Here is a 72,089-nt window from a genome sequence, read left to right on the forward strand (position 1 = left end):
TAGGATCCTACGGTCTTGGCGTGCATTCGTGCGTCGCTGCGGTCCGGTCCCAGGTCGACGGGCACGTGCACCTTCCGCCAACCACTGGCGACAACATCGATGTACTGTGGAGACCTCACGCCCCACGTGTTGAGCAATTGGGCGGTACGTCCACCCGGCCTCCCGCATGCCCACTATACGCCCTCGCTCGAAGTCCGTCAACTGCACATACGGTTCACGTCCACGCTGTCGCGGCATGCTACCAGTGTTAAAGACTGCGATGGAGATCCGTATGCCCCGGCAAACTGGCTGACACTGACGGCGGCGGTGCACAAATGCTGCGCAGCTAGCGCCATTCGACGGCCAACACCGCGGTTCCTGGTGTGTCCGCTGTGCCGTGCGTGTAATCATTGCTTGTACAGCCCTCTCGCAGTGTCCGGAGCAAGTATGGTGGCTCTGACACACCGGTGTCAATGTGTTCTTTTTTCCGTTTCCAGGAGTGTATTTTGCTTTTCGTGCAGTGGAAAGTACCAGAATTGAAGGAAAGAAAAGCTGAAAACAGGTGCCTGTTGTAGACTATAGACTTTTCGTTGACTGGCCACAAGGTGGAATAAGTAAATTAAATCAATAATTTTAACGTTATAATCTGATTATTCAGAAAATTATCTTTCGTCTGATATGCATTTCTAGTTGATCAAGTTGTTATTTCTGAAGTCATTATAATTAATCTTTAATTATTTTGCTATGAGACTAATTTTTCCCGACGATTTGAGATCACCGTCGGCTTGCCTAACGAGCGGACTACAGGCTCGTGCGGGCGCGCGAATTTTCTGGGTCCTAGTTTGATTAACTCCATAGCATCGCAAGATGGTGAATGCTGATACAGGCTAGCTAGCTGTTAGTTTCAAATCCAGGCGACGGCTACTTGCCGCAGAAGGACAACACGAGAATGCCCGCCGTTTCCGCAGAAGTTGCCAGCCCCTGGGCCATGGCTTCTGGCCGCTGCACAAGGGAGCTAACGGTAACCGCAGCGCTGGTTAGGTCTGCTATACGGCTCTCTTCTTGTCGGCGGAAACTTGCTGTATCGTCGGCTCTTCGGCCACTAAGGTGGGGAGAAGCGACGTGATCGCGCAGTTGTGAGTAACTGACGGAGTTGAACGGAGGTGAGCAGCTACTACGGTCACGAATTCGGAACCAGCCGCCATATTAGCGTCGGTGAGCACGCTTTCTGCGCCTTTTGCGACTATGGATTTATCCCCGAATTCACATTTAGTAGCGGCCGTAGTTATGTTCCTAACTGTTCAGTACGCAGTAGACTGGGCGCTATTTAATAAGATACGGGAATAGTTGTTTGATGTGCCCTTACCGGGCTTCCGTTACCTTTTATGTTAGTGAATAAAGTTCTCCGTGGTTTCTCTCCTCGCACTCTTCCGTAGTTCTAGGGCTAGACTGTTTTAATTCTGTGCCTTTCATACGACTGAACGGTTTATAATTTATGTTCTTGTCCTCCAGCAAGAAGCAATAGGCCGTGGCCTTCAAATTTTACTGTTGTACTCGTGTATCAGGCTATCTCGCCAATTCATTACGTATTATTTGAGGAACAATATAGTAGATTACACCGGTACAGGCGCATTTTCTCTTGTCGGTAACTTCCCCCTGTCCTCGAGTCTATTACTAATTAATCATCAACTGAACCTGTTCAAAATGTTTCAAATGGCTCTGAGCACTATGGGACTTAACATCTGTGGTCATCAGTCCCCTAGAACTTAGAACTACTTAAACCTAACTAACCTAGGACATCACACACATCCATACCCGAGGCAGGATTCGAACCTGCGACCGTAGCGGTCGCGCTGTTCCAGACTGTAGCGCCTAGAACCGCTCGGCCACTCCTGCCGGCATCTGAACCTGTGATAGAAGTGAATTAGTTCGGTGCCAGCCACGGTTGGTGCAGCAGCCGACAGCTAGGTGAAAGACATACCTCACCGCTTACAGGAAAACAGAGAAATCGTCTGCATAAGTTACTATTTTGCCACTTCTGTTCAATTTAACCTTTAGTAGTACTTACGCCATTGTCCACAGCAGTCAAAAATCGTTACACAATGAATAGTCCAGTGTTCTAAAACCATCGGATATATGACGCAGAGATAAAGAACCTATACGAAAGATACTCTTCAGCTGTAGCGGTCTGTACTCTCACTCAATAAGTTACTGCGGTCATTGCAAAAGGACCTGAAATTTAACACTGTCAATTGGCGGGCACTTGTTAATCGAGAATTATGCGATGTTAATATGCCTAGAGCATTTATAGGGGCAAGCGATCGACACAAAGCTAATTACTCACAATGTACACGTAAAATACGTGGTAATATATTATACAGCTAATTAAGGCGACAAATGTACACACCAATAAAGATTGTCAGTGTCAGATAACAGAGAGGTACTCGCTGATAGAACTACAGGAATTATTTTGCGTACTGTTCGCATCACCATCATATTAATTACAGCGCATACAAAGGTTCATAAGCACTTGTTAAACAGCTGCCCGTCGGTAACAGTTTTCGAGGAAGCATTAATGACATGATACTTTAGAAACATATAATACAACCAAACTGCTCTCTAATTCCCTTTATTGCAGCAAACGAAATCGACGACGGGAAAAGATCCTGCAAGAACGAGACCGACGACGACTGTAGAGAATCGTTCAACGTGACGGAAATGCAACTCTTCCACAAATTGCTGCTGATTTCAATACTGGGTCAACAGCAAGTGTCAGCGTGCGAACCATTCAACGAAACATCATCGATATTGGTTTTCGGAGCCCTTGCTTGATGACTGCACGACACAAAGCTTTACGACTCGTCTGGGCCAGTCAACATCGGCATTGGACTGTTGACGGGAAACATGTTGCCAGGTCGGACGAGTCTCGTTTCAAATTGTATTGAGCGGATGGACGTCTACGGGTATCGAGACAAAATCATGAATCCATGGACCCTGCATGTCAGCAGGGGATTGTTCAAACTGGTGGAGCTCTGTAATGGTGTAGGGCGTGTGCAGTTGGAGTGATATGGGACTCCTGATAGGTCTAGATACGGCTTTGGCAGGTGAGACGTACGTAAGCATCCCGTCTGATCACGTGCCTCCATTCATGACCATTGTACACTCCGACGGACTTGGACAATTCCAGCAGGACAATGGGACACGTCCAAAACTGCTACAGAGTGGCTCCACGAACACCCTTCCGCTGGCCACCAAACTCCCCAGATATGAACATTATTGAGCATATCTGGGATGCCTTGCAGCCTGCTCTTCGGAAGAGATGCCTACCCATCGTACTCTTAAGGATTTATGGACAGCCCTGCAGGATTCATGGATTCATGGTGTCAGTTCCCTCCAGCACTACTTAAGACATTAATTGAGTCCATGCCACGTCGTACTGAGGCACTTCCGCGTGCTCTCGGGAGCCCTACACGATATTAGGCAGATGTATCAATTTCTTTGGCTCTTCACTGCATTTCAAAACTATTCGTGATGTGGCTGTGGCATTAGGGCCCCACCACATTCAGTGACAATTCGTTCACTGTAGTCAGGGGCCAGGCCGCCTATTCCATGTCGTCTCGCCTCGTCCCGGCCCAAAGAGACTCGCCACCACGTGTGCACTGCTGCCTTCGCTCTAGCAGACACAACTGAACAACTGAGGCCTCCCCATCGCTTGCCGGTGTCACTCGTGGCTGTCGCAGGCAATTTCAACTGCGAGACTTAACATGTACAGGCGGAAAAATTCATAACAGCAAGAAGGAATTGTGCGACACAAACGAAGATTGGTGGATGTGGTTCTATGTCTGAAAGATTATGTCTATTCAAACTGTGTGCCAGTCGCATGCGAGTGGCGCTAGTAGCGCCACTATGAGGATCCAAATTAGATTGTGAGCGTTAGTTACCTATGAGATTGGACGTGGTGAGAGTTAAGAATTCTCCTTAGGTGATAAAAGCACCATTACCTACACCTCACTGAGTTTGAATGAGGTTGTGTAATAGGGCTACGAGAAGCTGGATATTTCTTCTGCGATATTGCATATGGACATGAAAGGAATGTAGCCACTTTAGGTGATTACTATCAGCCGTGGTCACAGGAATGCACGGTCGCAAGACGTCCCCGGACGACCGCGTGGCGTTACCGAGAGGAAGACCACCGTGTGCTGCGTATGTCTGTGCCACCTCGTACTACGTCTGCAGCAGCAATCTGGGCAGAGGTTGGCACCCACTGCCACAACGAACTGATACAAATGGTTTACTTCAATGACAGCTGCGAGCCAGACGCCCTGTAGCGTGCAGTCCATTGATCCCAAAGCACCAACTTCAGTGGTAACAAGCGAGAGCTCATTGTTGCGTTTTCTAACGAAAGCCGGTTCCGCCTCGGTGCTGTGGTTTGGTTAAAAGGAGGCCAGTTTAGAGTCTACAACCAAACTGTCTGCATGCGAGACACACTGGACCTACACCTAGGGTTATGGTCTGGAGAGCTATTGCATACGATAGCTGAACCACTCTCGTGGTTATCGCACGCCAATCTGGTGATTCGACCTGTTGTGGTGCCATTGATGAACAGCATTCCAGCAGTGTTTTTCATTAGAATAACGCTCGTCACATGCCGCTGTTGTAATCTAACACTGTCGACATGCTGCCTTGACCTGCTCCATAACCATTTCTTGTCTCCAATCGAGTACATATGGGACATCATCCGAAAAACAATACTAACTGTCCTTGTATTGACCGACAAAGTGCAGAAAGCTTGGAACTCTATCCAAAAACTGATATTCGGCACTTGTAAAGCACAATGCATGCACGTTTGTGTGATTGCATTCAACATTCTGGCGGTTACACACGTTATTAATGTACCAGCACTTCACATTTGGGATGGTCTATCTCGTGGTTTCATTAACCTGTCATTTTTCAGTGCTAATTTTTTACCTAGACAAATAAATTCGCGAAATTTCATTTACAATGATTATTAGTGTATTTTTCTTGCATCCAACCCAAGACATATGACTATACTTTTTGTGTCCAACCCATGGTGTATTTCTAAAATTACTTAAAGGTCTTAACAGTATATTGAAATATTAAACTTTCTTTATTCAGTTGCATTTTTCGGAAGGCATGATTTTGATCAAGAAATGGTTTATTTTTTTACTTACATTATAAAATTCACAACGAGAAAGTTCTGAACTAATTTTAACATTTAATAGCTGTTAAACAAACCAGGCGTTCATAATAGTTGTAAAAACTTTCCCATCTGATGCAGATACCCAACAAAGACTCTGTAAAGTCAAGCATTTCCGAAATGTTGCAACATGAAATATCAGTCTTTTGCCATCTTAAAAGCTGTCTCTTTGGCAGCACACTCCATTTCACTGTTGCTCCAAATTTCAGATTAAGGACTTCTCTTATGTTTGGTGAAGCAGTAGCATTAATATTTCTTCAGTGTTTAGCCTTTTTCTCGTGGTCTCTAGTGTTACCTTTTCCATTATGTGCAACAGAAAATTCTCCGGTATCCAATATGCAATACACACCTTTATTATTCTTTCTATTACACAATTTTAAAAAAAGTTTCCTCTTGCCCGTTAACATTAAAGACGCACCACCTTTTGCCCAGTGCTAGTAGTTGAGACATAAAGCTCATAGAGATAAAATGATGCAAAACATGTATATAAGTTACTTTACACACGAAAACAACGTAAACATATTGTCTTTGCTGTGTTGTCAAATGACTAAGGAAAATGTTGAGGCCGAACTGGTAGCCATTCCCACGAACGTTTGTACTTGCTTCACGGTCGAATGCTCGAGGCACAGCTGTAAGAGAATATTAAAAAAGATCCTCGCAGTCATAAAATCCTCAAACCCCGGACATTTTTTCAGTCCCGGATATTACCCGGACAGCATTAAAAAACCAGGACTGTCAGAGCTATTCCCGGAGGTATGTGAGTCTACGGCTAAGACTACACTTATTTAAAAAAAACAGCAAGTGACAAACAAATTCCGATGTCATAACTATCCTCGATTGGTTGTATCATCATTCAGGAAACCCAAGTATCGGTGAAACCACATTTGCATGTACATGTATACCCCACAAGTCACCTTGCGGTGTTTGGTGGAAAGTACTTTGTGTACCATTGTCATTTCCCCTAGCTGCTCCAGTAGCGTATAGTTCGCACGAAAAGTGATTGCTGGAATCTGTCTACTTTTATCTTCATGGTCTTTTCTCTAGATGTACGTCGGAGAAAGTAATGTATTTGTTGACTCTTCGGAAGCCACGCACTCGTAACTTTAATAGTAAACCGCACCAAACGCCTCTCTTGCAGTGGCAGTCACTCGAGTTCGTTGAACATCTTTGTGACTCTGTCGTGCTTGCTAAACGAGCGTGTAACGAAACGCGCTGGTCTTCTTTAGTACTTGACTTTCGACAACAAGTGGATCGGTCGTGTCTCACGTATAACACGGCCTCCCCAGCTTCAACTTCAACCTGTCGGACTTTTTATTTGCGTTTGATTGTGCGTGTGTGTGTGTGTGTGTGTGTGTGAGTGAGTGTGTGTGTCGGGGAAGGGGTGGAGAGGGGGGAATTAAAGGCTTTGGTGTATTTTAGCAATGCCGATAGTGACAATGGACTCCGGGAACCCTTTTGGATCGCTGGGAATAAATTTGAAAAATGCCTGACTATTTTGAACGGTGGCCGTGTACAGCACCTATCGTTACGTTATTGTCCTGAACTGAATACCTGCTGATTGGATCTGTTATAATGCGTTCATGTACTCATTTACAATACGTCGCACCATCAAAACCACTGATTTGTGTATGTATTTTTATTGGAATTATTAGTTTGTTTCATTATCCTTTATAATCCCATTCGTTACAACATTCTCTATATGGTCATGCACAATGATTGAACGTTATAAAAATACACACATCAAAAAAAGTTTTACATCACTACGGTTCCGAGAGTTCCGGAACCTATACAGAAAATTGGAATAGATATCAATATAAACATTACTTCCGTCCTTTCTGTTGCTCATGGGAACCACACACTGTATGTTGTACCACCATACAACGAGACCGTCAGAGGTGATGGTCCAGATTGTTGTAGGCACCTGTACCTCTAATACCCACTATCACATTCTCTTGTATTGATGCATGTCTGAATTCCTCGTGGCATACTATGCACAAGGTCATCAAGGCCCTATTGGTCCACATTGTCCCACTCCAACGGCAATTCGGCGTAGATCGCCCAGAGTGGTTGGTGGGTCACGCTGTCTATAAACAACCCTTTCCGTTCTATCCGAGGCATGTTCGATACGGTTCATGTCTGGAGAACATGCTGGCCACTCCAGTCGAGCGATGTCGTTATCCTGAAGGAAGTCATTCACAAGTTGCGCACGATGAGGTCGCGAATTGTCGTCCATGAATAGGAATGCCTCGCCAATATGCATCCGTTATGGCTACACTATCGGTCGGAGGATGGCATTCACGTATCGTACAGCCATTACGGCGCCTTCCATGACCCCAGCGGCGTGCGTCGGCCCCACGTAATTCCATCCGAAAACATCAGGGAACTTCCACCTTGCTGCACTCACTGGACTGTGTGTCTAACGCGTTCCGTCTGACTAGGTTGACTCCAAACCGTCTTAGACGATTGTTTGGTTGAAGGCATATGCGACACTCATAACTGAAGAGAACATGATGAGAATCCTGAGCGGTCCATTCGGCATGTTGTTGGGCCCATCTGCACCGCGCTGCATGGTGTTGTGGTTGCAAAGATGGACCTCGTCGTGGACGTCGGGAATAAAGTTGCGCATCATGCAGCCCATTGCTCACGGTTTGAGGCGTAAGACGACGTCCTGTGGCTACACGAAAAGCGTTATTCAACATGGTGGTTCTGCTGTCAGGGTTCCTCAGAGCGATAATCCATAGGCAGCTGTCATCCACAGCAGCAGTAGCCGTTGGGCGGCCTGAGCGAGGCATGTCATCCACAGTTCCTATCTCTCTGTACCTCCTCCATGTTCGAACAACATCGTTTTGCTTCACTCCGAGACGGGTGGATACTTCCCTTGCTCAAAGCCCTTCCTGGTACAAAGTAACAATGCGGACGCGATCGAACCGCAGTATTGACCGTGTAGACATGGTTGAACTACAGGCAAGAAGAGCAGTATACGTGCTTCCTGGTGGAATAAGTGGAACTGATCGGCTGTTGGACCACCTCCGTCTCATAGGCGCTACTCATGCATGGTTGTTTACATCTTGGGGGGGGGGGGGGGTTAGTGATAACTCTGAGCATTAAAAGGGACTGTGTCTGTGATCCAGTACCCACAGTCAACGTCTAGCTTCAGGAGTTCTGGGAATCGGGGTGATGCAAAACTATTTTTGATGTGCTTTTCTGAAGTGTCTGTTCATGGTGGTTTTCGGAGGGAGTCAAATGGCCATGTATAAGTCATAATAATATTTATAGGTAAATTTGGCATCTGTCATAGAAAATCCACAAGAATTGCTTTCGGCAGCTTGAGTGACAGCAGCGTTATTAAACTACCAATAACCGGAAAGTTTCTTTCAAGACTATACGCTTCACTAGGGATGATTCTACTGGAGATTATATGTCAGTTTCTTTCTCTAACTTTTGAACTGACTCACGCAGCCAGTTATAGGGCTAACTGCAGTTTAAGGTGGACTCCAAACGACGGTGTACTCGGCATTTTCTTACAGTAAGGAACATTGTCAAAAGCGAAAGAAGTAATAACCAACACTTAAAAATCCTAGGGTTAACGAAGGGTCAAACTGAAGAACATTGAATTAGTAACGTTATTGCCGAGTTTGAAGCTTTTGGAAGCACTGAGGTAAAACATCGCTTTGGTACGTTAGCTAGTATGGAAGAGCTCTGAGCGCACTAAATGCGTCTCTAGCCGCACATATTTGTCAAATTTTGTAAACAACGTTAGGTGCATCTTAGGTCGAGCGGTGGCTTGATTGATTATCGTATTATATACGTTCATTTCACCCTGAAGGAACAGAAAAAGCTCTGTTAATACGAGAGTTGCCCAGAAAATGATGACCGCATTTTTTTCTCAGCCGAAAACAATGCTACGAATGCGAAAGGTTACGTGTGTATTGTTTGAAGTCTCCTGAGTGAGCGCGCCAAGTTTCCGTCACTTTCGACAGAAAGCGTAGCTGCAGGACAGTTTCAAATTGGATTCTGTAGGTGATGTACGTTACAAGCAACGTGACGTCATTGAATTTTTCACTGCAGAGAAAGAGACTGTGGGGAATATTCACAAACGCTTGTGAAAAGTCTTTGCGGCATCTGCTGACGACAGAAGTACAGTTAGTCGCCAGACACTGTCGGTGGGTTCATCAGAAGGCGGTTCAGTGGAGTTCCATGATTTGCAGCTGATGTTGTTATACGCCATTAAAGGATGCCATTCGTGGAAGACATTTTGAGGACGATGAGGAGGTGATTCACACAGTGACGCACATGCTCCACCATCAGGACAAGGATTGATACCGACAGGGCATACACGACCTTGTTTCGTGCTGGAGGAAGACCATAGAACGGGATGGAGATTACGTGGGAAAGTAGGGTGTTTAGATAAAACACCACCATTCTTTCGTGTGTGTAATACTCACTATGTTCAATAAGGAATTCTTGAAGGAAAAAAATATGGTGCTCACTTTCTGGGCAACCCTCGCATTGTATAGTTAAAACTTGCTTTTCTGTTTACCAAACTAAATGCAGTAGTTTACACATTACAGAATTCTGAAATCACTTACCTGTCCTTGGAACTGGCAAAAACTTCATTTTCATCTGCCCTTAAAACAACTAACTTCTTACAAATTATTGTTATTTATTATTTATCTGATACATACAAAACTTCTTTCAGATTTTTTTATTCTCAGAATGATGTGCTAAACGAACAAAACATATTCCAATCATTAGATCTTGCATTGCACTACATAACATGTGGCCTTGAAACTGAGATTAATAAAGTTATGGTCGGAATGGTACACTGATTTTGTTTATTGAGAAACTGCTGAGAGGCTGTGAATACCTTAACTCTTCTGGAGGTGAGTTTAGTTTAGAGTAACATAATACTGGAATAATGGGAACATTTTAGAGGGGAGGGTAAATAAAAAAGACAGTAGTTTCTCATGATATATCATTTTATTTTTCTCATTTTTGTGCATATAGCACCGAGATGCCGCTTAAATAAATATTTGGCTTTTTATGAAGTGCGTAATCTAGAAGTAGTGCGTCTTGACGACAGCGGGAGCTGCAGCGTAGGCTACTGGGGCGTGGTAGGCGGGGGCGGCGTAGGCTACAGCGGGAGCGGCGTAGGCCACAGCGGGGGCGGCGACGGCGGCCTTGACGACAGCGGGGGCGGCGTAGGCCACGGGGGCGGCGGCCACCGCGGGGGCGGTGTAGGCGACAGCAGGCGCGCCCAGGAATCCGGGGGCGGCGGCGGCGACGGCCAGCACGGCGGCGAGGACGATCTGCTGTGTCGAAGAGCACGTGTTTACATAAGAAGGTCTTCACTTCCAGTCGGCTATTGGTTCTTATAGTAATACAGAAGGAACAGCGCTTACTGCAAAATAAAAGCAGTTTTTTGAAAGTAAAAGCGGTGACGGGCTGTGTGAACACAATGTTTGCTTGTAGTCTTCTGATTTCTACCTATCTGGATCCGAAGTGCAAAGAAAGAGTTCACAAAGTAAGAAACAAAGTACTTCTTGCCTTCTTCTTGGCAAACGTCCTCTCACTTGCTCAGTACTATGCGAAATCTGAAGGCCTTTCTAACCTTCCCTCCCACTGTATTTTGCTGATACATTTTATTTGTTACTACTGGATAAGGAGAAATCATGGTTAATCCTATGACACCTAACCATTTTGTCTAGAACGAAAACAAGCCTTTTCTTTACGAATACTAATGTTCTTCAAATTTAAGTTAAAATGTTGCTTTGAAAACATAATAATTCATACCCTTTATTTCGCTTATTGGGTCTTTAATTAACTGACATCCTATAAATCGCTAGTGGCAAGCAGTTAAATTTAGTCCCACTCCCACGCTGAGTGCGTCATTACTGTTTTGGTTTCCAAATGAAACTGTCGCACCATAACAATACACAGTAACCTCAATAATTGTTCAAGTAATTATATGACCCATCAACTGCTGACTGAGAGTGACGATACTAATCCAGCTATTAATTGTGTGTAATTACGCGTACCCTCCGCGGATGAATCGATTAGTCACCCACCGTTGCGTTACCATTGACGCCATACTTCCACATCCATTTTTGGTCAACACCTGCAAAGTGTTCACATATCTTTAGTACGACTAAAGAGCATACAACTGCTCCTCGTGAACCTGCACTGTTGCCCTCGCCTCACATTAAGGCGCATAAGGAGCGTCGGTCTATCTCTCAATTTTTCAGAGTGTCAGCAGTGTGTGAGAGGTGTGATTCACTACGTCATTCCACTGTCAATAACAGCGATAACAGTACCAGTTTCACTCTGTGTAATTAACTCTTGTAGTATGTTACCTGTAAATATCACTGCAGGGCAATCTGTAGTTAAAATTCTTGTGTAGCTTCTCTCTCTCTTTCTCTTCCTCTCTCGCTTTTTTTTTTTTTTTTTTTACACACACACTTCTATCGATTGAAGTTCTCACGGCCTAGAGCTGGGTGTTCGTGTCTCATTGGAAAAATAGTTTGGCGAACCACCACGTCGTCACCTTAATATTGCGCCAATCTGACACTAGTATCAGGCTCGACGAACATGACGATTTCAGTCCAAATTCTTCGGGTTTCACCTCCAAATTACTCGCCCTATCCGTTCCTTGAAATAAGAGTATTTTATCCGGCAAAGTATTCTTCCTTAAGAGTACACTGATCTACTATCACAAAGGTTGAGTTCTGTTTAGCCTTGTAAGCGACAGGCGCTGTTTTCGAAATAGTATTGATGCTAGTTGTATGTCGGATGTTCCCAAGTTTCAACAGAATGTTCTATGAAAACTAAGGAAACATTCTCAACACTGGTTTCCTCGCCCAAAGGTGATGCGCACACAGAATTTAAATTGAAGATGTTAAGGAAACCTTCGAGGCGTCTGGAAGTCTGAATCGTAAAAGCTCATTCAGCGAAATGCAAGTTTTAACAATCTGCTCTCCTCTTCAGACTAAAGGATTAATTCAAAAACAGTCTCATAGATGTGACTAAGTTCTTACGATATCCTTTCTTTCGAAAATTCTAATTCCCGTAGTTATGCTGGAGAATTAGGAAAGGAACAGGCCGGTATTGGCAGAACTGAACCAATATAGGTGTGTCCTGTGTCGTACCTGGTTAGCTTAGTCGATATGAATGTGGTTATTAAGAGGAAAAAGCTCGATTTTAATCTGTCAGGAAGATTCAAAACAGGAAACACTTGAGCTGCCCAGCGAAATATCCATTCTGGAATTAACTTTAATGTAACCTAACTGACATGATGTTTGGACTATACGCTTTACTAAGGCCTGTGTGCTCATTTATATCTGACACTCTTATCTGTAGGTGAAGAGCAATAATTCGAAATAGCAATTGTAAAAAGTGAAGTATTGTATGGCTATAAAGGGAAATAAAAGCGTTTAATGACTTCAATGAGTAGCCCAAGGATTTTTGAGCTGACAGTGACGTAATAGTGACGCATATGGTTAGTACAGCGCTGCCTCTGCCGTTGAAATGAAATTTTACAAAGAGGGGACAACACTTCTTGTTCAAGTAGTCTTCAGTAATCCTTCAATGTTGTGCGTATATGCAATTTCAGCCGTTACATCGAGGAATAACTCTTGCAAGCACGTGAAGTCGAACCCATTAGCTCCACTTTGTAGTCTGACAAGATGAATGCTCGGCGTAAATTTAGGAGAAAACTTTTACCTCAGATAGTTAGTTCTACTTAACACGTGAATAAATTGCACCGTTTCGAGGATTCAAAAATGAGACATTGGACTTCTTGCATCACCTCAAACATACTAACATACACTCCTGGAATTGGAAAAAAGAACACATTGACACCGGTGTGTCAGACCCACCATACTTGCTCCGGACACTGCGAGAGGGCTGTACAAGCAATGATCACACGCACGGCACAGCGGACACACCAGGAACCGCGGTGTTGGCCGTCGAATGGCGCTAGCTGCGCAGCATTTGTGCACCGCCGCCGTCAGTGTCAGCCAGTTTGCCGTGGCATACGGAGCTCCATCGCAGTCTTTAACACTAGTAGCATGCCGCGACAGCGTGGACGTGAACCGTATGTGCAGTTGACGGACTTTGAGTGAGGGCGTATAGTGGGCATGCGGGAGGCCGGGTGGACGTACCGCCGAATTGCTAAACACGTGGGGCGTGAGGTCTCCACAGTACATCGATGTTGTCGCCAGTGGTCGGCGGAAGGTGCACGTGCCCGTCGACCTGGGACCGGACCGCAGCGACGCACGGATGCACGCCAAGACCGTAGGATCCTACGCAGTGCCGTAGGGGACCGCACCGCCACTTCCCAGCAAATTAGGGACACTGTTGCTCCTGGGGTATCGGCGAGGACCATTCGCAACCGTCTCCATGAAGCTGGGCTACGGTCCCGCACACCGTTAGGCCGTCTTCCGCTCACGCCCCAACATCGTGCAGCCCGCCTCCAGTGGTGTCGCGACAGGCGTGAATGGAGGGACGAATGGAGACGTGTCGTCTTCAGCGATGAGAGTCGCTTCTGCCTCGGTGCCAATGATGGTCGTATGCGTGTTTTGCGCCGTGCAGGTGAGCGCCACAATCAGGACTGCATACGACCGAGGCACACAGGGCCAACACCCGGCATCATGGTGTGGGGAGCGATCTCCTACACTGGCCGTACACCACTGGTGATCGTCGAGGGGACACTGAATAGTGCACGGTACATCCAAACCGTCATCGAACCCATCGTTCTACCATTCCTAGACCGGCAAGGGAACTTGCTGTTCCAACAGGACAATGCACGTCCGCATGTATCCCGTGCCACCCACATGCTCTAGAAGGTGTAAGTCAACTACCCTGGCCAGCAAGATCTCCGGATCTGTCCCCCATTGAGCATGTTTGGGACTGGATGAAGCGTCGTCTCACGCGGTCTGCACGTCCAGCACGAACGCTGGTCCAACTGAGGCGCCAGGTGGAAATGGCATGGCAAGCCGTTCCACAGGACTACATCCAGCATCTCTACGATCGTCTCCATGGGAGAATAGCAGCCTGCATTGCTGCGAAAGGTGGATATACACTGTACTAGTGCCGACATTGTGCATGCACTGTTGCCTGTGTCTATGTGCCTGTGGTTCTGTCAGTGTGATCATGTGATGTATCTGACCCCAGGAATGTGTCAATAAAGTTTCCCCTTCCTGGGACAATTAATTCAAGGTGTTCTTATTTCAATTTCCAGGAGTGTACTATCCTTGGTTAATTTTTAAAAAAATGAAAATATCTCGACCATTTACTGGCGGAAAAATATACTGCTATCCTTTAATGTAACAAATTATCTCTGGCTGCAAAGCCAAAGGCGAACTGCTGTTCACTGAGAACGGTAAGGTACTTTTATCAACATGGAAATAGTTGAAACTTCCTGGCAGATTAAAACTGTGTGCCGGACCGAGACTCGAACTCGGGACCTTTGCCTTTCGCGGGCAAGTGCTCTACCAACTTAGCTACCCAAGCACGACTCGCGTCCCGTCCTCACAGCTTTACTTCTGCCAGTATCTCGTCTCCTACCTTCCAAACTTTACAGAAGCTCTCCTGCGAACCCGAGTTCGAGTGTTGGTCCGGTACACAGTTTCAAGCTGCCATGAAGTTTCATATCAGCGCACACTCCGCTGCAGAGTGAAAATCTGACTATGGAAATAGTTCTTCATCAGCTCTATAGTCAGAGTCGAAAATATGGTAAGTGCTCTACTTCAGGTCCCCTTAACATTTTTGTGTACCTGCATTTGTTAATCGCATAGGAATGAGATAGGTGTTCACTCACCAGCTTGTACATGTTTGGGGTGTGGAGTGGTCGGCGACTGCTGGCTACTGTGCTCTGACCAGCCTGCGAGCGCCTTTTATACTTGCCAGCGCCTCCCACAGCGGCCCCGCCTCATTGCCAACAGCTGACCGCAGCGCGTAATGCATTACCTGTTACACCCATCAGGGGAGGGAGGAAGGGAGGTGACACAGCACGGCCGAATTCGGACAGCTCTGCCATTGCGCTGTTGCGTACAGGCGTACGGTTTCGGCAGCTCGCTCCTTCGAGAATGTCCCCATGTAATATTTAACACGTGAAACGCAACTTGGCCTCTTCAGCTACCACTAGTAGCATTTATTAGACACCCCAGAACTGATCTCTCTTTATTAAACATATTTACGTACCCATCATCTCCATCGATGTAGCCTACAGTCGATAAAAAGGATACTAGCACATCATGTGAGTAGATAAATTTGGGATGTAATTTTCTGGTACGAATTGGGGAAATTCATTCCCTCTGATTACTTATAATTCAGTTGTATTCATTCATGTGGCATTAATTTACCTCTTTTTTACTTTAACTTTAATAACCTTCTTAGATGTGGATCGTGATAATATCACCTTTGAACCCAACGCTCAATCATTTAGTAGACGACATTTCTTATGTGGGGACGATAGCAGGCATTTAATATTCAAGGAAACAATACCAGCAGTCACTGTGAGATGGACGGCAGAGGGCACATCACATTATATCGCTAATAATCGTAGAACACTAAAGTGGGGTAAATTTTACATTGTTACCAAACCATAGTAAAGTTTACTAATCCATATTCTATTCAAACTGAGTTACAATTTACAGTTTATGCACTTGTTAATTATTCAGTCTCCAACGCTATGTCACATACAAAGCAATATAAAATGTTCTGTTTTACACCCTATGCTGAAAATACTAGAGTTGGGATAACAGTGAATTGTTACCAACTGTTACCGTAAATTTTATGAGGTTTTGTTAATCTAGGGACAAGGTTTCTTCCAGTTCCATCTGCGTATGGAGCGCAAGAAGAGTATTCAAATGCCCCTGATCACGCAGGAAATAGGTTCAAGCTTGTCTGACATTCCCTCCTTTTCGTATATATTTGCATATCAATATCAGAAACGTAAAAGTAATTTTTCAATTTTGTCAGTTGGTACTGATACGCTCCTGTACGCTCACGAATGAGCGAAATCTAACGTAAGAAACAGTATATTCATTTAGCGCCAAAGGGGTTTGTTGTGGATTGGCAAGAGAGCCAACCCGGTTTTGAGAGGAAGCCGAAAGGCACGCGTTTTAGCTCACGCAGGCTGGCGTGAGGTCTGGAACAGGACAAGGAAATTAGACTAGCAAAAAAGGACGTAGCTGTGGAATACTTAACTTTAATCCATAAATGGTGAACATCGCTCTTGACGGTACATGTTTTACAGCATCAATAGTAACTGGTAATGGCGCCTTGCTAGGTCGTAGCAAATGACGTAGCTGAAGGCTATGCTAACTATCGTCTCGGCAAATGAGAGCGTATTTTGTCAGTGAACCATCGCTCGCAAAGTCGGCTGTACAACTGGGGCGAGTGCTAGGAAGTCTCTCTAGACCTGCCGTGTGGCGGCGCTCGGTCTGCAATCACTGATAGTGGCAACACGCGGGTCCGACGTATACTAGCGGACCACGGCCGATTTAAAGGCTACCACCTAGCAAGTGTGGTGTCTGGCGGTGACACCACAGGGTTTTCGTTTCTGTGTGACAGGAATCAACTAATATGCATGGTGACTCAGCTGCCCCTACCAATGTTATTTTATGCAAACCGCAATCTTATGTCTGGCCTTGAAAAACCACTCCGTGATATTCATATTCTCTCGTTCGCTACGCCAAACTATTAATCCTACAGAAAAAAATGAAAGGAATATTTTGTATGAAATTTAGCGTGGTTAAATTTTTTACTGGGCTATGTTTTAGCTGGAGGCCACGGTTTTCGATTTATTCCAGAAAAACGTACGAAAGTGACCTTCAAGCACACCTCCTCCCCCTCATTCATTTCTCACCAGCTAGGACTTCTGGTATGTTTCTCGTGACACTCCATCCTATCACCATACAAACTTTACCAAGTACACGAACTGTTCCTAGTATGCGACCTTTTTTCGTCTGCATTAATTATACGCAACAGTTATAGTCGGCCCGTAAGAGTAATGAAAGAAACAGGACTTACGTTCCGCTATAACTAATTACTCTGACAATTCGATCCAAACTTAACCCTTCCAAGAACTGTTGTTCCGTAGTCGGAAGGCCTGACGAATACAACAATTACATTGTTTATTTTATAGTCTCAAAATCCACAAAGCTGTTACGTAAAATTTACATAATTTTACAATTTGTACGTGCTCGAGTAAACCGGTGACGTAATAAAGCCAGTCAATGAAGACCATAAAAGGTAGAACGTGGGAAATAATTCATCCAGTTGCAAGTTTTTGACGGTGGTAGGGGGAGAGTGTTGCGCACAACATAGAAATCATGGATCGTGAGGCATTGATGGCGGTGCGTTTGAAGGTCAGTTTTGTACGTTTTTCTTGAGTAACTCAAAAAACGTAGCCCCCAGTTAAACTTTTAACACACAACAAAATTTAATCTAGCTTAGTTTTGTACAAAAAGCTCCTGACATTTTTTCTGTAGGAATAATAGTTAGAGTGTAGCGAGAGAGCGAATATGGAAACGGCGTGCGTGGTTTCTGAAGGCCAGACATAACATTGCAGGTTGCACGAAACGACATCGGTAGGGCAACTGAATCACCCTGTAAATTTCTGTGTGTGTGTGTTTTTATGTATACGAGAATGCACACGTGTGCAGTTAACGACGAGACAATGCAGATGTGAACTCGAGTAAACAATAGCAACACACTGATTGTCAGGAGTCAGTTGCTAGAAGTAGTATCGTCGCTGCTACGTTCTCTTAGCCAGTAGCACTAGTTACGCAACTCTGTCCTGCTGTGACGACTTCTGTTATTACTAGTACTACTACTACTACTACTACTACTACTACTACCGACAAATTGCGCTTATGTAAGTTTGTTGTTCCACGTAATTTTAGGAGAACAGGAACTGTACGAGTACTGCAATGACTGCAGAGGTTGTGAACTTCATCCAGAGCCTGACCACACAGCACTAAGAAAACAAATATCAAATCGTACCATTGAGTCGAAATACGTCAAACTTTTGGCCTTTCAAGTCACTAACGAGAACATTTGCAATTTCTTTTAGATAAAATGTCTCTCGAGGTTAACATATGCTAATAACCACAGTGCCTATGGAAAACCTTCGCTCACAAATATGCACTTGTACACCATCAACCCTCATCACAGAAGCCTCTATATTACAAACATTGGTGCCCCATGAGCTGAGCCACCTACGCAAGATTTCAACAACAAAGGCTACAACATTCATTAAATAAATGATTTCAAACAAGAATCAAAATAAGACCACCAGCGAGGAGCGAGAAAACAAACTCGCTTTCTCACCTTTCCGCGGCCCTGTGTCGGTAAAGATGAGCGGGCTACTGGAGAGAAACAAGATCAAGTCGATCTTCAGGCCGTCGACAAAAATCTGGCAATTCCTGAGACCAGTTGAAGATGCAGTAGGCCTCATAACACCTAGGGCCTTCAAGATACCTTGTGAGTGTGGCAAATCTCACGTTCGACAAACGGCATGTTTTGTATAAGGAAGGAGCGTGACTGGTATTGTCGCCTATGTCACCCCGAGAAATCCTCTCTAGCTGAGTATGCGTTAAAAATTATCACCGGATCAAATCTGACGAACGGCTTCTGCGACTGTGATTTAGAGAACCCATAGAAATATAAACCACCGATAATAATTATCATAGAGACGGTGGCAAGCAGCTCACCGCAGCGTGGGATGCAGCGATCGCGCGGGTGCCCGTGTATGACGATGTTGCGAGCACATCACAGCCGGCAGCTAGTTGAATTAAGGAGTCGTACCAGCAGCTCATCAGCAGTCATATCACTAGACAATGGCCAAGGAGCGCTTGGGGGAAAGGTCGCGTAATTTTGATCGCTTACCGCGGGTGGAAACTCAAGAACTCATATTGCTGTTCTACTTCAGTGTGCCAATGGCATTCCTTTCATTCTACAGAGAAATTAGCAACACATTAGCTTTATAAGCAACGATCACAATGAAAACCATACTTCAGCACTATTAAGAGCTTCTGATAAACAAATCCTTATTAATTCCCGTTTTCGATCATCTGATTGTCGTAAACCATAATAAAATTATTTACAACGACCGGTATAGCTATGTTCTTACTGCACTGTCACAACCGTTAAAAACCATCCTGCGTCATGCCGTTAATAGCAAAATATCTTGTGTGGTCATCAATGAAATACACGCTTTCCTTCCATAGCCACTCTACATTTTCAATACTCTCTATTACTACCACCATCATTTAAAACTCATCTACCACTTAAAGTGCCTCATTTTCTAATCTAATTCCCTCAGCATCACCTGATTTAATTCGACAAGATTCCATTATCCTCGTTTTACTTTTGTTCATGTTCATCTTATATCCTCCTTTCAAGACACTGTCGATTCCGTTCAACTGCTCTTCCATGTCCTTTGCTGTCTCTGACAGAATTACAATGTCATCTGTTAACCTCAAAGTTTTTATTTCTTCTCCATGGATTTTAATTTATAATCCAAATTTTTCTTTTGTTTTCTTTACTGCTTGGTCAATACACAGATTGAATAACATAGGGGTTAGCCTACAACCCTGTCTCTCTCTCTTCTCAACCAGTGCTTCCCTTTCATGCTCCTCGACTCTTATAACTACCATGTGGATTCTGTACAAATTGTAAATAGCCTTTCGCTCCATGTATTTGATCCCTGTCACCTTCAGAATTTGAAAGAGAGTATTCGAATCAACGTTGTGAAAGGCTTTCTCTAAGTCGTTGGGTCAGTATTGCCTCGCGTGTTCCAACATTTCTACGGAATACAAACTGATCTTCGCCGAGGTCGGCTTCTACCAGTTTTTCCATTCGTCTGTAAGGAATTGGTATTAGTATTTTGCAGCCGCAACTTATTACTGATAGTTCGGTAATTTTCACACCTGTCAACACCTGCTTTCTTTGAGTTTAGAATTATTATCTTCTTCTTGAAGTCTGAGAGTATTTCACCTGGCTCATACATCTTGCTCACCTGATGGTAGAGTTTTGTCATGGCTGGCTCTCCCAAGGCTATCACCAATTCTAATGGAATGTTGTTTACTCTCGGGATCTTGTTTCGAGTTAGGTTCAAAAATGGTTCAAATGGCTCTGAGCACTATGGGACTTAACATCTGAGGTCATCAGTCGCCTAGAACTTAGAACTACTTAAACCTAACTAACCTAAGGACATCACACACACCCATGCCCGAGGCAGGATTCGAACCTGCGACCGTTGCAGTCATGCGGTTCTGGATTGAAGCGCCTAGAAACGCTCGGCCACCGTGGCCGGCTCGAGCTAGGTCTTTCAGTGCTCTATCAAATTATTCACGCTGTATCATATGTCCCATCTCATCTTCACCTACGTTCTCTTCAATTTCCATAATATTGCCTTCAAGTACATCGCCCTTGTATAGACCCTCTACGTATTCCATCGACCTTTCTGCTTTTCCTTCTTTGCTTTGGATTGGTTTTCCATCTGAGCTCTTGATATTCATACAAGTGGTTCTCTTTCCTCCAAATGTCTCTTTAATTTTCCTGTAGGCAGTATCTGTCTTACCTCTAGTGATATATGCCTCGACATCCTTACATTTGTCCTCTGTTACCCATTTTGCACTTCCCGTCGATCTCTTTTTTGAGACGTTTGTATTCCTTTCCGCCTGCTTCTTTTACTGCATTTTTATATTTTTTTCTTTCGTCAGTTAAATACAGTATCTCTTCTGTTGCCCGTGGATTTCTACTAGCCCTCGTCTTTTTACCTACTTGATACTCTGCTGCCTTCACTACTTCATCTCTCGAAGTTACCCATTCTTCTTCTACTGAATCTCTTTTCCCTGTTCTTCTCAATCGTTCCCTAATGCTCTTTCTGAATCTCTATACAGCCTTTCAGTTCATCCAGGTCCCATCTCCTTGAATTGCTACCCTTTGGCAGTTTCTTCAGTTTTAGTCTACAGTTCATAACCAATAAACTGTGGTCAGAGTCCACATCTGCCCCTGGAAACGTGTTACAATTTAAAACCTTGCTTCTCTGTCTTACTATTATATAATCTATCTGAAAACTTATCAGGTGATGCTGAGGGAATTAGATTAGAAAATGAGGCACTTTAAGTGGTGAGTTTCAACTGATGGTGGTAGCAATAGAGAGGACTGGAAATGTAGAGTGGCTATGGTAGGAAAGGGTTTCTAAAGAAGAGAAATTAGTTAGCATCGAGTTTAGATTTAAATGTCAAGAAGTTTTTTCTGAAAGTATTTGTATGGTGTGTAGTCACGTGTGAAAGTGAAACATGGACGATAAATGGTTGAGACAAGAAATAATAGAAGCTTTCGAAAAGTGGTGTTACAGAAGAAATCTGAAGATTGATAGGAGGATCATGTAACTAAAGAGGAGGTACTGAATAGGAGAGAAAAGGAATTGTGGCACAACTTGACTAGAAGAAGGGATCGGTTGGTAGGATACGTTCTGAGACATCAAGAGATCGCCAGTTTAGTAGTTGAGGGAAGAGTGGAGGGTAAAAACGAATACACCAAACAGATTCAGAAGTATGTAGATTTCAATAGTTACTCGGAGATAAAGAGGGCTGCACAGGATAGAGTAGCATGAAGAACTGCAGCAAACCAGTCTTTGGACTGAGGACAACAACAGTATTTCAACTGGGATTGAGAGAGACATTTGCATACTAAATAAACGAGTTGGTAGCATGAGCCATAAAAAATTAATTAGATTTGTTACAAACATTTATTCTTACAAATAAAAGCGTTTTTCATCACGGCTGTACACATACGCTGTGTGAGGGGTGTAGGTGAAGATATTTTTAGTGGTTGGTGAGAACATTGAACTTAACAACTTTACGTCACTACTTAGTTCAGTTGCAGACTAATAATTATAGATGTTTTTAGGTTGGTTAGTACTTTCAAGTACTGGTGGCAAGAGCAAGCCGATAATGCTCATTTCCGTCTGTGCAGCGGGTCAGGTAGTGAAGTGTGGACGCGTATACGCAAAACGGAGAATCCCTACTGACAGACGTAATCCACTTAATGCTGCAGTTATGCCGCGCGGGATTAGCCGAGCGGTCTTGGGCGCTGCAGTCATGGACTGTGCGGCTGGTCCCGGCGGAGATTCGAGTCCTCCCTCGGGCATGGGTGTGTGTGTTTGTTCTTAGGATAATTTAGGTTAAGTAGTGTGTAAGCTTAGGGACTGATGACCTTAGCAGTTAAGTCCCATAAGATTTCACACACATTTGAACATTTTTTTTTCTTGCGGAGCGGCTGGAATGTGCGCTGGATTCGGTTAACCACATCTTCTGCTGAAGGCGTGATTCGGCTACCGGTGCGTGTCCTTCGGTCAGCGGCCGGAGTTGGATGTTCGGCATCAGCCGCGGTGACCCTCAGTAGCCAGGTCCCATCCAGAACGTCATCAACGTCCCTGCTCTGGTATGTATAGTCGGCATGCCCTACTAGGGAGTCTGGCCCCCAAAAGTGACTTTTTTTCCACCCTCGAAGCCTGACTCTCGAAGATGATTTCCAGATGTTCTGCAGAGATCTCTCCCTGGATGTGACAGCCCACCAGAAGTGGTCATCTCATTTTCTTCTTCTCTTCAGCGAAATTATTTTTCACGGTCCTAATTAACCAATGGAACGAAAAACAGCCAAAGCTGCAATTTTCCCTTTTATTTACTTGATGACTAGTTTCGTGTCGAGAATCAGTTTTAAATCATCCTCAGAAACTATTTCGTACTGCCTGCAATTCTCAAGACAGAAGAAAAGTGCCAAAAAAGCTACTCCTAGAAGTCATTCCCTCTTTCGGCAAGCAGCACGTTGTCCGGTGAGTATTACATCCTGTGTTATCCGTGTCCTTTTGTCTTCTCTGCCTTGATATTTCCAAACGCCAGCTTCTGCTCACCTCAATAACTTGTATTTGAGTCCGCGATCGCTGTAATACCTCTGTGGTCATACAACTGCAGCTGAGAGAAGGGCCAAGGGCATCTCCAAGGTGTGTTGCCGGCACCGGTCCCCGATGGCTGTTGAGAGAAGGCGGCTCGCTGACCAATGCATTACACTATTACCCTTCGACCACTGTCACAATCAGGTTCCAACATTTTGTGTGGAGTGCACGCTGCACACGTGATTACCTGATCTTGTTTCTTGAGCATTGCCAAAGATCATCAGCATGTAATGGCACCTCTAGTTAGAATGCAGCTAACTGTGGTACGGGCGGACACACTTGCCACAGATTTCCGAAGTGCCCCTAGGAAGTGTAATAGGATCGTTACTGATTACAATTTATATAAATCATCAAGTAGAAAGCGTCGGTATCTCTTTAAGGCTGTTCGCAGATGAAACGGTTGCCGACATGAAAGTATCAATGCCAAAAGACAGTATCGCTTTGCACAATGACCTGCAGACCCAGAACGTAAATACTGTAAATCTGACGTATGGCGCATACATAGGAAATGAAATCCACTACTGTGTAACTACACTACTGATGATCAACCGTTAAATATCTCCTAATAACTATCTACCTTATCTGAAATGACCACATAAGGCGAGTAGTAGGGAAAGCAGATGCCAGACTATGATTCGTAGGAAGAATTTCCTGGAAATGTAGCGCATTCACAAAAGACGTGGCTTACAAGGTATTTGTTCGGCAGATTGTTGAGTCTTGTTCATCAATCTGGGATATTTACAAGGTAGGAATGATAATGTGGTTAGTCGGGAGTTCGTTTAGCCTGCACGAAAACGTTGCGGAAATGTTCAAAAAAGCCCAGTGGCAGACGTTACAAGAGAAGAGTTGTGCATCACGGAGAAGGGAGGCTCTGCGCACTATGGGACTTAACATCTGAGGTCATCTCTCCTCTAGAACTTAGAACTACTTAAACCTAACTAACCTAAGGACATCACACACATCCATGTCCGAGGCAGGATTCGAACCTGCGACCGTAGCGGTCGCGCGGTTCCAGACTGTAGCGCCTAGAACCGCACGGCCACTCCGGCCTGCCATCACGGAGAAGATTCCTACTGTAATTTAGAGAAAGCGCTTACGGAAAATAGTCTGACAATATATTACTTCCCCATACACACGTCTCAAGTAGAGAAAATTCGAGATATTAGAGCTAATACAGAGGCTTACCGACAGTCATTCTTCCCACGCGCCATTCGCAAGTGGAACAGGGAAGGGGGAAACAGTTAGTGGCACCAAAAGTGCCCTCCACCACACACCGTTATATGGCGTGCAGAGTATGATGTAGATGTAGATGCTCACGTGGAGATCTATGGGCAGAACGAAAACCGTGGTTGTGCTGCGTTGTTAGGGGGGACATGAAGTTCGCGTTAAATCCAGCATCCATAGAAAAAGAGTCTAATCGGAAGTACGTTTCGTTCTGAACTGTTACAAACTAGTGATAGTTTATAATCTACACAGGAGAAAAGACTTCGCAGAATGAGTACAGTATCTCATTCGCTTCAACGCCTATTAATTCCAATTTCATGAGAACCCGGTTCGTATTGAATCTTTCGTACGAGTTAGCCAAATTTTCAAAAAACAATGTAAAGATGTTAATTTTGCTATGCCTACAGCCTACAGCCTACAGCACCGTCATATTCACAATCAACTTGCTGGCTCACGCTTGTATAAGATCAATTACAGAAATGTGATGCATCATATATAACACATCAAAAAAAGTTTTGCATCACCCTGGTTCCCAGAACTCCTGAAGATAGACGTTGACTGTGGATATTGTATCACAGACAGTCCCTTTGATTCTTCAGAAATTCCCTTTGATTCTTCAGAAATGTCACTAAACCCGCCCAAAGATGTAAACAACCATGCATGAGCAGCGCCTATTAGAAGGAAGGGGTCCGACAACCGATCAGTTCCAGTCATTCCACCAGGAAGGAGGTACACGGGTCGTGTTGTCTGTAGTCCAGCCATGCCTTAGACGGTATATCGCGTCCGCATTGTTACTTTGTGCCTGGAAGGGCTCCCAACAAGGGAAGTATCTCGGACTGAACCAAAGCGATGTTGTTCGGACATGGAGGAGATACAGAGAAACAGGAACTGTCGATGACATGCCTCGTTCAGGTCGCCCCAGGGCTACTACTGCAGTGGATGACCGCTGCCTACGGATTATGGCTCGGAGGAACGCTGACAGCACCACCACTGTGCTGAATAACGCTATTCGTGCAGCCACAGGACGTCGTGTTACGACTCAAACTGTGCGCTACAGGATAAATAATGGGCAACTTCAATTCCGACGCCCATGGCAAGGTCCATATTTGCAATCACAACACCATGCAGCATGGTACAGATGGGCCCAACAACATGCCGAATGGACCGCTCAGGCATCACGTTCTCTTCACCGATGAGTGTCGTATATGCCTTCAACTAGACCATCGTCGGAGACGTGTTTGGCGGCAACCCGGTCAGGCTGAACGCCTTATAGACTCTGTCCAACGTCTGCAGCAAGGTGGAGGCTACCTGCTGTTTTGGGATGGCGTTATGTGGGGCCGACGTATGCCGCTGGTGGTCATGGAAGGCACCGTAACGGCTGTACGGTACGTGAATACCATCCTCCGACCGATAGTGCAATCATACCGGCAGCATATTGGCGAGGCATTCGTCTTGATGGATGACAATTCGCGCCGCCACCGTGCACATCTTGTGAATGACTTTCTACAGGATAACGACATCGCTTGACTGGAGTGGCCAGCATATTCTCCAGACATGAACCCTATTGAACATGCCTGGGATAGATTGAAAAGGGCTGTTTATGGATGACGTGACCCACCAACCTCTCTGAGGGATCTACGTCGAATCGCCGTTGAGGAGTGGAACAATCTGGACCAACAATGCCTTGATGAACTTGTGGACAGTATGCCACGATTAATACAGGCATGCATCAATGCAAGAGCGTGTGCTACTGGGTATTAGAGGTACCGGTGTGTAAAGCAATCTGGGCCACCACCTCTGAAGGTCTCGCTGTATGGTGATACAACATGCAATGTGTGGTTTTCATGAGCAATAAAAAGCGCGGAGTTGATGTTTATGTTGATCTCTATTCCAATTTTCTGTACTCTCGGAAACGAGATGAAACTTTTATTGATGTGTGTAGAACAAAGGTTTAGGATGCTAAAGACTAGATCTCGTTAGCTTTTACCGAATATAAAAAGGCAAGTTAAGCACCACTCACCATTTTGTAGAGTACCTAAAATTTAGTGACTATCAGTCGCCGGCGCTAAGCAATTTAGAAGTACTCCAATCGACCAAAAATGGAAGAAAGCTGAACTAGTAAGATGAAGTGGAAATTGCTATGTACATATACGAACATAATGATACTCTTCTTAATGATTAGTTGAGTAGCAGGAACTGGATATTTTGTTCATTAATGATACCTGTCATAAGGTCCCACCACTGACTTACCAATGTTATTCCAGTAATATAATTTATGGTTTTACTCTGGTATTCTAACCTAAGACCTGTTCAGTGTGTAACAATTGCTTCTGGACCTTCTATTTATTGTTTTTTTTATATATATGATGTAAATTGTGGCTTAATCTCATGACAACAGTGTAGACACTCAAATATTACGCTTTTTATTGCCCTGTATGAATATTCATCATAGATGTGTAGTTTTTGAGCATGCATTTAGTAGTGCAGTGTCATAGAATTGTGCCCTTCACACTCACATATGTAATTTTTAAGGGTTTAAGATTTGTAAAAGTTTTATTGCAATTTGCTTTCTTGTGATTTACTGCTTTTGCGTGCTTTATCCCTGTCGCACTTGCTGGCTAACATTAATACTACCGATGTTCACCACAATACTGTTTACCTAGTCTATATAATAACCATCATAGTGGTGCACGTGGTTTGGATAGTCCATATTACCTGTCCAATAATTTTAATTTTTAGTCCATTTTAATTTTATATTTAATCCAATTTAAACCTTCTTATCAAGTATGCGTTAATACGTTCCATATTAGTTTTTTGTGTAACTTAAGATTTTAGCGCCATCTGTTGTGCTTTTGTTTCATTACCCCAGCTATAAGCGGCCATCCGCCATTTAGTAATTCTAGTGCCGCTACCGGTTAGACCGCCAGGCTGTAATTCTTGGTTGGTTTCCTTTATCAGTTTGTCAGACCTCGTTTCTGACGTGGCTGTGGTTTGATTCCCGAGATTTTCCGTGTACGTTCCCATAGACGACCGTATTTTCATCCAGACGGTTTTATACGTATGTGGCTGGCATAGAGCTTTGGTAGCCGGCGTAGTGAATTACATTTGACAGTTTTACGTGAGTACTGTTACGATTTTATTAAATTACTGCCGCAGCTAAGAACCATTTCTCATAATGTTTATATGATATTTAATTAACCTCGTTTTCCCTTTTAGGTATTCTGATGATGACTAAACATGGCCAAATCAAATAACTTTGCAACAACGACTATTTTGTGTTCAATATGACGACTATGGTCACCAGGTGTGACACCAGCTGTTGACACCCAGCCAAAGAGACCACCGAATCGACGCAACAGGGGAAAGTGTTGCAGCTGTGTAAGGCCAATGCAGATGACTGCTTTATCCACCTAATCGTTATGGACAAGTGACAGATCTATCACCACGATCGCGAGAGCAAGGAGAAAAGCAAGCTATGGAACACGGCGAAAATCCAACCATCAGGCAAGAGGGTACTGATGCTTTGTGGGACTGCCTTTGTGTAGTGCTTATAGATTACGCTCATAATGTGCAAATTGTCACCGAAATCTCACGGTGAAGTTTCAGGAGACTGTCAAGACGAAGCGTCTCAGGCGTTCTCAAAGGGGAAGCTTTCACTCCACGTCAACTGCCCGTACCATTTTCCACCTTCTGCTTCTTTGTGCTGTGAAATTCCCCTCCTCTCCAAGCCTCCAGCCGTATTGTCCAGACGTGGCCAAAGTGAATTCTTCCTCTTTCGCCGGATAATGAAACAACTGGATGGCATGCGTTTCCAGAATGACGTCGCGATGGTTTTTGCAGTGAAATGCTTCTTGAACAGCCAAATACTCTAACAAGGACATCTAACTTTCGTCTTTGGTTCTTTCCTTAGGCCCAATTTACCACTGCAGCTGTGGGTCAGTTACGCCACCCGTTACATACGAAAGATGAGCAGCGGTTGCAGATTAAAAGCTAGCTGCCCACCTGTCTTCGCACGGACTGGAGGTCCACTTTCGCTGTCAGGGCCACCTGACCCGTAGATGATGACCGAGTACGTAATAAAAACACTGTATGGTCGTCAACCGAAATAACGTCGTATATAACCGAATGTGGACCTAGAACATCGCCGAAATTTTGGGCGACTGCTGACAAAAGCCTGCACCACATTGTCCTTGTCTTCGACTACACTCCATCACTCACGGAAAAATTGCATGAAGAAATGAAGATGCCCGAGTACATATTTCTACAGCGTAACAGTGTAACAGTGTAAACTTGATGCAAAAAGTAGGAACGTACATTAATGTTAAGGTCATAAAGAGCGAAGTGGAATAAGGGGGTTGGGTAGAAAGGGGTAACTGTCTGGTTTGACGCGGTTTCCTCTCCAGATCCAACGTCTTCTTTCCAGCATTTATAAATAATGTTCTCCAATATTTGTTGGATAAATTCCCAACTCTGTCTTCTCCCTCAAATTTTGCTTTCTGTGGTTACCTCCAGTTCCATGGTACCTATTGCCCGATGTCTTAACCCATGTTCTAACATCTTCTCCCTTCCCGTAATCAGATATCCCCACATACTTCTTTCCTTGCCAACTCTGCGGAGAGCCTCCTCATTCCTTGTCGTAAAAGGCCACCTACATTACAACATCCTTCTATAGAACTGCATCTCAAACGCATCACTTTCCTTCTCTGCCGGTTTTTCCACAGTCCATGTTTCCTTTCACACATGGCTTTGTTCCTAAAGTTCATTCTCAGAAACTTCTTCCTCAGATTAAGGCCTCCGTTTGATACAAGTAGATTCCTGTCCGCCAGGAAAGCCGACTCTGGCTTTGCTAGTCCTCTTTTTGCGTCCTCCATGCTACGTCCACCATATGTTATTTTGCTTCAAAAATAAATGAATTCCTTAATTTCGTCTACTTCGTGTTCACCACTTCTGATGTTATGTCCGTCGATAATCTCATTTCTGCTACTACACATTACTTGCGTCTTTCTTTTTACTTTACTTTACTCTCAGTCTATATTCTGTAAGCATTAGATTCTTCAGTCAGTCCAACAAATCCTGTAATTCTTCTACACTTTCACTGAGGACAGCAATGTATCAGTGAATCTGATCATAGATATACTGTCACCTTGAATTTTAATCCCACTCGTGACCCTTGCTTTTATTCCATCATTGCTTCTTCAATGTGTATAATGAATAATGGAGGTAAAAGACAGCATCCCTTTCTTACACCCTAATCCGAGCACTTCGTTCTTGGTCGTCCATTCTTGTTGTTTTCTCTTTGTTGTTGTATATACTGCATATGTCCCGTCTCTCCCTACAGCCTCCTATTTCACTGAAAATTTCAAACGGTTTGCAACATTTTAGAATGTCCAGAGCTTTTTCTAAGTCAAGAAGGTCTGTGAAGCACTGAAGCCGTACCTTCATTATCAAATACACCGTTAAAACTGCATATCTGGTACTTTTACCTTTTGTAAAACAGAAATGATCCTCATGTAACAGATCCTCACTTTTCTTTTCCATTCTTCTGTACATTATTGTTGTCAGCACCTTGCTTTCTTGAGATGATAAGCTGATTGTGCGGTAGTTTTCGCATTTATCTGGCTTTCTATCTTCAAGTTTACATGGATGGTATTCTTACAAAAGTCAGACGGTATGCTTCCAGTCTAACAGATTCTACAGGTAATTTGAGAATTGTTTGATTGCCGTTTCCCTCAGTTATTTTGGAAATTCCGAACCCTGTAAGTACTGAATCATAGATCTTTTGGTTTTGCTGTTATCAACATACATTCATAGACTCATTTCTGTATTGTCAATCTGAATGGTATTTTTCACTTACAAAATTCTTAATAACTTCACAGTTTACGTTCTTAGTCAAAGACAATACTGTCAATTCATTCGAAACTACAAGGTTTCTTTGGCAAACTCTGAATAGAGATACACGCTAACACACTTTTATGTAATCAGTTCTGTTTTATAATCATAATTATACCTATGTAAAATATTTATGTATATTTTTATAGTTATCACGTAACATACGTCCCTGAAAATACATTTACGCCAATAACTAGGAGTCAGCTGGGTTGAAATCGTTGAACACCTGCCAGAGCACACTGTTGAGACAACGGTACTAAAGGCACCTGCTGTGCACATGGAATACAGAACAGGCAGCAACGTGGAAGGTGACCAACATGTATGCTGCCAGCTGGTTGGGGCAGCGTCCTTGAGATGCTTTACTGTCTCCACTGGATATTGCTCAGGCGTAAATAAACCTGGCTGAAGCGGATCACCAGCTCCGTTATTATACTATTAAGATCACTGAGGCTGCTAGGTGACTTTGAGACATGGTTCTGTCGGACATTTCCCACAATTAAAAAATTCAGTCATATGTTAGTTGGCTTGTTAAACTGTACTAGTAGTGGCGCTATGCCAGTATGATCTCTTTTTTGGGGGGTAGGGGTGGGGATTGGTCTTCTGAAGTAAACAAATAGGCCAATTGAACTAATTCCCGTTACATAAAGAAACAAATTAGATTAACCGTGTGTAGCTGTATTCTGGTGCCCCCATCATGGTTTCGAACCTCATTGCTCAAGGTAGAAGAGATAGCTAAAGTATACGAGGATATTCAGAGGGTAATACAGCAGAAAACCTAATAGTCATGGGGGATTGGAATTCAATTGTAGGGGAAGGAGAAGAAGGAAAGGTTACAGAACAATATGGCCTTGGAACTGGGAATGGGGAAAGACTAGTTGTAATGAATTTCAGTTAGTAATAGCGAATACTCTATTCAAGAATCACAAGAGAAGGAGGTATACTTGCAAAAGGCCGGGAGATATGAAAAGATTTCAGTCAGGTTACATCATGGTCAGACAGAGATTCCTAAATCAGATATCAGAAGATATAAACTCAGATCACAATGTGCAGCGATGAATAGTAGGCTGAAGTTTAAGAGATTAGCCAGGAAGAATCAATATGTAAAAAAGTGGGATGCGGTAGCACTCAGGAACTTTAGATACAGCAGTAAGAAATCGCTTAGTAGTCAGTACAGTTGAAGAGGAATTGACGTCTCTACAAAGGGCAATCACGCAACTTGGAAAGAAAAACATACGTACAAAGAACGCAACTGCGAAGAAACTAAGGGTAGCAGAAGAAGTACTTCATTTGATCTATGAAAGAACGAAGTCAAAAATGTTCCGGGAAGTTCAGGATACGGAAATACAAGTCGCTGAGGAATGAAATAAATAAGAAATGCTGCGAATACAAGACGAAATGTCTACATGAAAAAATGTGAAGAAGACGAAAAAGACAGTCGGGAGGACTACAGGAAAGTCAAAACAACCTTCAGTGAAATGAAAACCAAGGGCGTTAACATTAACAACTCAAAGATAACTCCATTGTTAAATGCAGAGGAGGGGGTATTTAGGGGGAAAGAGAACATTAAAGGCCTTTCTGAGGGAAAATAATAGCCTTATTTAATAGAAGAAAAAACAGGAGACGATTTAGAAGAGACAGGGGATCCAGCATTTGAATCAGAATTTGAGAGAGCTTTGGAGGACTTAAAATCAAATAAAGCACGAGGGATTGTTAACATTCCATCATAATTTCTAAAATCATCGGGGGAAGTGGCAACAAAACTATTCATCTTGGTTTGTAGAATCTATGAGGATGGTGGTATACCATTTGACTTTCGAGGAAACATCATTCCGTGGGATGCAAGAGCCGACAAATGCGAGAATCATCTGAGAATGAGCTCATCATCTCATACGTCCAAGTTGCTGACAAGAACAAAGCACAGCAGAATGGAATGGAAAAATGCGGATGAGTTTCGTGACGATCAGTTTGAATTTAGGAACGGTAAATGCACCACAGAGGCAATACTGACGTTGCAATTGATAATGGGAGCAAACTAAAGAAAAATTAAAACACTTCTTAGGATCTGCCGACCCAGAAAAAGCGTTCGACACTGGCAAATGATACAAGCTGTTCTTAACTCTGAGAAAATTTGGGGTAAGCTATAGGGAAAGACGGGTAATAGACAATGTGTACGAGAGCCAAGAGGGAACAATGAGAGAGGAAAACCAAAAATAAAGTGCTCGGATTAAAAAGGGAGTGTGGCAAGGATGTAGTTTTTCGCCCCTACTGTTCAATCTATATACATCGAAGAAGCAGTTATGGAAAATAAGTACAAGAGTGGAATTAAGATTCAAGGTGAAAGGATCAATGATAAGATTTGCTGATGACATTTCCAGCCTGAGTGAAAGTGAAGAAGAATTACATGATCTGCTGAATGGAATGAACAGTGTAACGAGTACAGAATATGGACTGAAGGTAAATCGAAGAAAGACGAAAGTAATGAGCGGTAGCAGAAATGAGAACCATGATGGTCGCGAAGTATATGAAGGAATGGAATTCTACTACCTCGGCAGCAAAACAACCAGTGTCGGACGGAGCAAGAAGGACATCAATAGCATATTATCTTTATCAAAAAGGGCATTCCTGGCCAAGAGAAGTCTACTTGTATCAATCATGGAGGAAAAAATTTCTGAGAATGTACGTTTGGAGTACAGATAGCGAAACGTGGACTGTAAAATGAGAAAATCGAGGCATTTGAGATTTGGTGCTACAGAGAATGTTCAGAATTAGGTGGACTAATAAGGTAAGGAATGAGGAGGTCTTCCGCAGAATCTGAGAGGAAAGAAATATGTGAAAAACTCTGACAAGGGGAAGGGACAAAATGATAGGACATCCGTTAAGACATCTAGAGGGAGCTGTAGTGGGCAAAAACTGTAGAGGAAGACAGAGATCGGAATATATCCAGCAAATAATTGAAAGGTTACAAGTGCTACTCTGAGATGAAGAGGTTGGCACAGGAGAGGAATTCGTGGCGGGCCGCATCAAACCGATCACAATACCGATATCTCAAAGTACTGAAAATTGTATTATCATCTCCCGTGGTGTTAGCTGCCTCGAAGTTAAACGCTAACATCCTCAAAGCCCATGTGACAATGAGCCCAGTACTAGTTCAATACTTGTCAGTCTCTAAACGGAAATGAGTGTGCTCAAAATATATTCTGATCTTTGCTAAGCTAAAAAGAACTGCTAATGCTTCGACTTAATACACTATTTCTTTTCCAACTCATTGGGTGTTCTCGACAAATGAGCTATAGGTTGCCTTCATTCCTTTCCTCCATTTAACAGCGCTGGCCTCACCCCCAAAAATCATGTGTCTCCACCAAAAATTGTTCGGCGAAATCAGGCAGTGCTAACGTGAAAGCCATGATTGGCGCATGTTTTAACGTGCCTCAAAGGTTTCTTGTTGCACTCCCCCCGCCCAAACTTTTTGTTCTTTTTTCTCAATTCATTTGAGGAGGAAGTTCAACAATTGATTGCAGCCTTCCCAGATCAATGGTCACCCCTTCCGGTGCTGCCATATGTCCTAGAAACTGTATTGTACTACAGGTCATGTCCATTTAATCTGGATTAACATTTAATTCTACCTTTACAAACTGTGTGAACGCGTTGAGTAGGTGGCAACAATGTTGGTCCATATTCTTAGTGTAAATTATTAGGTCATCAAGATATTTTGATCTGTGATATCATAGCAAGGCTACAAAAGGGAGAAATTAAAAGGTTATTTTCATTGAAACGGGGAGTGTAGGTGTTGCACTGCACAGTATGACAAGAAGCCGAAAATAGTTGTCCTACAGAAGTTAGTACCATCATATTCGAATATTATCATGAATGACAAACTGTATGTTTGATGATTTTTCTGACGTTTCTCTAGCACGAGTGTCTGGCATTTTGAAAGCATCACCCTGCATTACTGGTCTTGGAAGGTGAAGCTTTGAAACTGTCAACCATTCGTGCTGGTAAAAAGTCAGAAAAATCATGAAGCAAATATCGGCCAAAGAAGCAAAGACAGAAGCCAACAGGAACTTTGTTAACAAGTGGCCACGGTACCGTTAACAATTTTGTACTATCATGAGTCTTCAGTAAGACGGCACCTAGGAATATTTAACACTAGAAATAAAATCTGGGAGAAAATATGGCGCAATACAAACACCGACTTTGAGAATTTTAGTGTGTAGGATATGTGCAGAAAGTAAGCTGGCACAGAACAGCAAAGTACGAGTGCTAGCATATAAACCGGATGAAACCGTCTTTGAAAAGCTTTAATTAGATTTTATGGATCTTTAGCTAAATCTAAGGATGGCAATTATTATATCATCACCTGCATTCACCCATATTCACATTTCACGTGGCCCCTGTCCTCCAGCTATTACCAGATCAGCTCTGTACGTATTTCCCATGTATGGTTCTACCAGAACGATAACTACGGCCAATGCCGTATGTTTCATTTCGAAAGAATTCAGGAATTTTAATGAAAGGTGGAAGGAGTATATAGAGGGTCTATACTAGGCCGATGTACTTGAGGGCAATGTTATAGAAATGGAAGAGGATGTAGATGAATATGAAGTAGGAGATATGATACTGCGTGAAGAGTTTGACAGAGCACTGAAAGACATAAGTCGAAACAAGGCTCCGGGAGTAGACAACATTCCATTAGAACTTCTGCCAGCCTTGGGAGAGCCAGTCCTGACAAAACTCTACCATGTGGTGAGCAAAATGTATGAGACAGGCGAAATACCCTCAGAATTCGAGAAGAACATAATAATTCCAATCCCGAAGAAAGCAGGCGTTGACAGATGTGAAAATTACCGAACTATCAGTTTAATAAGTCACGGCTGCAAAATGCTAACGCGAATTCTTTACAGACGAATGGAAAAACTGGTAGAAGCCGACCTTGGGGAAGATTAGTTCGGATTCCGTAGAAAAATGGGAACACGTGAGGTAATACTGACCCTACGATTTATTTTAGAAGCTAGATTAAGAAAAGGCAAACCTACATTTCTGGCATTTGTAGACTTAGAGAAAGCGTTTGACAATGTTGACTGGAATACTTTCAAATTCTGAAGGTGGCAGGGGTAAAATACAGGGAGCGAAAGGCTATTTACATTTTCTACGGAAACCAGATGGCAGTTATAAGAGTCGAGGGACATGAAAGGGAAGCAGTGGTTGGGAAGGGAGTGAGACAGGGTTGTAGCCTCTCCCCGATGTTGTTCAATCTGTATATTGAGCAACCAGTGAAGGAAACAAAAGAAAAATTCGGAGTAGGTATTAAAATCCATGGAGAAGAAATAAAAACTTTGAGGTTCTCCGATGACATTGTAATTCTGTCAGAGACAGCAAAGGACTTGGAAGAGTAGTTGAACGGAATGGACATTGTCTTGAAAGGAGGATATAAGATGAACATCCACAAAAGCAAAACGAGGATAATGGAATGTAGTCGAATTAAGTCGGGTGATGCTGAGGGAATTAGATTAGGAAATGAGACACTTAAAGTAGTAAATGAGTTTTGCTATTTGTGGAGCAAAATAACTGATGATGGTCGAAGTAAAGAGCATATAAAATGTAGACTGGCAATGGCAAGGAAGGCGTTTCTGAAGAATAGAAATTTGTTAACATCGAGTATAGATTTAAGTGTCAGGAAGTCGTTTCTGAAAGTATATGTATGGAGTGAAACATGGACGATAACTAGTTTGGACAAGAGGAGAATAGAAGCTTTCGAAATGTGGTGCTACAGAAGAATGCTGAAGATTAGATGGGTAGATCACATAACTAACGAGGAGGTACTGAATAGAATTGGGGAGAAGAGGAGCTTGTGGCACAACTTGACTAGGAAAAGGGATTGGTTGGTAGGATATGTTCTGAGACATCGAGGGATTACCAATTTAGTATTGGAGGGCAGCGTGGAGGGTAAAAATCGTGGAGGGAGAAGTGATGAATACACTAAGCAGATTCAGAAGGATGTAGGCTGCAGTAAGTACTGGGAGATGAAGAAGCTTGCACAGGATAGAGTAGCATGGTGAGCTGCGTCAAACCAGTCTCAGTACTGAAGACCACAACAACAACAGCAATGTAGACCTAGGCCTCAGGCTTAGTGCAGCGCTATACTACTCAAACCTGTAATATGTGGAATGGTTTAACAGAAATTTGCTTTTGGAGTTAATAACTTACCACAACAAAGATCAAAATGGTTGGGAGCAATCTCTACAGCGGCTTATGCTAGCCTTCACCACTGTGAAACATGAAAGTCACCAGGCTGTCCCGATGGAGTTGTTCCTCTAATTTAGGGTCGCGAACCCACTGAGTGACTTGTGGCCTATCGACAGCCTGTTGTCGGAGAAGACAACACCCCAGAAATTTGTTACTCAATGGAGAAAGGCAAGGAAAAAACATCCGCATAGTGCACCAACAAGATTGGCAAAATTAAACAGAAATCGACAGACAAACTCTTACCAAGTTCGAAAAATTGGTGGGGTGGGGGATCCTCCAGTAAAGCGATGGACAAAATTACTGACAAGCTATTACATTGTCATAAGGGCCCGTGGGAGATAGTATGGATTTTAACTCTCGTAACCTTATTGCTATTTAATCATGAGAAAACTAGAACATTTAAATCCCATTCCTCCAAAGTTAAACTTGTGACTTAAGTAGCAGGTAATATCGTGTAATGTGGGGTCCAGTTTTGTGATGAGTGTGTGCCATGAGTCGGCACATCTTTGGCATGAAGTAATCTGTGCTGGACACTAACGCCACCTTGAGGCAGTGGGAGAAGCATGCTCGGCTGTGGCTGGGGCACACAGAATCTCCAAGCAGCGCGAGATGGACAGAGGGGACTTCTAGCAAAGAAGTTGTCAGCTGGTTGTCGGGCGGACCTTGGTATACCAGCCGGGTGGAAATGGCGTGTGTTCTGTTGTGTAACAGTGGTTCCTGGGATTTAGAAGGGGAAGCTACCCAGCTTGTGCTCAGTGCTAACATTACCAATGCCATACACTTCTGGGACTTCATGAAGGATTGAATCAGCTCAGCTGAATGATGCACACGGACATTCTGTGGAAACAGTACATGAACTCTGTTAAATAGACTTTATGGCAGGAGAGTATACTTTCCATTTGTTTTCTGTATAATGCAGAACAGAATCCACCCTGTGTTCACGTACGGTATGTGCAGGGCTAATTCACTAACGTAGCTTGAATTAATAATATGTGCTGTGCTTGGTTTTGCGATAAGAGAGTGTTACCAGTCGTTCGGCCACTCATTCGGCAGATAACTTAGCTTTGTACGCGGATGGGACGGACCATGGGATCTCTCGCAATGTTGCTTTTGTTAATGAGTGATCGAGACTAGATGCCACGATGGCCAGTGGAGACGGGGCTCGCTACTGCATAGACAGGCCTTGTCTCCCATTAATGCAGTGTTCTGTTGCCTTGAGGATGCTGCTTTGGGACACTATTTTAAAACCGCAGTATTTTCGTCATGCATACCTAAACACACTGGAGATTTTAGAAGATTCTAGGAGAAAAATAATCTATTGGTGGAAAACCGTGTCCGAAATCGTCATCCACGGAGACAAAAAACAACTGTATTCATTGGAGTCAGGGCCTTCGTACGCAGCAGCTACCTCAATCTGCTCCACTGCAGATCGTGGCAATCAGTCGCACTCACTGAATAACGAACAAAATTGAGAGACGTTCTGACCACAGTTCGTCTTCGTAAAATATCACGTTTACTGCCAAAGTTGTGACCGAGTGTCAGTCGCCAACATCTTTAGGCGACGTTTCCAGGCACGTGTTCTTATCCTCAACTTTTTCTAATGATGCCCTCTACAACCCCTTAAATTTTGTCCTTTAATAGTTTTTAAGGAAAAAATTCTATACCTTGTGCGTTTTCCAAGTTAATTATCATTGAAGTTAGCCAATAAGGTGTTACGCAAGCAGATTCAAGCGACCTGACAGATACAAGTAGTGTCAACTGCTCTCATATCATGGATGATAGCGCATGAGACTGTTCAGCCTTTGGCTCGAGTTCGATCCTTACTACTGTCCAATTTCTGTATGTATTTGGTTTTAGGAAACTAAACGAAGAACACGTTTGGCAGCACTTTCTCTGGTGATCGGGTTAAATTAGCGTGAACAAAGGCCCGATTGGATAAATTCAAAGCAGATTAGCTCGGAAGTGGCACAACGTATCGAACTTTTTCTTAACAATTAATTTCAGTACAACCTATCTTGAAACACCCTTACTAGCTCTTTGTTAGGAATTTATGTTGCTAACTGGCTACAGTCGTGAGTTACTTACAGAAAAGCATTTTTATATGCCAATCAGCTTGTAACGCCGGAAATGCATATCCTCCTATTTCCATCTACTGTACTATAATTTTTTTCCTTATTTTGTTAACTGAAGATATGACATTTCTGTGTCTTTATGTATTGTAATTGTTTTACTGTTTGTATAAATATATTTATGCATTTATGTCGATGTATAATTGGTTTGTTTTGTAAATATTATTTGTATTTTTACGCTGGGTCTTGCCTAGGGAAAACTATGCTTTCGAACGATTACATCGATAGGTCGTGTGGAGAACCAAAGTGTTTAGGATCTTTGGTAGTGTTAACTCTGCCGCGTGGAGCGCGGGCAGAGCAGAGTCTGCCTGGAGTAGGGAGGTGGAGCAGGTGTGTTGAGTGACGCTCCCGCGAGTTGCCGCGCTTCCGGGGTTTGGCGGTATTTAATTGCGCCCGACTTGCTATGACAGTTTCTGGCACGATGTCGCGGACGGGAAACATTATCAGGCACACATCAAGAGTCCGTTTCGTCTGGTGACCGTGTCGAGAAGAAGGCGCGCCAACATCCAGCTTCTGCGACAGCTACAGCCGACAATGAGTGAGTGTCGCCACCTCCTCGATCGACGACTTCAAACCTCCAATCAACCAACAAGGAAGACTGAAAGCACGTAAAGTCTTAGAACTGAATGGCAGACCTTATCTTTTCAAACTATTCCATTAACATCACTAAACTACAGCAACTAAGCATGAACCTTTGTTGCTCACTGTCCCAATTGCATTACCAAGCAGGGTCCCTTCCTTTTTCCGAAATGAACTCGAGTGTCATTGAATTTCAAACGCCAGCATTAAAGTAATATCATTCGATTTCACTACTTTAATTTCAAAGTGCAGTTAAGGTACTCATAGCTGGCTATAATATTTAGATTACACAAGCACAAATTAAGTGTGCGAGTTTTGCTACCACATTTTAGCTTACCTGTGACTGCAGCTCAGCTTGGTACGTACTAAATTTCACTATTGTTAATTGTTCAGAATCATTTAATTCAAGTTCAAAGTTAAATCTCTTATTTCTAAATTGCGTAGATTCAAGTAGCTTTTGAAATGATTGTTGAGGCAGCCCAAGACTAATCTTACTTTATTGAATTTCGTAGTGCTTCAGAAACAAAGTTCACTATTAATTTCAGTCACTAAATTAACTTTCAATTTTCCGGTTTTATTAATTCTTTTGCTAAATTAAGTCAGAGTGTAGCGAAATTTATTACTTCTGACAAACATTCAGTTTTCACACAACACTTGTCAACCTTCAGTTGCCACGCTTTTAGTGCTAATTATATGTGCAATAACCTTTCTTTTTCAGTTATTATAGTAGTTGTCCATAGGACTGGCGACCGTAGTTTTCCCCAAATCTCAAATATCTGATTAACGCCAGTTAATTGTTAACCTAACGACCGCACATTTACTTTCTTTATTAACTTTACCCTTTTTCAAAATTAATTTCCACCAGTTTTATTTGCATTTTTCCTTTCATTTAGATGTAACCCTTTCCTTCCTCTTTACCGACAGATAAACTTCTGTGACGATTGCTTTTCCCATTAGGTACACGCGGTTTAATTTTTACTGTCATTAAGGTCGATAAGTGAGGGGGAGGTTACATGCTGTTCACGTCATATTTATTCGACCGATTTCGACAGTTTCAATCGTCAGCTGGAAAAACTAACAAAACCAAGTGTAATATACATAGACGAGAACGCTCTTATCTGTGTATACTACATATGGTTTCATATGTTTGTTCAGTTCTTCTAGCTGATGATAATTGAAACAAACGAAACCGGTCGAATAAATGTAATTTACACAGATGACTGTCAAAGAAAAATGCGTATCTGTAAACGATCTTTTTAGAGTGTTTCAGAATAGTTTAACATTAAGAGTGTGTGCTACTTACTTGCTTACGAGTCACTGTGGCCAGAGTTGGGACTCATGGTTATGATGACAGTAGTTACTAACGTTTTTTGGTCATAAAAGTGCTTTGAAACTGTGGCCATTTCGGTACAAGTGTATGTTATGTCAATGCTAGCACAGTAGTCAATGCGTGTTGGTGGTCAATGATTGTATACCAATTTGTATTGGTATTGGTATTGTATTTGCAGATGACCATATTGTCAGCAACTAAATTTTGATGCATTGTCTGGCTGCGGCGACACCGTGACATGAACCATATTGTATACTGACCATGGGACCAAGTGGAACAGATTGTGCTACTATATAAAAGGTCAGCCGCTATTTGTTGAACAGAACATAAAACATTGGTTTTATTTAAAATGTGTAACTTATTCTCCAGGAATGTTAAATTGCATATGTTGAATTTAATCTGATAGATGTTTTTAAATAATAATTTGTTCAAACTGTCATTCTGCACTTATTTTACTCAAAGCCTTCTCCACACCATGTAATGATACACAACGACCATTTCTTTATTGATTTCTCCACCTTTATCCAGCAGTCATTTCGCCTTGACTTTCCTGCAGTACCCATTTATTTTATTCCCGCACATTTCTATCCCATACTATGCACTGAACACTGATTAGCGAGAACATTATGCAATGACGCCTTGGTAGTTCGCTCGATGGTGTTGGCACAACATCGGCATACGCATGTCACCTAATTGCCGTAAATTCAGGGAAAAAGTGGGGGGGGGGGGTAGATGAGCTCTGACGTCACGTTCAGTCATATCCCAGATGAGTTTTCACAGATTCAGTTATGGTGAGTTGGGGGACGGCACAACAATCGGAACTCGCCACTGTGTTCCTCGAACCACTCACTCAGTCGCACTCTTGGTCTTGTAACATGGCGCATTATCTTGTTGAAAAATGCCACTGCCATCTAGAAACGTGACTTTCATGAAAGGGCGTACGTGGTTTGCAACCTGTGAACGATACACGTCGGTCGTCATGGTGCCTTGCACGAGCTCAAATGGTTCAAATGCCTCTGAGCACTATGCGACTTAACGTCTGAGGTCATCAGTCGCCTAGAACTTAGAACTAATTAAACCTAACTAACCTAAGGACATCACACACATCCATGCCCAAGGCATGATTCGAACCTGCGACCGTATCGGTCGCTCGGCTCCAGACTGTAGCGCCCAGAACCGCACGGCCACTCCGGCCGGCCTGCACGAGCTCCACTGGACACATGGATGCCCACACGAATGTTCCCCAGAGTATAATGGAGCCGCCTCTATCTTGTCTCCGTCCCGCAGTACAGGTGTTAAGCAGCTGTTCGCCCGGAAGACGACGGATTCGCTCCCTCCCGGCATGATGAAGAAGGTACCGAGATTCATAGGACAATGCAACTCTCTGCGCCAACGGCCAGTGCCGATGGTCATGTGCCCATTTTAGCCGTCGTTGCCGATATCGGGCGTTAACACTTACGTATGCATGGGTCGTTAGCTGTGGAGGTCCATCGTTAGAAGGATTCACAGACATGCTTGTATTCTGTTCAGAATTAAGGTCTGATGTTAGATGAGCCACAGTTCGCCACCTATCCTATTTTACCAGTCTGACGAGCTTACGACGTCTGGTATTTGTAATGAAGGGTGGACGCCGAATACCACGACCTCTGGCCGTGGTTTCACCTTGGTTTCTCCAAATGTTGAAGATACTAACCACAGCAGTCTTCGAACATCCGACAAGTCATGCATTTTTCCGAAATGCTAGCGCCGAGCCTCAGGACCATCACAATTTGCCCTCGGTCAAAAGCAGATAGACAGCGCGCCTTCCTCATTCTACACACTCGACAGCATACTCAATGATACTACATGCACCGTGCGCGTGTCCAGTAGTCATTCCTCGCCAGGTGACGCTGCTGTCTCCTTACATCGATTGTAGATTGGTAGTCATAATGTTTCATCTCATCTGCATTTCTCTGGAAATTTTTCTTTGCCGGCCGCGGTGTGTCTAGCGGTTCAGGCGCTCAGTCCGGAACCGCGTGACTACTACGGTCGCAGGTTCGAATCCTGCCTCGGGCATGGATGTGTGTGATGTCCTTAGGTTAGTTAGGTTTAAGTAGTTCTAAGTTATAGGGGACTGATGACCACAGATGTTGAGTCCCATAGTGCTCAGAGCCATTTGAACCATTTTTAGCCAATTACTTCTTTCCTCGATCAATTGAAGTATTTCTTCTGTTACCCAATGTTCCAATGTTTTTCCAGCTTCTGTGATTGCACATTTTAGTGATCTCTATTCCTTTTCAACTCTACCACCTACTCTGGCAGTCATCATCGTAGTAAATACATCCTTCGAGAACTTCAAACGGATCTAATCATTCAACACTACTTCAGTATTAAACTTCATTCCAAATTGATTTTCTTAACCTTCAGTCTCCACTTCGTCATGACCAATTTGTGAACCGAGTATAAAACTGTTCCTGGGTATGCTTTGAAATGCAATATCAGATTTCGGTTTATCTCTCTGAGCATTATGTAATCCAGCTGGAATCCTCCGTGCCGCCGAGTCTTTTCTAAGTAAGTGTCCTCAACCTTTGATTTACAGTAGTGTATTCCCTTTTACTAGATGAAATTTTTTTTTGCAGAAGCCAGTTCGCCCAAACACATATTCTCCCGTAACTATTTCTTCTATTCTTTCCTCAACTACAACTTCCAAACCCCTCATGATTATTATATTTTATTTCCTTTACTGTGCTTTTCCGTGTGCAGAATATTTCATCTAAAGTTTTTCAGCCCAGTATCGGTCCACGTCCAATGCTTCTTTCTTCTCAAGCTGTAGGTCGTCAAGGTTACATCTCGTTAGCAGTTGGGATATTTTACAATACGTTCCATGCCCTGGGTGTCACGACTGTCACATTTGTTGACTCCTTCATCTTAAAGGCCGCTTATAATTTGATTTCTTTTGACTAGCGCTACACCAGTTCTGATGCGATTCAATGTTCTCCAAATCTTCCAGCTTGACGTATGGCCTCTGGGTAACTTTTTTGAGGCAGAGTAGTCTTTCAAGGTCTCATTTAGCTCGGTACTAAGGGACCTCCTACGAGAATTATGTGTGACAGGTCTACATGAAACTTAGTGTGGAGGATGGCGTTCATCGAAACTCTGTTAAAATTTTTCTGTATGCTCATGAGCAATTCTTCAGGATTCAGGAAATGCGAATGTGGCCGCTTTATATAACTTTAAAAGCAGTTTGGATTTGATGAATTGTGTTGTTAGCCTGTATGTGTAATTTAGGTTGTATAGCCTTTCCTACACTACTGGCCATTAAAATTGCTTCACCACGCAGATGACTGGCTACAGATGCGAAATTTAACGACAGGAAGAAGATGCTGTGATATGCAAATGATTAGCTTTTCAGAGCATTCACACAAGGTTGGCGCCGGTGGCGACACCTGCAACGTGCTGACGTGAGGAAAGTTTTCAACCGATTTCTCATACACAAACAGCAGTTAAGCGGCGTTGCCTAGATAAACGTTGTTGTGATGCCTCATGTAAGGAGGAGAAATGCCTACCATCACGTTTCCGACTTTGATAAAGGTGGGATTGTAGCCTATCGCGATTGCGGTTTATCGTATTGCGACATTGCTGCTCGCGTTGGTCGAGATCCAATGACTGTTAGCAGAATATGGAATCGGTGGTTTAAGGAGGGTAATACGGAACGCCGTGCTGGATCCCAGCGGCCTCGTATCACTAGTAGTCAAGACGACACGCATCTTATCCGCATGGCTGTAACGGATCGTACAGCCACGTATCGATCCCTGAGTCAACAGATGGGGATATTTGCAAGACAACAATCATCTGCACGAACAGTTTGACGACGTTTGCAGCAGCATGGACTATCATCTCGGAGACCATGGTTGCGGTTATCAAATGGTTCAAATGGCTCTGAGCACTATGGGACTTAACATCTGAGGTCATCAGTCCCGTAGAACTTAGAACTACTTAAACCTAACTAACCTAAGGACTTCATACACATCCATGCCAGAGGCAGGATTCGCACCTGCGACCGTAGCAGTCACGGGGTTCCTGACTGAAGCGCGTAGAACCGCACGGCCACCGCGGCCGGCGCTGCGGTTTTCCTTGACGCTGCATCACAGACAGGAGCGCCTGCGATGGTTTACTTAACGACGAACCTGGGTGCACGAATGGCAAAACGTCATTTTTTCGGATGAATCCAGGTTCTGTTTACAGCATCATGATGGTCGCATCCGTGTTTGGTGACATGGTGGTGAACGCACATTGGAAGCGTGTATTCGTCATCGCCATACTGGCGTATCACCCGGCGTGATGGTATGCGGTGCAATTGGTTACACGTCTCGGTGACCTCTTGTTCGCATTGACGGCACTTTGAACAGTGGACATTACATTTCAGATACGTTACAACCCGTGGCTCTACCCTTCTTTCTATCCCTGCGAAACCCTACATTTCTGCAGGATAATGTTCGACCGCATGTTGCAGGTCCTGTACGGGCCTTTCTGGATACAGAATATGTTCGACTGCTGCCCTGGCCAGCACATTCTCCAGATCACTCACCAACTGAAAACGTCTGGTCAATGGTGGCCGAGCAACTGGCTCGCCACAATACGCCAGTCACTACTCTTGATGAACTGACAGCAGTGAACGACTATCAGGTCGGGATATGTTATTTTCTTTAACCGCTTTCTAAATCACATCAGGAGCTTTCTTGTTTTCGATCAGCTACCTGGAACAACCACCAGCTAAAGGGTAAAATTTTCATGTGCAGTTCGATCTGAAAAGTACAATTACTATACTTTATTTTAAAGGTAACGGACGGTGTCAGCACTCTAACCATCAGGTGAGTTGGCTGTTGATGGGTAGAGTGTTGACATATAAGTTTTCAGATTATCTGCGTATCGTTATGCTGGCCACTGATGCGATATATACAGGGTGGTCCATTGATACGTCGGAATTTTTACATATTGACAATGCGGTCACAAACCGAAAAAAATATTACTGACTGAGACAACGGCAACGGAAGCCTACGTTTACTTGTGAAAAAATAAAACGGCTACAGCCGTCCTTACTATTTTATTTATTTTCTTGCAACCAGTTTCGTCGCTTCAAAGCGCTGTAGTTGATGCGGAAGGGTGGTCCATCGATCGTGACTGGGCCAAATATCTCACAAAATAAACATCAAACGAAAAAACTACAAAGAACGAAAGTCGTCTAGCTTGAAGGGGGAAACCAGATGGCGCTATGGCTGGCCCGCTAGATGGCGCTGCCATATGTCAAACGGATATCAACTGCGTTTCTTTAAAATAGGAATCCCTATTTTTTATTACATATTCGTGTAGTACGTAAAGAAATATGAATGTTTTAGTTGGACCACATTTTTCGCTTTGTGATAGATGGCGCGGTAATAGTCACAAACATATGGCTCACAATTTTACACGAACAGTTTGTAACAGGTAGGGTTTTTAAATTAAAATACAGAACGTGGGTACGTTTGAACATTTTATTATAGCACCATTTGGTTTCCCCCTTCAAGCTAGACAGTTTCGTTTTTTGTAGTTTTTTCGTTTGACGCTTATTTCGTGAGATATTTGGCTCGGTCACGATCGATGGACCACCCTGTATAGGGATCGTGTCAAACCCTTCCGCATCAACTACAGCATGAAGATGGCGCTTTGAAGCGCCGAAACTGGTTGCAACAAAACAAATAAAATCGTAAGGACGGCTGTAGGCGTTTTATTTTTTCACAAGTAAACGTAGGTTTCCGTTGCCGTTGTCACAGTGAATAAAATTTGTCTCGGTTAGTGACCGCATTGGCAATATGTAAAAATTCCTACGTTTCGGTAACTGTTGCAGGTGACCTTCTTCAGGATTTTTTTTTTTACTGGTGAATGAGAAAACTTTGTTTCTGACATACCTTGAAAACTATTCGCGTGCCGCCGTGGTTAAAGTATACCGTGCATGGCAAAATGAGAGTATCCAAAACCAGCGCTGAGACAACTGTGGTATACCACAGGTCACACATGACAAATAGGGGTTTACAACGTCTGCGGAGATGTGTAGGGGCGAATAGACAGGCGACTGTTAAGCAGCTGACCAACCAGATGAACCAAGGGACTACCAACTGTATATATACAACGACCGTTAGGTGAATGTTGCTGCCTATGGACCCTGGTTCATGCAGCGATAACGAGTGCTGTTCATTGGGAACGAGTGCACGCTATTATCTCAACTTGACGTCCATTGAGCGGTGACAGGTAGCCTCTTCACTTGAATTACGTATGCTCCATCGGACAGAGAGCAACAGTCGTTCGAAGGATACTGGCCAGATAAGGAAGCGTTGGGGATGGGGAAAATTCTTGTGGCATCATCTGGTTGATCTCATCATTGTGGATCAACAGAAGTGTGCATCTATCTTTGGGAACCACGTCCTTGCCTACATGAAGTGTTTTTCCTCGGGACGATGGCATCTACCAAGAAGACAAGGTAACGTGTCACACAGCTCCTATAGCACTTGCATTGTTCGAAGAGCACCAGAATGAGTTTACCGTACTTCCCTGTTCACCAAACTCCCCAGTCGAGAATCTGTGGGACCACCTCTATCGGGCTCTTCACGCCATGGGTCCTCAACCGAGAAACCTAGCGCAGCTGGCGGAGACACTTGAGTCGGTACCTGCAAGGGCCTCAATGAGTCACTTCCTGCTCATCTCGCAGTGGTCCGCTCTGAAAAAGGTGGTCATTCAGGCCTCTGACGGATTGTCAGGTTAATGAAACTGGACAGTGTAGATAGCAAATATAAACGATACGGTGCTGGTTTTCTATTGTCGTAGCCAACATAGCAATTAAATAACGGTGATACGAGAGCAAGAAATAGAGATTACAATAGCACAAATAATGGTAAAATCGTCTGTCGAACACTTAAGCATCATACTGCATCTTCTCTAGCCTTCTACATCACTAAATTACTACCCCATGAAAGTTAGTTTCTGGGTCTATATGGAATAGAAGGTGAAAAGTAGCAGTCAAACCTCAAAATTTGCTGCCTCTAGAGGATGTAATCATCATTGAGCGGCTTCACCTGTTAACTCGACCGCTGATTGCGTCCCATTTTACGGCGATATTGCCGACTCTCTCAACTCCATGTCTTCCGATGATTTATAATTTACTGAAGCGGATAGTGACTGGCTGGATTAAGAACTGTGATTGTAAGCAGATCACGAATTTACAGTTTATTACTGAAAAAGCTGCTCATAACAAGCAGCTTAACACGCATAGTGAAGCAACATTCCGTGTACCACCATACAAAATTTTTCTCTCCACACTCAAATGTAACGTGAACAAACAGGGCGTGGATAATCATACTCAAAGCGAATCAGTAATTTCATCCGAACAATGCCGCCCCGCGCATCGTCTCAATCCAAGCGCTAGTCTGGCAAACTCCGACTGTACCCTGCTAGACTACTACGCTAAGAGCTCGCGCCCAACAACAACAATTGGACATTATTCTAAACATTATCAATGGGCAGCGATTACTTTGGAATTCTACCTAGGCAGAACCAGAAGTAGCTGCAACATAGACACTTCGATGAAACCGATCGATGAATTTACTCTCGAATATTACACAAAATGACCATATTTTGACAAGTGGCGACACAGGGTCCTCACAAGCTGGATACAGAATATCTTAAAGAACTTTTGGGCTCTCGCCCTCATCGAATTTAGGCTATTATCAGTACGTACTGAGTCGGAGATTCTAAACAGTGCGTGCTGTGGTATAACTGTTGTGTGAAAACTTAGAGACTAAGAGTTATTTTTTGTGATATAATAAATTATAACGTATATTGTTACTAATACTGTTGTATAGAAAAACTCAGAAAAACATTTTTGTTTCCAATAGTCTCAGAATGGTTGATAAGAATAGTTAACAGGAATACGAGATAATTGTTCACTTGATGTGATTCAACGTGATTTTTTTAGGGGGTGGGGGGGGTGGGGGTGGGGAAGGGAGAGGGGGTTGAGAAACCCCTGCCAAAACTGAAAAGGACCTGATGGTACAATCTTCTGCTGTCCGTGATCACCTTTGGAGCAAAACTGGGGTTAAAGTGAAAGCTGCATATGAGGCATTGAAACTTTTCACAGATAATGCCATATAAGATTACTTTCATGTGCAAGATTTAGCTACATTTGAGACATTTTGTTTCTGAGAAATGCAAATTATGGCGCCAATGACAATACTAAGAAATGGAGAATAGCAAATAAAGGAGAGAAATATATACTAACAAAACTCACTTCAGACGTCCGAAATTTTAGGATACTGTTTATGATCAATTGCATATGTTTATGTGAAAGACACTTGACTGACAAATTGTGGATAAGGGGAAGCTTGAAATCAAAATTACTGGGCTAGGAAAATGTAATAACAAAGATGCTGACAAGCAAGTTTTATGACTTAAATCCATTTCTAGAAGTGTTCTTCAGCAGTTTGGAAAAGAGCCACTAATGTGAGAAAAACATTAACCTGCAGCTACAGAAAGAATGCACTACCAAGATGCATCAGTAGATAAAAAATTGTCTGGAGCAGCAGAGACTAGTATACTGTAAGGTAATGCAGGGCCAAAAATTTCACCAATAAGTAATTGTTATGGTTCCATTTTCTCTATAAGTGTGATACATACACGAAAGAAGAGAAAGTAGGAAACTGAAAGCTTATATTTGAGATTCTCTATATCAGTTGTCTGTCGCCAGTTCCCAGTTATAGAGAGGAGGTATCAGCTATCTAATTTCTTATTGTAAAAAACGTAGATGGAGTTCCTCTTCATCTGCCTTGTGATGCCCATGATTTCTTTGCACTGCTATCACATCAGTACTTACAATGATCAACGCACATTTTATATTACATTAATCTACAGTTAAGCCACTGTAGGTCGGTTATTCGATTTACCTGTTTCGCTCATCAGATTTAAGAATCCTCAGACATACTTTGCCTTGGCGGCAACTCATTAGAGGTTAAAAGTAGCTTCACTCAAAGCAAAGTGTTGCCTATTAAATTATTTATAGCTACAAAACTTTAAAAAAGAGTCATTAAATTATCACCTGAGTCTCTGTAGATTAAACAAAACCTCTGTGTGCATTTTCTGTACAGAGGTAATGAGTACGAGTAGTGTCATTTACTTTGTAGGAGGAAGTATCTTTAAGATATACAGTACTTAGTGAAATAAATGTCTATAAACTAAGGTGGGTTTTAGATACGACTAAAAATAAACAACACAATAATTTATCAAGAAAAGTCACTTTATTTACGCCACTGCTGCGCGCACGTCAGCAAGTAGGCAGGTAAATAAATAGGCATCTTGACAGCAAATGCATTCCTTAGAAGTAGTGCGTCTTGACGACAGCAGGTGCAGCAGCGTAGGCTACCGGGGCGTGGTAGGCGGGGGCGGCGTAGGCTACAGCGGGGGCGCCGTATGCCACAGCGGGGGCGGCGACGGCGGCCTTGACGACAGCAGGGGCGGCGTAGGCCACGGGGGCGGCGGCCACCGCGGGGGCGGTGTAGGCGACAGCAGGCGCGCCCAGGAAGCCGGGGGCGGCGGCGGCGACGGCCAGCACGGCGGCGAGGACGATCTGCAGCGCCAAAGAGTATGTGTGTAAGAGCAACTCTTCGTCGCCATTTATCAGAGATTAAGTGCGACAGAATAACGCCATTGTTCGCGTGAGAAGCCAGTGATCTTGTTGTATTATGCAATGAGCAAACGCGTTATTTCCTGAAACTGTGTGCCTGATTAATACTGTGCATTAGACTGTGACCAGAACATGGCCTTTGCTTTTCACAGGTAAGTTATCTCCAAGCGCGACTGACGATTCTCCCTTACTGTCTCACTGGTGCCACTGTCTCTTCTCCTACTTTCCACACTTCAAAGAAGTTCCCCAGCATGCTTTGTGGGCACTTCCTCTTAGAGGAAAGGACGTAGCAGAGAAGGTGACTTAGCTACAGCCAGGGGATTGTTTCCAGGATGACCATTTTCATCTGCTAGCACCAGTCATGTAAGGGCACACTCCAGAGCAGAGAAAAGAAAAACTTCGTGTTAGGGCGTAGCTCATGCTTTACATAACTCTTACAACCACTTAACAACTTTTCTCTATTGGGTCTGCAGCAGGCATCAGCTCAAAATTTGACATTTTCTGTCAGTAGGTAGATGGTTAATTGCAATTTTTTTTATTTCTATTGATTAAATTGATCTACAACGAGTTCGTTTCAGCGGAAATGCCGTTTTCAAGTGTTCCTATTAAGATGCTATCTTATTGTATACTTACATTTATGTATGTCATGTTTAATATTACATTGTACTTACATAGAAAATACACACATATAAGTACACTATATTATAATATCAGAACAGGAACAGTTGAAAATAGTAATTCCTCAGAAACGAGCTTGTTGTGAATTAATGTAACTAACATGGCTCAAATAAAACCATTTGCAGCTAACCTTGTACCATCTGGACGGAAAATGTCATATGACCAGTTAAGACTTAATAGTTCAGATTTAATACCCTCAGATTTAACGCTAGAATACAATACTGTTGCTGGAACCGGTATCAGCTAGTGTCACAGGAATTGTAACAACACACAGTAGATGAAGTCGTTGTCAGCTGCAGAACTATATTCCTATGTTACATCTGATACTGGCCTGTTGCTACAACAGTTACATAATGCGTGATCTACTATAGATTAAATGCGATAAGTCGGGACGAATTAACCATTTCCAAAATTTTATAAGGAATAGGACCAAGCTTATAATACTGCTAGTTTTGATCCTCTTAACCAGTTATCACAACGGAAATGTTACGTCCTTTTTTGTCACATTAACGCTTGCCTGTACTCGTCTGAACATCTTGACAGTACACAACACCTTAACGTTGAGTGCGACCTTCACTGTCGAAACACTGTTGTCGATGTCATGTGCTGAAGTGGTCCAAAGTATGCTATGTAGGTGCTCCACAGATGACATTAGAATCACGGATAGTAGCAGCCCCTTATTAATGTAACCACTTTCAGTATGGAAAGTGATCATAAAAGATTAATTACATGACAATAGTATCCATAATATTCTTTGTGGTCACTGATTGTATAAACATTTCAAATTTTTTGACCAGTGCTGCAGTCATCATATGATATGTAACGAGAAGGCGCGGTCAGGTATACACATTAACTTCACTGAAAGTTAATGTGGATGCAGAAACCCACTTACATCAAGGCTGGATCCGGCATTTTAGTACTTGCGTAAGCAGATTGATCCTGAGATGTAAGTTACAGTTGATGAGCTACGGTGCATAAACCCATAGACCAGTCATGGTGTGGTAAGCCAATATACAAGGAACACCTAATGCACTCATAGACAGTATCAAACATTCGGATAAGAAAAGCAGTATTAAAGACGTAAATGATTTTTGACATTCCTACAATTCCAAATATTCTTGACATTCTATGCCCTTAAACACTTGAAGCCTATTTATAAATGAAAAAATTGGTGTGTGACAAAATGTTAGCTATTCAGTGTGAACAGTATTCTCAGGTCATTATTCTGATAAGTGGTCTGATCGTACATGAAACGTAGTTTAGTGGTATGATTCAGTGCTTAGAAAAGCCACAACAAACTTAGCTGAAATTAAAGCAAAAACGTCAAGATAAAGAGTGCTAAAGGTATGCGACATTAAACGCTCAGGGCTGAGCTAATAGGTGAAAATACTACATTGATGGCACCTACGAGAGGAAAGAACTGTCTGGTACGTGGCGGGAGAAGAAATAGAAGTCGAAACGGAAGACATGTGCGGTCCAGTATTAAAACCACGAGGTTTTGGAAGATTTACGATAAAAAAAGGCGAAGATATAGGTAACATTCCATCAGAATTTCGAAAAATTCTAGAGTAAGTGGCAACCAAACGGCTATGCAAGTTGGTTTGTGCAATCTTGAGACGTACCATCAGACTTTCAGACAGATGACATACACCCAACCACCAATATATCAAGGCAGATGCGATAACTAATTAGCATTTGACAGTAAGCCAAAGAAAGACGACTATAATGAGGAGTAGCAGAAATGAGTTAAACGATGAAACTAAAGTAAAAAAACTGGTGACCACGAAGTAGACGACGTGAAAGAATTCAATATTGAAACAAAATAACTAGCACCGAAAAAGAGAACATTCCTGGCAAAAAGAAGTCTTCTAGAATCAAACATCGGTTTTCATTTGAGGAAGAAATTTCGGTGACTGTACGTTTGTAGCTCAGCAGTGCATAGATGTGAATCATGAAGTGAAAAACACATAAAAAAAGAATCCGGGCTTTTTAAATGTGGTGTTATAGAAGGGTGTTGAACATTATATGGACTGATAAGATAGATGGCGGTTCAGTGGAGAATCAGGAAAGAGAAAAAGATGTCGAAAACACTGACAAGAAGAAATGCAAGATGAGAGGACGTACGAGGGAGTACCTAAGAGAAACCGAACTAATTTTTTGGTGGGCAGAGTTTTTATAATACCGCATTTTGCCACTAGAAGCACACAGAGCGAAGATTTCAGAGTCGGTAAGCCGAGTGCCGTCGCTGAAGAAGATCAGGACTAGTTTCGGTAGAGTTTGTAGTGACAACTGTATTGTATGATTGTCGGTTTTGTAATAGCTTATTTTCGTGAAAACAGTGCGGAAGCAAACTTCTAGCGGGCCGCTGTGGCCGAGCGGTTCTAGGCGCTTCAGACAGGAGCCGAGCGACCGCTACGGTCGCAGGTTCGAATCCTTCCTCGGTCATGGGTGGGTGTGATGTCCTTAGGTTAGTTAGGTTTAAGTGGTTTTAAGGTCTAGGGGACTGATGACCTCAGATGTTAAGTCCCATAGTGCTCAAAGCCATTTGAACTTTTTTTGAGAAAAATTCTACTTTTAGCTTGGGAAAAGAGGAACACAAGCTCTTGAAATGTTAGAAACGCCGTACAAGGATGATGCTATGGGAAAACTTAGGTGCTTCAGTGGTTCTTGCGTTTCAAAAATTGTGAAATGTCAGTTGATGACAATAATCGTTCTGGTCGTCCTTCCAGTGCCCAAACACATGAAAATGTTAAAAACATTCTTGCAGTAATCAACGAAGATTGACGATGGACCATTGAAGAAATTGTGGAGCTGCCGGTAATTCCGTGGAGCAAAGTGTGACAGAAGAGTTTGGAATGAAAAAGGTCTTCGCCAATTCCGTCGCGACGATTGCTGACTGGTGAATAAAAGTAAGGTCGCGTGGAAGCATGCTGAGTTTTGAAAGAAGAGTACCGAAATGAGCCAAACATTTTTTCAAAAATTATAAGAGGTGACGGAACTTGGTCCTATGCTTACGATCTTGAATCAAAGCAACAATCAAGCCAGTCGAAGACTTCAAATTCGCCTCGCCACAAGAAAGCTCGTCGGGTGAAATCAAACATTAAAACAATGCTGATTTGTTTTCTCAGTGTGTGAGGAGTTGTCCATTCATATTTTATGCCGCAGGATGAGAGATTTAACCAGGGTCTCTACTTGGAAGTTTTGAAAAGATTGCGGAACAATGTGCAACGGAAGCAGTTTGATTTTTGGCAGTGAGGTGGGTGACTTTTCCATCATGACAATGCCCCTACTCACACAGCCGCCTCTGTACGACAGTTCTTGACCAAAAATGGCATGTTCCCTGTTCATTACCCCCACCCCAACCATAGTCACCTGACCGTGTCCCTAAGATGTTTTTTGTATCCTAGGATGAAAAGAGACTAGACAGGAAAGTGTTTCTATGATGTTGCTGAGGTGAAGAGAAAACAATTGAGGCGCTGTCAAGCACCAGAAAAGATGGATTCAAAAAATGTTTTGAAAATTGGACTAACAGATTAGACATGTGTATAAGTGCAAGTAGAGAGTACGTTGAAGGGGATTGATGGTTTGTGCTTAAAATGTGAATAAGTAAGTTAAAAAAATAAGTTCGGTTTCTTTTGGGTACCCCTTTGTGCGTTAAGACATCAAGGAGTAATATCTGTTGCTTAAAGAAACTGTAGGGGATAAAAATTTCAGGGAAAGAGTTAGAATATAACTAGCAAAGAGTTCAGGGACTTTGATGGTTGTGTTACTCTTAGATGAAGAGACTTGCATAGGAGAGGAATTCGTGGCTGGCCATGTCATCCAGTCAGAGGACTGATGAAAAAACGTGCATAGTAGCTATCTCTGGTAGCACTCACCAGCTTGTACATGTTGTGAGGTGTGGAGCGGTCAGCGGCTGGCGACTACTGTGCCGGGTCCAGCCTCCCGCCGGTATTTATACTTGCCCACGGCCCCACCACGGACCTGCCTCATTGCCAACAGCCGAGCATTCTGCGTAACACCTTGCCGGATACGCCCATCAGGTGGGCCATACACGGTCGCACGAGGGCAGCCACGTCACTCCTCCTTAGCACACGTGTGTAGTTTTCGGTAGTGACACAGCTTAGGATCACTTGCACGCTGTTCTATAACAGGCGGCAAACAAAGCATAATACAATATCCACAGCGGTTTTTGTTTGTTCGTACATCAGTTGTACTGAGTCTGGTATTTGATAGTAATATGTTGTTCTACACGTTTCTCTATGTGAGAGGAGTCGTCCATTCACAGTTTATTCCGCAGGCTCGGACAATTAACTATGGTTTCTACTTGGAGGTTTTGATAAGACTGACAGATTTGATAGTAATATGTTGTTTTATACATATATAATACTTTATCCGTGTTTCTTAAATTTACATTAAAACCTTAGTTCATTAATTTCTCACGATTTGCTCGTAGCGTTGTAAATTACGGAAACAGTTATCAAAACTTTTTTTCGCAGGTTCGAAAGTGAAGTTAAGGGGGAACGTTGATGAAAAACACACACTATTTCAAAACTGCACCAAATCCGCAGTTTTGGAGGTATGGCAATGAAATTTTGTACCACACTTTACATGAAAGTAACACATTTACATATAAACCCCTTTGATTACATACATTCAACTTTTTTAAATGAAATTTGCAGTTTTATTTTCAAAAAATAATGTATGTTCCTTTTTCTCAGAAAGTATTCAAGAGATTTCTACAAAAATTTCTCTTTTTCATCTCTTTGAATGTTGTAGCCTTCTCTCATGAGGGTTTTGGAATAGGCAAAATAGGAGAATTTTGATAATTTTTTAATCATAATTCCACAAGTACAAGTTTAAATTCATGCAAAATTCCAAGCACTTCGCCCCATATCTCAGCTTTCAATCAGAATTTCAAAATTTGCTTCTGAGACAATGTTTATTAGGTTTGCAGAAATATGTGTACAAATTCATAATTCTAGCATTCATAGAATCTATGGGGAAAAAAACATAAACTTTAAAAAACAAACATTTTTCCTTGTGTCACTTCTTCAGAAGACACCACATTTGTACTCTGGATCGTCTTTCCCTTCAAGGCTTCTCTTCTGGTTTCTTGTTGTCTGTCTTCTTTACTTTACTAGGTCTTCAACTGACTTTTCAGCTGCAGAGACGCGTTGTTAATCTCTCTTTCTTGGGATGCCTTGAGTAAAATTTCCTTTCTTGAACCCCATTCTTTCTAATACCTTCATCCTCCGGACGTTCCCATCATTATATGCAATAACTGCATCATAAGTTGCAATTCTGACAACTGTAGCAGATGCAAACGTGTCATTAGGGCATCGTTTCCATATGAGTGAATTTAGAGACTCATTTGGATTTTGAGTTTTGCCATGAACACACTTTCTGATAAGTGCAGGATCGGCCAAAGATAATCTATAAAGTCAAAGAGTATGTATCACGGCCTTCTAGATGTATCCCGCACATGTTTGGTTGAAAGTTATACAAAGAATCGTTGTTCACTGAGCTGGTATTGAAGTGCTGCTTCAAAATGTGGGCGTGGCAAGGAGGCCGCGTCACACTTTTAATTAATTTTCAGGCCCTTCGAAGGCGATTTAAACATTGAAACTTTGGGAACTTATTGTCCATGAGGTGTACTAACAAATAAAAAATAAATCCAAAATTGACATTTTTGGTCAATTTCATCAACGACCCCCCTTAATTTCAAAGTCTGGAATATCTGCAAAACCATATACACGGTGATACTGTGGTGGTGTTACGAACTTTCAGGGATAATTCAGAAGGGTGCATGTATAAATTTGAGTTAAGGAACATAGGTCGGGAAACGACGGAGACTAATGTTATAAGCGAAAAATCTGGAATCCATGTACCCGTACTGTTGTTGCTAAGACTGTGGGGTGGGCAACTTTCAGAGATGGTAGTATGGTCTCTGAAAGGTATACTTTAGAGCTTTGGGCACTTGTTTGTAGAAGAGCTGTGATTCACAGTAGGGAATATGAACAGGGCCGGTCTGTGTGGCCGAGTGGTTCTAGGTCGATATGGCCGAACGGCCGAACGGCCGATAAGGTCGCAGGTTCGAATCCAGCCTCGGGCATGGATGTGTGTGATGTCCTTAGGTTAGTTAGGTTTAAGTAGTTCTCAGTTCTAGGGGACTGATGACATCAGATGTTAAGTCCGATAGTGCTCAGAGCCATTTGAAGCATTTTGAATATGAACAGCTGCTCACACCTCTAAAGGGAGGCCTTTTAGAGCCCTTATTTATTGGACGTTTTTCCTTGTTTTGGCCTATACTATCTACATCAGAAACATGGAAACCAAAGACCTTGTAGTGAAAGATATGTGTTTCACAGTACCGAAGATGAGCAAGTCCTCGTAGTTCTTAAGTTACCCACTTTAGAGCCCAAGTTTACTACACATTTTTTTCTGGTTTTGTTCTGTACAACCACCTCTGAAAGTATCCTCCCTTTCCTCAGATTGATACATTCGCCCTTGTCCAACATTTCTGGAAGTTTGTAACATCACCATCGTATAATTTGAATAAAGCGAACAACGACAGACACCGTCTGACTACGAGTATTTATCTTTATTTAGTTTAGCTATTACGAACTTTGTAGTAGCCAGCCTAGCAACCAGTGTACACTGGTGTCACTATACAGGGTGGTCCATTGATCGTGATCGGGCCGAATACCTCACGAAATAAGCGTCAAACGAAAAAACTACGGGGAACGAAACTTGTCTAGCTTGAAGGGGAAAACCAGATGGCGCTATGGTTGGCCCGCTAGATGATGCTACCATAGGTAAAACGGATATCAACTGCGTTTTTTAAAAATAGGAACCCCCACTTTTGTTACATATTCGTGCAGTACGTAAAGAAATATGAATGTTTTAGTTGGACCACTTTTTTCGCTTTGTGATAGATGGCACTGTAATTGTCACAAACATATGGTTCACAATTTTAGACGAACAGTTGGTAACAGGTATGTTTTTTAAATTGAAATACAGAACGTAGGTACGTTTGTACATTGTTTTCAGTTGTTCCAATGTGATTCATGTACCTTTGTGAACTTATCATTTCTGAGAACGCATGCTGTTACAGCATGATTACCTGTAAATACCACATTAATGCAATAAATGCTCAAAATGATATCCGTCAACCTCAATGCATTTGGCAACACGTGTAACGACATTCATCTCAACAGCGAGTAGTTCGCCTTCCGTAATGTTCGCACATGCATTAACAATGCGCTGACGCATGTTGTCAGGCGTTGCCGGCGGATCACGATAGCATTCTGTACAACGCCATTCTGTATAAATCCTGACATACGAAGACCATAAACAATCGCATCGTACGTAATATGATCAGCAGTTTCTGAATTTCTGCACCGTAACTTACTATGTAACCGGTAAAGTGAGCAAGTAATAGGAAAAGGATCCTGCTGACAGTAATTCTGAAAATGTTACACGGATTGAAATTATGCATCGCGTCGACTAACGTTTCCGCTGAAGGCAGAAGAAGGCTGTTTGTTCATACTCTAAGCACAGAACGCTGAATGCACAAAATGCGACCTATCTTTAAACTTGAATTTGTCACTGACTCGGGAATCGAGGTAATCATTGGAGCTTCAGTTCAATTTGTAATTATTTCGACACAAATACTAAACATTGATATAAGAAAGAATAAAATTTTCCGTATGTGCTCCACGTGACATACAACGGTACCAAATAAGAATGAATTGAACAAAGAAGGACTTTAGATCGTTAGAAGCTCCTGGAAACATTTAGTAAACTAGTGTGGGATGTACTTAAGATGCCTGCTATCCGGATGCATTAATGAGAAACTAATTCACTAATATATGCATCGTGGGCTGACTATCTGACTGAATAACGAACTTTAGGTTTGACACATATGCTTTTTTCTATTTCACCTGAGTGGTTTGATGCTGCCCACCACGAACTCTTGTCCTGAGTTAACCTGTTCATTTTAGAGTAGCATTTGCACCCTACGTCCTCAATATTTTGCTGGATGTATTCACCTCCGTCTCCTATGCTGTTTTAGGTACTACAGCTCACTCTAGTACCACGGACGCACTTCTCTCATGTCTGAGCACATGTTTTTTCATGCTGGCCCTTCTTCATGTCTCTCTTCGCTGATTCTGCGAAGAACTTCCGCATTCCTTACCTTATCAGTCCGCTTAATTTTCAATATTCGTCTGTATCACCGCCTCACAAATAATTCGATTCTCTTCTTCGGGCTTTCTCAATGTCCACTCAATGCTGTGCTCCAAACGTATATTCTGAGAAATTTCTGCCTGGCATTAATTCCTATAATTGATGCCAGTAGACTTCTCTTGGTCAGGAATGCCCTCCTTGCCTGTGATTGTATATATATTTTTATGTCGTCCTTGCTTCGTCCATCGACCAAGCGAGGTGGCGCAGTGGTTAGACACTGGACTCGCATTCGGGAGGACGACGGTTCAATCCCGCGTCCGGCCATCCTGATTTAGGTTTTCCATGATTTCCCTAAATGCCGGAATGGTTCCTCTGAAAGGGCACGGCCGACTTCCTTCCCCATCCTTCCCTAATCCGATGAGACCGATGACCTCGCTGTCTGGTCTCCTTCCCCCAACAACCCAACCCTTCGTCCGTCATAGGTTATTTTTCTTCATCTAATTCGTGATCACCATTTTGATGTAATTTTCTCTTATTCTCATTTCTGCCGCTTCTCATCATTACTTTCGTCTTTATTCGGCTTACTCTAGGTCCATATTCTGTACTCATTACACTGTTCATTCCATTCGACATTTCTTGTAATTCTTCTTCGCTTTCACTGTGGATAGCAAGGTCATCACCGAAACTTATCATTGATACCCCTTCATCCTGAATTTTACTTCAACTCATGAACTTTCTTGTTTTTCTTTTCCGTCGTTACTTCTTCGCTGTACAGATTGCACAGTAGGCACGCAAGACTGTATCCCTGCCTCACAACTGTTCTTATGCGAGCACTTAGTTCTAGCTCTTCCAATCTTATTGTTCTTTCTTGCCCACTGTCCTTGCTACTTCTTGTTATTGAAGGTCTGATAGTTTGAACGTCATCACTCTCATTGATTCTACTCAGGAGCTTGAATAGCTGTTTGGGCGCCACAAGACATAGCACATGAAAGACCTGAAAATGCTGCACGCAGGTATTGTTCCAAGCTAGCCGCACTTTCGTCAATCTTAGCATGAGGATGACTATCAGAAAGCAACTTACATAGAGAATCAGTCGTCCACAGCAAAAATGAGAAATCAAAAGTCCGAGCCCGTCTCAGACGACCTCCCAGGTACCCAGAAACAGATTAGAAACAGACTAGAACCAAGTTTCTGGGGAGGGTAACCACAGCTCAAAGACACATTAAAAATAGAAAACAGTCAACACTCAATAACAGCTCAAATTATCATAAAAATTATAACAATTAAAAAAAATCGAGTATGATGAGGGGATTCCAAAAACCTGTATAGCTGTTTGAAAGTGCTATATTCGCAACTGCCAGTTTCACATCAGTATAGATGCATCTCCAGTTTTATCTGCTAAGAATACGAATCACTTTGTGAAATTTTATGGAATGGTAGAAATACAGAACCATAGATAGTGATGGCATTCAACGAAAAACAATGACAAGTAATAATTACGGTTATCTTTTCATGAAGTAGATGGACAAGTACGGAGTCACAGAACTCGGGAAGTTATCCACATTAAGAGACCAACCACAATGGTGGGCAGTTTTGATAAAATTGAGTACACCTGTGACGAAGCAAGCTGGGATATTTTTACTTCCCCTCTTGTTTTGCCATCTTTCTCCTTAAAATTTATTTTTTTTCTCGACTAATTACCATTAACATACGTGAGTATAGTGTGCATTTTCATGAAAGAGGAAGGTTGGCCCACAGTTCTAATTTTGTGTTTAGTTTTATGTATGTAATTGATTTTCTAATTTATTTTGACTATGCCTAGTTAGTATCATTTGTTATAGAGTGAAATTAGTAATTGTTTCGTAACTTAATTTCTGTTGTTGACTTATGAGCAAATATAAATTCTATAATAATTATAAACATTTGGAGGAACAAATAAAGGTATTCTTAAAGGATCTATTTGGCTCTATTCGAAAACATGTTAGCAAAGCCAGCCCTTAATTAATTCCAAAGTAATTAACAGTTTTGTCAAGAGTATTGTTTGCATGACTATATAAGTTAATTTAATTATTTAAACAAATAATACGGCTTAAGCCTTGTAGTAGAAGGAACTGTTGAAAGTAACCAATGTTTGATGTATTCAGTTAATTTAATGAGCTAAGTTTTAATTGTAATTTCTGTAAATTTAACTACAAATGATGTTTAGTTTCAGCACCTTTTATTGTGAGCATATGTAAGGGCCCGATTTTTGGTCCCGAGACAGTCAGTCCATGGCTGAGTTTCAGACAAGAAACCTGTGTTGGTTAGAACTACAACACTGCATCATCTTAACTGTGAAATAAGTTCAAATGGCTCTGAGCACTATGGGACATAACATCTGAGGTCATCAGTCCCCTAGAACGTAGAACTACTTAAACCTAACTAACCTAAGGACATTACACACATCCATGACCGAGGCAGGATTCGAACCTGGGACCGTAGTGGTCACGCTGTTCCAGACTGAAGTGCCTAGAATCGCACGGCCATACCGGCCGGCGTGAAATAAGTACAACACAATTAAGCCGTGTGTTTAAACAATGACAATGTCTATTCCATATGTAGCTCTCTATTCTTCAAGAACTGAGAACTATGTGGTTAGGTTTTTACTGCTCATAGATGTTCAACAGAAAACTATTGTAGCAGTATATGGATGTTCGCCTGCAAACTATTAATGAGGCTTATCGAAAGTTAAAGAATAGTGCACTGGTCACATAACTGTATAATATAGGGGGGGGGGGGGTTCTGAACAGTAAAAGTAAACAACTGTGAAACGCATATTTACACCTGTCAGCTACATTGTTTCCAGTAGTCAGAGTACAAATTACGAAACCAATTTTTCAGCCCGTGTAGCAACGCAGTACGTCGACACCGAGGACAATCAATGAAGAAATAAAGCATGACTGCTGAGTGAGCCAGGCCTAGAAAAATGCGGGGAAAAACAAGTAATAAATGGGACACTAAAGTGAACAGCACTAAAATGACTGAAAATTAATTAACGTCAAGGGAAAGTACGCGACCTCAGCAGTTTGGTGCTGTGAGACCTTACCACGAATTTCCAATTTCCAACAACCGCACTGTGCGTGTTTTAATTTATTATAGACTTGAAATTTTGTATCTGACTGACGCAACGTGTAATCCAATTGTCTGAACTTCCCTTCGAAGAAAACGTTTTCATAAACGCTGAAACCATGGTAAAGGCGTTTTAATAGATCTTATAATTTGCAACTGATTGGTTGCCTACTTTTCTACAAGAAGATTCCATTCCACTGTTATTGCTCCAGCCATTCAAAAACTTTTGAAACTCTATGAACAATTATCACGTATTATGTGAGATGGAAGTAGCAAATTTAAGTTTTCAACTCTAGGTAGACCATTGTCATTCAGAAGTGGCTTCTGAATTCTAGCCAAATTCCCATCGCATGTTCTGTGGGAAACTAGCTACGCGTCATCGAAACGTGTTTCAATTGAGAGCTTCAAAGACAGGGAATTATTAAACCAGAAGAATGTGTCCTTCATAGTGAAACAAAAATCAAATGGCTTCGAACATTATTCACTTTTACATACATAAATCAAAAGTTTTGCATCACCCCAGTTCCCAGAACTCCTGTTGCTAGACATTGACTGTGGATATTGTAACACAGACGCAGTCCCTTTGATCGTTCAGAGATTAAACTAAACCCGCCCAAAGATGTAAACAATCATTTATGAGCAGCGCCTATTACACGGGGGGGGGGGGGGGGGGTCCGTCAGCCGATCAGTTCCAGTCATTCCACCAGCAAGTAGGTACACGGCTCATGTTGTCTGTAGTTAACCACGTCTAGACGGTCAATACTGCGGTTCGATCGCGTCCGCATTGTTACTTTGTGACAGGAAGGGCTCTCAACAAGAGAAGTGTCAGGCGTCTCGGACTGAACCAAAGCGATGTTGTTCGGACATGATACAGGAAGACAGGAACTGTCGATGACATGCCTCGCTCAGGCCGCCCAAGGGCAACTGCTGCAGTGGATGACCGCTACCTATGGATTATGGCTCGGAGGAACCCTGACAGCAGCACCACCATGTTAAATAATGCTTTTCGTGCAGCCACAGGACGTCGTGTAACGACTCAAACAGTGCGCTGTAGGCTGCATGATGCGCAACTTCACTCCCTACGACCACGGCGAGGTCCATCTTTGCAACCACGACACCATGCAGCGCGGTACAGGTGGGCCCAACAACAAGCCGAATGGACCGCTCAAGATTGGCATCACGTTCTCTTCACCGATAAGTTTCGCATATGCCTTGAACCAGACAATCGTCGGAGATGTGTCTGCAGGCATCCCGGTCAAGCTGAAAGCCTTAGACACACTGTTCAGCGAGTGCAGCAAGGTGGAGGTTCCCTGCTGTTTAGGGGTGGAATTATGTGGGGCCGACGTAAATCGCTGGTGGTCATGGGAAGGCGCCTTAACGGCTGTGCGATACGTGAATTCCATCCTTTGACCGATAGTACAACCATATCGGCAGCATATTGACGAGGCATCCGTGTTCATGGACGACAATTCGTGCCCCCATCGTGCACGTCTTGCGAATGACTTCCTTTAGGATAACGACATCGCTCGACTAGAGTGGGTAGCATGTTCTCCAGGCATGAACCCTATCGTACGTGCCTGGGATAGATTGACAAGGACTGTTTATGGTTGACGTGACCCACCAACCACTCTGAGGGATCTACACCTGAATCGCCGTTGAGGAGTGGGGCAATCTGGACCAGTAGCGTCTTGATGAACTTGTGGGTAGCATGCCACGACGAATACAGACATGCATCAACGCAAGATGACGTGCTGCTGGGTATTAGAGGTACCAGCGCGTACAGCAATCTGGACAACCATCTCTGAAGGTCTCCCTATATGGTGGTACAACATGCACTGTGAGGTTTTGATGGGCAATAAAAGTGGCGGAAATGATGTTTATGTTGATCTCTATTCCAATTTTCTGTACAAGTTCCGGAACTCTCGGAACCGAGGTGATGCAAAACTTTTTTTGGTGTATGTATAAAGCCTACGTGTTGTTTATTCAGCTGCGGTGACCATTTACGAACTTATATCTATTCAGTTAACATGCTCTATATCTAAATATAATATCAGCATATTATAATTGCGCAAAAGACTTTGTTCTTCTTGAAAGAGATCTGGACCATTGAGAAAATAAATTTTGTTGGTGTATTTCCTTGTTTCTATATTCTCACGCTAAACAGAAAAATATGGCATGTTCCATCTCACTGACGTCAGAGCTATACCGGGCTTTAGCTCTGGAAGACTGTGAAACGTCCCCTTATAACAATTATACAGAACTGTGCTTCAACTGACACACAATATTTTTAGCGCAGCGCCATCTGACTTTCAAAAATCCCTACAAAAGAATGGCCCTGACTAACATTAACCTATACCTTTCACAAATCACTTACCTCACAAAAATCTTCATTACTCGAACTACTGCAATACAGCGAGCGCCACTACTGCCAGCTAAATAAAAGATTCAAACTACGGAAGGCACTAACTACTGATAGGGATAGTTAGCAAATGAAAGATTTTAATAGAGAACAAACAATGTATTTACCTTAATAGTCATAATATATATAGCAGTTCATGGCAACCAGTCTTACAAAATTTCAAAACTCCGCCATCTCTCTCCCCACATCCACCACTGCCGGCGGCTCACCTCCAACTGCGCAACGCTACGCGCTGTTCACGTTCAGCTGCCCAACACTACAATGGCAGACAACAATGCAAACTAGCCACAGACTGCACACAGCACAGCCAGTGATTTTCATACAGAGAGCGCTACGTGGCGGCGGCGTTACCAATATAAGAACCTAAACAGCCTACATATAAGAACCTAAACAGCCTACTTACATAGCCCCCATGCTCCCCACAAAAAATTTTACAAATCGTTTTGGGCACTGGGCAATACATATTTGTTAAAATTTTTCATAATTGTAATTACAATAACAAAGAAATCAAATGCACACACTTATTTATACAATGTTGGCCAAAAGCTAAAATTTTCTCACAGTGCATAAAGATAGTCCTGATCATTCATCATAATAGTAATTACAGTTTTTTTTCACAAAGTCTCATTAGTAAAAGAAATTGCACACAGAAGTAGTGGATTTCCATGCAGTCTTGAAGAAGTAGTGTTGTCCTTGCAACGGAAAGACAGTGCTGACTCTTGACATGCAGACAGGTAATGGGCCACTACAGAGCAAACCCACAGCAGAGTCAGTCGAAGTTTTGAAGAATATTGGTAGGTAGGTCATCACAGAGTAGACCCACTGTAGTCCTGGTAGAGATTACGGTATTGGTGGGCCACCAGAGGTGCAGACCCACTGCAGTCCTTGTAGAAATAATGGTACTGGTGAGTCAGCAAAGGTGTAGACCCACTGTAGTCCTTGTAGAAATAATGGTATTGGTGAGTCAGCAAAGGTGTAGACCCACTGTAGTCCTTGTAGAAATAATGGTATTGGTGGGTCATCAAAGGTGTAGACCCACTGTAGTCCTTGTAGAGATGGCCAGCAGACATCTGCTGCGACTGTGCAGGTGCACTATCACCATCGAAGAGTCTTGCAGAGAAGATAGCAAGTCCATAAAACACCACTTGTGCACGCACAAAGTTCTTGGAATTGTCCTTAGAAGTCTTGCAGACAATATAGCAAGTCCATAAACCACCACTTGTACACTCACGAAGTTTTTGGAATTGTCCTTAGAACCAGCAATGCTGTTATCCGGTCCCTTGCTGAATTAGTAACACACGTGCAAACACTAACAGTCCCAACTTCTCACATATTGTGCATTACTATGACCAACAGAAATGTGTGCAGTGAAGTGAATGCTTACAAGTTACTTAATTTGATGAATTGGTGTCAATTACAATATTATAACATGACAATACAATTACAAAGGTACAAAATACATCATTAAAAACATAATAATACAGATAACATTTGTAGTAATACAGGCTTAACAAAATAATAGAAATAAACATATACATCAGTGTTACAGGAATTATGAGATAAGTAAATACATAAAAGATCAGAATAACTTTTGAAACATCAACTTTACACATAAGCATTAAAACAAAACATAATAAATTATGTCTAAGCATATTTACAAGGTAAATAACATATTATAAATGCCAATTATATTTGAGGATATCAGTATTCCTCATCATAGTGAATGTAGCTTAGTATTAGAAGAAGAAAAAATTCTATGAAACTACACAGAGACACGAAGAAAACAAATACACAAGGGTACACAAACACATAGTGGGATAACACAAAAGGAAAGGACAGGGTTTGTTTTCAGTGTAACATTTGGTACTGCAGTCCAACCCAAAACTTCATTCTATAGATCTTTCGTCTTATTTCAACATTTGTTTCCACCAAAAAAAAATCCTATTCAGGCATGCTTTCTGTATTCTGTTCATATCCTCTTTCAAAAATAGTTTTTCTTCACTGTACACTACTTTTTTGGTCAAACCATTTTCTTATAGCTTCTCAATGCATTTCTTCCAATCCATCATAGTTAGTTTCTTATATAGTCTACCCCCTCTTAAGCTAACTTAAATCTACTGAGCTCAGATGCTAAACTAAGGGACGAGGCAATGCAGCAGCACAAAACAATTAACACAAACAGCAATGACAAAAAAATTCAAATTGGCAAAGCAATTGCAATATTACAACTAATATAAGGCACTGTGCAGCAAAAAAAAAAATCCGTAGTAAAACTGGCTTAACAGCGTAATACAAAGCCAAATTCAGTAACATTATGCCTGGCAAACAGCAGCAGCAAATGCAATAACTTATATCTAAACATGACAAAGCTCAAGCAAAAAAAATATTACAGTAAAGATGGCCATGTCTAATACCTATGTCACATCTTAGTGTCTATGTAATTAAAGTGGTGCAACACAAAAACTAATTCTACAAATAATTACCAAGTACTTGAAAAGAAAATTATATATGCAGTTATTGTTATCAGTCCCTTCTTATTGTTCTTCCATTCCAAGAGCTCCTTTTTCGAAGAATGTGAATCATAAAATAATTATTTAATAGATCTGTTGACAGAAAGTGTTCACATTAGCAAATGCATCTAAGTTTATTTTATAAAACTAATGCTGCAACACAGCTGGAAACCAGATATTAAACAAAATGAACAATCTCTCAACTACAAAGACAATAGATGTAAAATGTTTCTCATCATTTCATTAGGCATTTTAGTAAATATCATAAATTATGAGCTCCACAGTATGCTTTCAACAAGGAAATGTCAATAGCGAGGATAATGGCCTCCCCTTTCTTTTTTTCTACCTGTGCCTCTGAAAAGGCACACACTAATGGCTTGTTCTCCAGGCGTCTGACACAGCTGGGTGCCCACGACGCATTACGTGCAGGTGGTCAGTTAACTTTCTTATGGAAATATTTATGACAGCAGTTTCCGCTACAGTGACAGTCTCATATAAAAATATTTCACAGGTCAAGAATTTGCATTGCAAATGTGTAGAAACAAAATCCTATGAATATAACATTGTCAAAAAAATTTTCGTCGGTATTGTAATAAATTCACGCATTTACATACATTTCATAGCTCTTAAAGTACGATTCTTGGTTTCCAACATCCTTTTCATAAATCAGAGTCCCTAACCCCTACTCCTTATTAATTACTACACATATACATATTCGTCGACACTTCTTCAATATTTCATCTTAATAAATATGTAGCATAATCAAGTTCCTCATATAACATCGGCTTATTGATCATAAACATACCTCAACAGCATACTACACATCGTCGTCGTAAAAATAACATCATAACACCTCAGTCAAATCTCAAAAATGTCGTAGCTTTCTGCAATAATTTCAAAACCTAAAGAAAATTCTCTGCTCATTTCAGTAGTGTCATCTACCTCAAACGTACTTTAAAATCATGCTCCCTTACCAAATACATCATTCAAAGCTCTCATAGTATCACAATGGTTCCGAAAAAATATGAACAGTTCACAAAGTACAGACAAAATACAATTTCGTAAGTGTGAAGTTATCCAACGGTGTAATTACGTAAACATCTGTCACTGATGTAGTAAAATAAATGTTTGTCTCTCTCAGTTAAATGATCTCATAGCTGTGTAATTTATGTGTTAGAGAAATATGGTACCAATGTGTAAAGTTGTATAAGCAAATACCATATTAGCTAGGGCTCCTTGTGCTTGCCACACACATGATACACAAAGTAAGCGTGCACCCCCCTGAGGATTAATGTAATTATACCCTCAGGTGTTACAGATTACAAGAATGGAATGAAATGTATTACAGAAAACCTTTGTATCATTGTACTTCAAATATCTTTAAAAATAAATGATTTAAGTACAAAATTAATCACTCAAATACATGTCCTGTAGCGCTAAATGTGCGTCTTGCTGTAAGATAATCTCTGTGGAAGTGTCGTAGTTATTGTCCTTTGTAAGCAAAGTTCTGCTGAAGTCAATGTACTTACCTCAACATAAACGAAAGTGAAATGCTTTGCGTATGGATACCGTAGTTATTACGTACCTTACTGTGATCAAGAAAATACTGTGCTGTAACATATTGTTGTGCTACAGAAAAGGCAGTCTCATTGTAGCTATACCACTAAAGTTACTACTAAAACATGTTTTACTTTCCAGAATAATTCAGAAAAACTGTGCAGATATAAAACAGAAACACTGCAAAAGCAACATTGTAAATTGTCACTCATTAACAGCGTCGTGATAAAATCGTGTAGCTGTCACACAAACTAACCACTGTGTCAGCTGGTATCTCACAGAAAGTACTTTAATTCCAGAATGTATTTTCAAGTAAACCAAAATGTTTCATGAAAATCTCATTAGCAGTACCAGTATATGTCCTAAGTATGTAAGCCTGATAGTCGTTACGTAATCGTGCAACTAACAAGCAAGAATGCACACACACAATAACACTGTGTCATCTGTTCACAATAACAATGCATTTGTAATTTCTGTTTAAATAAGTTCTCTTGGTTCTTGACTGAATAGTTAACTTTAAAACATAGTTGCATATTAACAGATTCTAAGTCTGAGAAAGCCTACTAGCAATGTAAAGTGAAAAGTTATATGAGAAAGACAAAGTTAAAAGGCAGATTATCTTTCAATAAACGGTTTTACATGTGAAATGTGGTGTAAACCTTTACTCTTCCTAGTATGCAGAGTTTCAACTTCAACGCAATTATCATGTGCTATACGTCGGATACTGTAATGTCCATTGTAAACTAGAAACAATTTGTGACTCAAGTATTTCTTCTTATGTGACAATGAATGAGCTTTAATGAGAACTTTCTGACCAATATATAATTTCTTTGCATTTGCTTTACCGTGTAGTTTTCTCCTTTTGTCTGCTGCAGAATTTATATTTTTAAGGGCCAAATCAATTATGTCTTTGTGTCGAAGTTTACGTGTATTCGGGAAAGATACAAGCTCTCTGATTCTGTTAGGTGGTTCTTCATTCTTCAGTACAAGAGTAGGTGGTAAAGCAGTGGAGTCGTGAGGCATTTCATTCAGCATGTTTTGAAATAAGTGTAAATATCTGTCCCAATGCTGATGCTTTCTGTGACAATAAAGTCTGCGAAGCTTATTGATTTCTTTCATAATCCGTTCGGAGGGGTTACAATGTGGTGAATACAATGAAATAAAAACAGGTTTGATTTTATGATTCCGAAGCATGCGTGACCAAACAGCAGATCTGAATTGCGGTCCGTTATCTGAAATGACTTTAGCAACGTGCCCAACTTCACATAAGAAAATTTTAACAAAGGCGTTGGATACAGCCCGTCCAGTGGCTTTACGTAACGGAGTGAAAGAAACAAATTTTGAAGTAAGTTCAACAGCGACTAGAACGTACGAAAGTCCATTCGATGTTCTGACAAGGGGTCCCAAGAGATCAACAGCAGCAAATTCTTTTAATTTAGAAGGAATAATAGGAAACAAGGGAGCACGATGTGAGATAGTAGATGGTTTTGCCTTTTGACAAAGTTTACAAATAGACAAGACTCTTCGAATTCGCTTTTCCATATTGTTAAAATAACAAGTCGTTCGAAGAATATGATAACATTTTCGTGTGCCAAAATGTGCGTACCTGAAATGAATGTACCAAATGAGCTTATTAAGAAAATCGTCAGGAATGCAAAGTACCCATAGCTTGTCATCAACAATGCAGCGTTTGAACAGTATGTTGTTTCTAACCAGATAATAATGCCGAATCTGTGTGTGTGTCTTTTCATGCCATTTCCTCTTGATGTCTTTGCAAATCGGATCTTTATCTTGTTCATGAGCAATGTCCTTTAAAGCTGTGGTGATGAAGTTTTCAAAGGCGACTTTCTGAATGTAAAGAATACTGAAATTTTTCTCAATGTTGCCTTCTGTGTTACTTTTCTCAAGCCCAGCCGGTGCGCGTGACAGTGCATCCGCAACAATGTTCTCCTTGCCGGGAATGTAGACTATTGTGAAGTGGAATTCTTGCAGAAACAATGCCCAACGTTTTAACCTGTCATGATTTAATTTTGAAGACATAAGAAATTGTAATGCACGATGATCACTGTATACTTTTACGTGCTTACCAGAAAGAAAGAAACGGAATTTGTTAAATGCCCAAACGAAAGCTAAAGCTTCTAATTCTGTAACGGAATAATTTTTTTCAGATTTTGTTAGCACTCGGCTAGCAAAAGCAATGGTTTTCTGAATGGTAGTGTCATTTTCTATGGCTTCTTGAAATAAATGGGCACCAAGACCGATTTTAGAAGAATCCGTGCTAAGGCAGAAATCTTGTGACAGATTTGGATGAGCTAGTATTGGCGCGTTAAGTAGCGATTCTTTCAAAGAATTGAATTCCAACTGTGCTTGTTCGTCCCAGTTCCAAATAGTATTTTCTCCAGTGAGAGAACAAAGTTTTGGTGTAACATGAATTTGCATATTCAGAAAACGACGGTAAAAATTTACGAGACCTAGAAAACTACGGACTTGTTTTTTTGTGGATGGAACTGGAATGGCTCTGATTGCTTCTAACTTTTCAGGATCCAACTGAATGCCTTCAGAAGAAATAATAAGTCCCAAAAACCTCACCTTTGACCTACCGAATTCAGACTTTTCCAAGTTAACTGTAATTCCAGATTCTGCAAAAATACGTAACAAACTGTTGAGTATGCGATTGTGTTGTTCCCATGAGGCTTCTGCTATCAGAATATCGTCCACATATAAGGTGATGTGACGTTTTAAGAACTCAGGTAATACGGAATTTAGCCCGCGAATGAATGCTGCCGAAGAAATGTTCAAACCAAAAGGAAGTTTCCGAAACTGATAACAAACGCCGAAACAAAGAAAAGCTGTGTATTTTCTTCATTCTAGATGAAGTTCGATCTGATATAAGCTGGATCTGAGATCAATGGAAGACAACACTTTTACACCATTAAAATTTTGAAGAAGTTCTTCCATCGTCTGCGGCCTGTCTGTTTCAGGAATAATGATAGTATTGATTTGTCTCGAATCTAAGACAAGTCTGATCGATCCATTTCTCTTCTCAACAACATGTAACGGATTGTTGTATGAGCTTACTGCAGGCTCAATAATGCCCTCGTCAAGCATAGATTGTATTTCTGTTCTAACACGGTCCCTATAATGTGCTGGAATTACGTATGGTCTAACACAAAATTTAGTATGCTCGTGAAGACGAAATTGGTATTGAAATCCCTTGATTGTTCCTGTTTTGTGAGTAAAAACTGTGGAATGTGCTTGTAAAATCTCAAAAAGGTCCTGCCTATCAATGTCATTACAATTCTCAATTGTTTGAATCTTATTCTGAATTAACTCATTAATTACAAATATGCCGTCGATATCATCCCTGCCAGTACTTGCAG

At 42.2% G+C, this 72,089-nt stretch overlaps 2 protein-coding genes across 2 annotated transcripts; both read right to left on the bottom strand.

Annotated features, from left to right (window-relative positions):
* Nucleotides 1-10,158: 10,158 nt before the first annotated feature.
* Nucleotides 10,159-15,059, bottom strand: LOC126175319 (cuticle protein 16.5-like). Its single transcript, XM_049922028.1, has 2 exons — nt 15,015-15,059; nt 10,159-10,506 (listed from the first exon to the last, which is right to left on the bottom strand). The coding sequence occupies exons 1-2, from the start codon at nt 15,024-15,026 to the stop codon at nt 10,255-10,257; spliced, it is 264 nt and encodes an 87-aa protein (XP_049777985.1). The 5' UTR covers nt 15,027-15,059; the 3' UTR covers nt 10,159-10,254.
* Nucleotides 15,060-49,842: 34,783 nt separating this feature from the next.
* On the bottom strand, nt 49,843-54,902 carry LOC126175316 (cuticle protein 16.5-like). Its single transcript, XM_049922024.1, has 2 exons — nt 54,804-54,902; nt 49,843-50,190 (listed from the first exon to the last, which is right to left on the bottom strand). The coding sequence occupies exons 1-2, from the start codon at nt 54,813-54,815 to the stop codon at nt 49,939-49,941; spliced, it is 264 nt and encodes an 87-aa protein (XP_049777981.1). The 5' UTR covers nt 54,816-54,902; the 3' UTR covers nt 49,843-49,938.
* Between the last annotated feature and the right edge of the window lie 17,187 nt (nt 54,903-72,089).

The sequence above is a fragment of the Schistocerca cancellata genome, chromosome 3 (assembly GCF_023864275.1).
Source record: "Schistocerca cancellata isolate TAMUIC-IGC-003103 chromosome 3, iqSchCanc2.1, whole genome shotgun sequence".
Classification (NCBI taxonomy): Eukaryota; Metazoa; Arthropoda; class Insecta; order Orthoptera; family Acrididae; genus Schistocerca; species Schistocerca cancellata.